The 72,089-nt window shown below is 31.6% G+C and overlaps 3 protein-coding genes across 10 annotated transcripts; 1 reads left to right on the top strand and 2 right to left on the bottom strand.

Annotated features, from left to right (window-relative positions):
• Window positions 1-20,827: 20,827 nt before the first annotated feature.
• LOC144576061 (OVARIAN TUMOR DOMAIN-containing deubiquitinating enzyme 12-like) lies at window positions 20,828-27,111 on the bottom strand. 7 transcript variants are annotated; one of them, XM_078326306.1, is made up of 13 exons: window positions 26,779-27,111; window positions 26,114-26,203; window positions 25,845-26,012; window positions 25,315-25,410; window positions 25,052-25,227; window positions 24,376-24,449; window positions 24,221-24,275; window positions 24,055-24,129; window positions 23,888-23,961; window positions 23,757-23,805; window positions 23,162-23,246; window positions 22,637-22,696; window positions 20,828-21,130 (listed from the first exon to the last, which is right to left on the bottom strand). In XM_078326306.1, exons 3-13 carry the CDS (start codon window positions 25,975-25,977, stop codon window positions 21,069-21,071), a joined length of 939 nt encoding a protein of 312 aa, XP_078182432.1. In that variant the 5' UTR covers window positions 25,978-26,012; window positions 26,114-26,203; window positions 26,779-27,111; the 3' UTR covers window positions 20,828-21,068. The 7 variants fall into 7 exon arrangements, with proteins under 7 accessions (XP_078182432.1, XP_078182431.1, XP_078182433.1 ...); XM_078326305.1 differs by having other exon boundaries at window positions 26,114-26,208; XM_078326307.1 differs by having other exon boundaries at window positions 26,118-27,111.
• A 20,529-nt stretch (window positions 27,112-47,640) lies between these two features.
• On the top strand, window positions 47,641-49,323 carry LOC144543666 (zinc finger (C2H2 type) family protein). 2 transcript variants are annotated; one of them, XM_078292007.1, is made up of 4 exons: window positions 47,641-47,820; window positions 47,909-48,048; window positions 48,785-48,847; window positions 49,032-49,323. In XM_078292007.1, the coding sequence occupies exons 1-4, from the start codon at window positions 47,650-47,652 to the stop codon at window positions 49,132-49,134; spliced, it is 477 nt and encodes a 158-aa protein (XP_078148133.1). In that variant the 5' UTR covers window positions 47,641-47,649; the 3' UTR covers window positions 49,135-49,323. The 2 variants fall into 2 exon arrangements, with proteins under 2 accessions (XP_078148133.1, XP_078148132.1); XM_078292006.1 differs by having other exon boundaries at window positions 47,644-47,827; window positions 47,916-48,048.
• Window positions 49,324-58,519: 9,196 nt separating this feature from the next.
• ABCB1 (ATP binding cassette subfamily B1) lies at window positions 58,520-64,926 on the bottom strand. The gene is made up of 10 exons (XM_078292168.1): window positions 64,309-64,926; window positions 64,174-64,228; window positions 63,908-64,083; window positions 63,610-63,810; window positions 63,269-63,528; window positions 62,864-63,180; window positions 62,543-62,766; window positions 60,897-61,270; window positions 60,084-60,786; window positions 58,520-59,974 (listed from the first exon to the last, which is right to left on the bottom strand). The coding sequence occupies exons 1-10, from the start codon at window positions 64,702-64,704 to the stop codon at window positions 58,706-58,708; spliced, it is 3,975 nt and encodes a 1,324-aa protein (XP_078148294.1). The 5' UTR covers window positions 64,705-64,926; the 3' UTR covers window positions 58,520-58,705.
• Window positions 64,927-72,089: the final 7,163 nt, after the last annotated feature.

Below are 72,089 nucleotides of genomic sequence, written 5' to 3' on the forward strand. Positions count from 1 at the left end.
AAAAAAATCGCAAAAATGGATACAACAATAAAACTTCAAGGTATTTTAAATTTGAATTTGTTATTGGTAAATGAGCACAGAATGTTAGAAATAAGAAGCGAAATTAGAAAATTAAAATTGAGAGCGCGTGAATAAGTTAATATAATGTAAATTTATTTTTATAAAGAGGTTAAACGTATAAGTACTTATAATATATAAACGATAAAAGTATTAATTTTTAATTTATAGAGATCGATAGCTAAGTCACACATGGATTGATTTTAGATCCACCCATATTAGCAATAGTTAACAGGGGCGGAACTAGAAAATAGAGATTAGGGGGCTGGAAAATTAAATATAGTGTAATTTCATTTTATAACGGGGTTAAAAAGTAATAATGCATATAAAATTTACAAAATTTAATGGACCAAACTATAAAATTTTAATTTATAGCGGTGGCTTAGCTACCTTTATCCATCACTGTGTTTTGCCCCAGCAATAGTATACTTTATTTTATTTTTTTTAAGGTTGGCGGCAATTACCGTTAACGGTACTTAGTTTTTCTTAGAATCTATAAAAGAGAGAAAATGTGAAATTATGATAATGGAGATGAAATTTAATAGAATTGTGGTAAAGTGAAATGCTAGAATTAGAATGAAACTTGAATTATAACACTTACTTTTTGTAAGTTGGTTAAATTAGTGAAAAGTGCCTTGTACATGGACCAAGTAGGTTACATTCCACTATTCTATTATTTTATTATTGCCAAAGAAAAATTAAACAGCGAGGAATAAGAATCTATCTTCTTCTAATTCTCTATTATTCCACTCTAAAAAGATGAACTATTCTGTAAGCAAACACAAGCCATCGATCTAACCATTGTGTATTTGTAAAATTGTTCATGCTACTTTTTCAAAAGCACTCCTAGTTTGACACGGGAAGGAACAACATGCGTTCCCACTACAAACCATTGAAAAAACCTTTTGTTTCAATGAATTTCACTTGTCAGTTTCTAACAAGTTCTAAAAAAAAAAGTGTTTTCTACGGTACTTGTTCTAGATTTTATATGCATTAATTTCTCTGGGTGCATTGAAAAAAAAAAGTGTTTTCTTTTATTTCAATGAATTTCACTTGTCAGTTCTAAAAAAAAAGTGTTTTCTACGGTACTTGTTCTAGATTTTAGATGCATTAATTTCTCTGGGTGCATTGGAAAAAAAATGTTTTCTTTTATTTCAATGAATTTCACTTGTCAGTTCTAAAAAAAAAAATGTTTTCTACGGTACTTGTTCTAGATTTTAGATGCATTAATTTCTCTGGGTTGCTTTCGGAAAGGACGGATCTATGTATATGTCAGATGTGCTAAGTCATTTTATGATTTTAAATTTTTTAGTTATGTATATTAAAATTTAATTAAATTTTTGAATTTTTTGAACTTTTATATAGCCTAGCCCCTCTTATGATATAACAAATGTGCGTTGGTAGTGGTTTGAGTTTTAATTAATATGTGTAAGGTCATGGGTTTAATTTTCACTAAATACATTATTTTTTGTCTTTTTCACATATTACATTTTATAAATTAGTCTCCCTATTTAAATTTTCTAGTTCCGACCCTGTTCATAAGTAACTACACTAATTAAGTAATTCAATTATGCTAGTTTCAGTGTTAAATCGGCTTCAAATGAATTAAATTTTAGATTTGATGTCGTTCTACAATATCTTTAGTTTTCTTTAGTCTGCTTCTAACATTTTAGCTATATATATTTTCTTAATATCAATTTCTAACGTAGATTAAGATTAATTTTTTGACATCTTCATATTTTTTTTTTTTTAAATACTTCAAAAATAGGTCCTATTTTTTGTGCGATGTTAGTCCGATAAAAAAAATATGCAAACTAAATCAGATTTGAAGGTTTTTTACGAGGAGTTCGTAATTGGATAATAGAGAAATTTACACACGCACTCATAAATGAGATTATTTGAATCCGATAAGCTATCTGAACCTCATTTCTACTTCTAATTGACAGAAATTATGCATCCACCATAGATAAATTAATCAATTATTTTGGAATCTTTATTTACTTGTCTGGTCATAATTTATATCAGACCTTTTCTATATTATTTTAATATTATATATTTATTTAAATATAGTTGCTTATCAGGTAATCATTTAAAATTAATTTTACAAGAATATGAGAAGGTTCAAATGTCTTTATTTTTAAAACTATAATAGCTTAAAATTTAAAACTTTGTCAAAGTGAACTATTAGATATGATCTATATCATTTTATCTATACATACGTAAAATATTATGACATTTTGATTTTATTTTGATGAGTACCAAGAGCTTCCAAAAATACATCGATGTGCATAAATTTTGTATGTTGATTTTTCAACTTATTGATCCATATAAAACTAAAATTGAAAGGTAATAATTTTTAATATACATGTAGAGAAAATAATATAAATCACATCGAATGGTTTATTTTGATATGTACATTTTATAAAATTTAATAGTAGAAAATTGAAAAGTAAAGACATAATAAAGACTAAAAAAATAGAGACATTTGAATCATTATGAAAAAAAAATACAATATTCTCTATAAATAATTTAGTTTTAGTTAGGTGTACTAATTAAAACCTCATCGTATGCAACTTTCTCCCCATTTTTTTGTTCATATCCCCTAAAAGTTAATATACTAAGTTGACCGTATTTTTTATAAAAGAAAAATTGAAATGTGTTTCTCTAAATAGCAGTGCAGAATTAAATTTCATTTCTTATATATTTTAAATTTATTTAAAAACCATATTAACGTGTATATTCATTTTACAAGATGGTAACAAAAACAATCGGAACTTTAGCCCCCTTTTTTTTTCTTTACTTTCTTTCAAGAGCGGACTCATATGTAATCCGAAGGGCAGCCGCCTTTTTGGATTTTGAGTTTTAGTGATGATCTATCGGTATCGATCGACTTTGTATCTCTTTTGAAATTTATTTGCCCTCTTCTAAATATTTGATTTGTAAGTCAGATTAAATCTAGTGTTAAAATCAGAAAGAATTTTTTTAAATTATGATTAATAATTAGAGAATTATAAGTTAAAATATCATAATTAACAAGTCAAAGTATTGAAAAATATAAGTCAAATCGTTATTTTTTTATCGAATACTCAATTAGTTAATGAGTTTAAATCCGATTAGTTATCGGATAATTCCGAATCATTTTCTAATTATATCCGAATTATTCCTTAATCACGAATTTTTTATCTCATCAAACAAAATCCGAATAATTCATTTGTCACTGTAGTATGAAACAAGCTATACCGACTTGTTTCATACCCGCTGACACCCCTACTAGCGTATATCTCATAGTGGGCCCATCTTCTTATCTGGTCGTACCGTGGTTCAATTCAATTTGATGCTGATTTACCGCGTGCAATCAATTTGTTATTTATTATAGTTTTTGTCCTTATTAATTAAAAAGTCTTGTCAAGACCATAGAAAAGAGTCTTGCCAAGATTTCTCTATGTACACATTGTGCGAGAACATTGACGGATCTATCAAAGAAAGCATTGACGTACTCAGAATTTTTGTTGGATAAAAAAAAATATCGAATCAGATTTAAGATCAGAAATTTCAGTTTTGCAAGGGAGCAAAAAAAAAAAACCAAAAAATATATATATATATTGTTCTTGGAAAAATTCGGGAAAAGTTCGTGAATAATTCGTAAAATTCGGAAAAAGTTCGTAAAATTCATAAATTATTCGGGTTTAATTCGGTCAAAGTTCGATCAATCGAATAATTCGGCATTCGGTTCGGCATCACCCCAAAAAATAATTATTCGAATATAATTCGGATATCTTGTCACTATGGTTTCATACCTGCAAACTTAGATAATTTGAGTTTGTCAACGTCTATATAATTTCAGCATCTAGATGTCAACAGGTATGAAAAAGCAATGCCTAGATAATTTCTACTATAGACAAGTTTTTTTAGAAATGTCAATGATACCCGCTGACATTTTGGTTGTCATTAAGAGCTTGTAAAAACGTACTAATGTGGATAATTTATAGACGTTGATTTTTCAACTTATTGATTAACATATAAACAAAACCAAAATGTGATAATTTTTTATGAGCACATAAAGAAAATAACATATATCATGTCTAACAGTTTTATTTTGACGTTTATGATTTAAATTTTGAGTTATTAATGTTTTAAAAATGAAGACATGATGGAGACAAAAAAAGTAGAGACATTTGAATCCTCCTCTAATAAATAATATATCATTAGAATTTATATGGTGTATTTTAAAGTTTTTTTTTAAATTTAAACGTTCTCAGTGTTATTATTAGTTAAAGAAACAAGAAGCAATACTGTGAAACAAACCAAAACTCTGGAAATGCCACCAAAAAAAAAAAATAGACTTTCCTATTTCTAGTGTCAAACTATGATTAGTCAATAATTTGATTTAGTAAATACATAATTCAATTTCCATGCACCAAAGTACCAAACTATAACCAATTGAAAATTGAATAATTAGTTCAACAAAAATTACACATATAATAAGAAAATATTTCCATAAATGTCTTAATTAAAACTTAAAACATTTCGAAAGAGCCATTTCTTCTAAAATTGACACTGAAATATGTAATTAGTAATTAGATGTAAAAAAAGAAAAGCAAAGGACATAAGTGCACAAAAGACCAAAGAAGCGGTCCTCTGTCATTAATTAGTCAATGGTTTTGATGCTCTGGTCATCGAAAACTACGGTCGGACCTTTTAACTTTTAAGCATCCCTCTCTCATAAAAATATTGAAATATTCCCAAACTACGGTCGAACCAAATCGCGTTTGATTTTGCTTGCCTTGGCCATCGCATACACAATAATTAATATATTTCGGTTTGGAACCTTTTGACCAACTACTTGGGATCTTAGCTGCCATTTAGCAAAAAATTATTTGAGATCTTAGCTGCCATTTAGCAACCATGCATCCGCTTTTATTTTTCAGATACTGATACGAATCGGATATTAGACGAATGGATATGGATCGGATATCCATATATACATATATAAATATTTTCATAATATATATTAAACTATATGGCAGGGGCGGACCCAGTGTATACTAGGCGGTAGCCCCCCCCCCCCCGAATTTTGAGTTTTAGTGGTGAGCTATCGGTACTAATTGACTTTGCATCTCTCTAAAAATTCTTTTGCCCCCCTCTGGATGCTTGATTTGTAATTCGGGTTAAATTTAGTATTAAAATCAAAATAAAGTTTTTGAATTATGATTGGTAATTATAATTATAAGTTAAAACATTAGAAATTACAAGTCAGAGCATTGAAAAATATAAGTCAAAGTATTATTTTTTTTATCGAGTACCTAATTAGTTAATGGATTTAAATCCGATAAGCTATTAAAATCTGATTAAGTATCCCCCTGACAAAAATTCTGGATCTACCCCTACTATATGGTATATATGTAATATTCGGATACGGATAATTAAAATTCAAAACCATATTCGTATCTGTATCCGCACGGATATTCAGATATCGAATATCCATATCAAATTTTCAGATACGGATCCGAATACGGTCAGATATTATCCGATCCGTTTGCACCCCTATTTCTAATGCAAGAAAATGCAGGGACATCTTTATTTAGTTTTACAATTTACACACATAAATTGTGTTAAATAAATTTTGTTATATATATTACAAGATGAGGGTTCAAAACTTAAATAAAAATATCAAAATAAAATTGGTAGTTATGATATATATCATTTTTTTTCTTATGCATATAAAAGATTATGACATTTCAATTTTATTTTAATTGTTATCACGAGCTTGTAAAATTACACTGATATGAATAATTTATGAACGTTAATTTTTTAAACTTATTGATTTATATATTAAAAACAAAATCGAAAAGAGATAATTTCTTATATACATGTAGAAATAATAATACAAATCACATCTAACAATTTTTATTTTTATATATAAGTTTTAGAAAAAAATATTAAAAAATTAATAATGTAGAAGTATGATAGAGACACAAAAATAAAGGACATTGAACCCTCGTCATGTTAAAATTAATTTTATGTCAGTTACAATGAATCTACGTATTATCTAAATAGGGGCGATCTAAGGCTTAGTCAAAGGTGGCTAAGCCACCTTTATGATTTTAAAATTTTAATTATATATATATATTTAATTGAATGTTTTTTTTTTTAACTTTTTATATACATCTCCCTCAATAAATAACAAACGTTTAGTTGTAGTCTAATGGTTAAAACTTTATTTTGTAGTTAAGAGGACTTGAGTTCAAATTCAACTCACTATATTTTGTGCATTTTAATTTTCAGTCACCCTTATCAAAATTTTCTAATTACATCGTCCCTATATCTAAACACATTTAATTCTATGAGAAATAAACAATACTTAAAAGTATACATTTCTAATCATAACAACAATAACAACAAACAATTAGTCTAAATATTAATACTTAACAGCAAGAGCAACAACAAAAAATCAATCTCATGGTGCAATAACTTAGTCTTAAATAACAACTAGATTTTTCACAAAGCTTACCTTTGACTTTTCTTCAACTAGCCTCCTACAATAATTGAGGATATTCAATTTTAACAATTTGCTCTTTTGATTGAGAGGTATAATTGTCGATATTTTATATAAATTTTTTTTTAATGAATGTAATACTTCTGTAGTGCAATTGTCAAAGATTAAAATTTAATTAAGTATTAAACCTTAACAAGACTTTCGAGAACAATTTAATTAATAAATGCTTTAGAAGCTCATTCAAACAAAGCGACACCTAAATAATTGGAGTATTGAGATTTATATAGGATTAAAAAATTATATCCTAATTATTCATGAAATTATAGTTCTTAATCACAAAACCGAATGATCTAGTATTGACACCAATTAAAAGAAAAGAATCCGCTTTTTTTAGTGACAAAGACAATATTTTCTGTGCGAGAAATTGCATGTTTGAAATTTAAATGAAAAACTCTTTGTTAATATTAAATAATTGAGTAACTTGATTTTCAATTTACTGAAAAAAAAATTCTAATTGAGAGAAGTTAATGTGGCAACTTCAGCATCAATGCATCCTAATGATAGCTTGATATGCTAATTTTATAAAAAATTGAATTGGGATTAAAATCTAGGAACTATAGCAGCTGATTCTAGAATGTTTATTTCCAGACTAATTTCGTATTTTTTTTCAAATTATTTCTTGATTAATTATGATCTTATCAAGTACTTCAACTATTATGAATTTTAATATGTTAAATAAGTAATGTAATATTGAATATCATACTTAATTTTTTTTTAAATATTTGCCATATCTGATTCCATAATTTTATTATTTTATATGACAACATGGAACAGAAAAATCAACGAACTTCATAGAAATTAAAAGTCAACCTGATTATTGCCGAATTAAAAAAAAAAAAATTCAAGTCTATCAATTTTTTTTAATACTGACAAAAATAATAATCTAAAACTATTTTGATCATATAAGTTACTTTAACTAGCAGCCTACTAGAATAAATTTTAATCAATAATAATAAGTAATTATGAATGACCATTCGATTTTTTTGAGAGAAATAATTGGAGGCATTGTTACATCACATTTAAATTTGTGCGAGGACATCATTAATTGGAATTGACAAAAGTTCTAGCTGTCCATCAAATTGATTATTGTAAAGTGTTTTGGGATTTAATTCATTAAATAGTTATTTATGAAAATAAAAAATAGTATACAACAGAAAAGATATTTAAAGATATATACAGTCAATTAGCATAATATTATGTCATTGGTTAATTGCTTAATGTGAATAATTTATTACATTATATTGACTAATTGGTGATAAAAAAATTTAAATATATAACGAGGAGGGTTCAAATGCCTCCATTTATTGTGTATCCATCATGCCTCCATTTTTAAGAACTTTAATAACCCAAAATTTTAAAACTTAAAAGTCAAAATAAAACCATTGGATATGATCTACATTATTTTATCTGTAAAAAAAATTGTGACATTTCAAGTTTGTTTTAATTGTCATCAAGAGCTTTAAAAACGTACTAATGTGGATAATTTCTAGATGTTGATTTTTCAAATGATTGATTCACGTAGAAACAAAATTGAAATAACATAAATCACATCTAACGATTTTATTTTGACGTTTAAATTTTTAAATTTTGATTTATTAACATTTTTATAAACGGAGGCATGGTGGATGCACAAAAAATGAAAGCATTTGAACCCTCCTCATATATAATATATATGGAATAATATAAAACAGTCAACGATTTAGTTGAAGAAGTTAGATCTCAGTGGCACTTTCTGAATAATGAAGAATGAAGATTGAAGAATTATATGCAAGAAGAAATTAACCTTTTCATTTGTTGTACTTTGTTATTTTTCGCTTTCTTTACTCTTTTTTCTTTTTTCTTGTTTGTTTTCTCTATTTTTGTTTTTTTCATCCATCTGTAAATCCACATTGGGGTTCCTTCTCAAAACCCTTTAAATGATTGTAATCAATTGCGGTTAATAAAATAGGAGCTTGACTCCTATTTCTTACTCAAAAAAAAAAAATATGGAATAATAGTAAATATAAATATATCCGCTTATAAACGATTTTTAAGATGTCGGCAATCAATCCATAAACAGGTTAAAGTTATTCTTCTTCTTATTCTTCTTTTTCTTTTTCTTTTTTGAAAAACTTAGCGGTGGTTGATCATAAACGGGTAAAAAGTCGTTGTATCCAATCCGAATAAAAGCTGAAGATGCGAGGTCAGTTTGTGCACATAATAATTCAGTTTGTTTTTATACTAACCAACAAATGACAATCATAGGTTCTGTATATTTTTCAGATAAATATGTAAATTTCTCAAAGCTTTCTGTAATGTAATAAAAAAAATTAATAGAAGCATAGTAAAGATTGTCAAATTCCACAAAATTCTCATTTCTTAGTTCTGATTTTTACGAAATTGAACGATGATATGTCCATTTTTTACTATTATATAATCAACATTGAATGAAATAGAACAAAATTTATTGAGGATAAGTTTAATATAAAGGTGAAAAAATAGCAAAATTAGGGTGTGATGTGCTCACGAAGAGGGGTTGGTGAGCACATCTCCAAAAGACTATCGAATTAATTTTAAACTACGAATCCAAACCGTTGAAATCCAATTACTTTGTGAGTGATGTATGTACATGTAAAAATTTTCAAGTTTTGAATTTTTTTAGCACATAGTCAAGCAGTCAAAACAATGAACATTTTAAAAGTTAATTTTTTAATTATTTCATGTATTAATTTTTTATTATTTTTTTAACCACTTAATCATGTACTAAATGAATTTGAAACTTTAAAAATTTTACATGCACATACATCACTCACAAAGTACTTGAATTTCAACGGTATGAATTTGTAATTCGAAATCAATCCAATAGTCTTTTGGAGATATGCTCGCCAATTCCTCTTGGTGAGCATATCACACTCTACTTTTGCTCATAAACAAATATGTTAAGCTGAAAAGTAGGAGTGCAAATCTGCTGGAATTCATAGGTATTTCAGGGACCATGAAATTCCCAATCCAACCATCTATATATTTCGTGATTTGTGCATAAAATTCTGTCTACTTTGAGATTCGTGTATGAAAAAATTTAAATGGTTGGATTTGGAATTTCAGAGTCCCTGAAATCCTTTGTGGATTTCAGCAGATTTCAATTCGAAAAGTAGAATTTGTCTGCTCAAAATAGATCTCCTTAAAATTTTGGAGGTAATGTTGATGTCGGCATCGATGGCATGGTAGTGATGTGGGTCGTATAAACCACTATGTACGACTGATAGAAATTTCATAGATATAACTATCAAATGATGCTCATATTGAAAAGTGATTGTTTGGAATTGGAACTCAACGCATATTCAAGTTGTTTCTAAATAGGTTGATATGTGTAGTGTATTGATGTTTTTGTTCTTTTGAATAAAGCTGAGAGCAGGGGCGAAATTAGAAAATTGAGATAGGGGAGGTTAGATAAACAAGTGTTATGTAATTTTATTTTATAAGGGGAGCTAATAGCGTAATTTTTTGTAAAAACTTAAAAAATTTAAAATAAAAAACTAAAAAATTCCAATTAATAGGGAGTGCTTATCACCCTTTAGGCTCCACATTGTTCCGCCCCTGATTGAGAGATCGAGCCTTTGAGATAATGATGGGAGGCAAATTTTTCATGTTTAAATATTTATGGAGAACTCGTATCTATGTTTCGAACATGCAACCTTTTATAAAAAAATATTATTTTTAATCGCTAGATTAGAGATTGATTATTTATATTTATGTTTTTGTTGCTCGTTGTCAGTTATTTGTTATTATAGCGAACAAATAATTTAGTGCCGTGTATTAACAATGTCGTAATGTTTTCTATTTTAATTTAATATAATATATTTTTTTTCGTTTACATTCTTTCTGATATGAAAATTATTAGAATTGAATACATCTGATTAACTAAAATAGTTTTGAAAAATCAGATATAATAATTTTTGTTTCCTTTACCGACAAATCTAGTATTAAAATTTTCTTTATTGTTTTCAAAATATTTTTTAAGACTTAAAGAGTATATTTTGGAATCCACCTTATATTTTTTTGGGAAGCGTCTAATTGTCCAGAGCTTTGACTTGCGCAAATACTGTAAAATTACTTCTACATGCTGTATAATTATACAATATATCATATAAAATATACCAGTTAATCACAAAACATCCAGCAACTATTTGAAGTGGTTCCATGATAGTTAGAAAAAGATTGCAACTTGCACAATATGACAAAATAAATGTACTTTCAAACTGTACTTTCGAAAATTACAGTTATAGGAAGTTATTGGCAGTTAGAGTTAGTTATTAGCGGTTATTGGCAGTTAGAGTTAATTATTAGCGTCCGCACTGGGTTGAATCTTGTATACTGTAAAATTGAATCTTGTATACAGTAAAATTTTCAATTGAATCTTGTATACTATAAAATTGAATATTCTAAACATTAAAATTTACAATTGAATCTTGTATACTGTAAAATTGAATCAGCAGAACTATAAAATTGAATCTTGTATACAGTAGAATTTTCAATTGAATCTTGTATACTGTAAAAATTAAATCTTGTATACAGTAGAATTTTCAATTGAATCTTGCATATTGTAAAATATAACTGTAAAATTGAATCTCGTATACTGTAAAATTTTCAAATAATACTGTAAATTTTCAATTGAATATTGTATACTGTAAAAAGACAGTTAGATGGGAGTGGATAAAGTTGTGAACAAATAGTGGACAAAACCCAGTGGACAGAAACCTTTTTCTCATTTTTTTGTTCGTTCTTTATCAAAAGACGAGAGTATATGATAATCTTATATGATGATCTTAATGTATTTAATACTAAGCTTTTTAATTAAGTTATAAACGACAACATCAATAAAAACCTACCAAAAAAATATTAGTATGCTAAAACATAACAACTTAATAATAGAAATATTAGAAGTCTCGAGTAGAACTCTTGGTGAACTCTAAGTCTAAAATTCGTCAAATTGACTTCAAATGACGAATTCGAACAGTTGAAATCTACCTAACTTACGAGTGATGCATCTACATATTAAAATTTCAAACATTTGAATTAATTTAGTATAAATTCAAGCGGTCAAAAAACGTTTAAAAAATAAATGCATTAAAATTAATTTATTAACCTTCTAATTTTGACCGATTTACTTTATACTAAATTAATTTGAATGTTTAAAATTGTCACATGTAGACGCATTACTAGTAAGATAGAGGAATTTCAACAATTCAAATTCGTCATTTAAAATCGATTTGGCAGATTTTAGACTTGAATTAAGAACACCCTAGTTCTACTCTAGAAGTCTCTCCCAACTCTGAGAGAGAGATGAAGAAATGAAGAAATAAATTTGTTTCAGATATTGAGTCAGCAAAATTCGTCCTATATTTGTGTACATTATTTAAGTAAAATTGATGCTAAAGTCATACAACTATTTAATATTTAAAAAATATTTAAATTTTAAATATATGACTTCTCACATAAAAAGTATCATCTTTTGTCAATAAATTAAAGACATATTCTTTAAATTTATATACATTGCTTTATAATATTCTTTTTATAATAAACAAACACGTTAGAATAAATTTTAATTTGTGCATAAATTAACCTCTGCTTTGTCTTTCCTACTTAAAACAAACACAAAGTATTAGATATCTTTTTTTTTACTGGTTTCCTTAGATAAATTCTATTTTTTTTTTTTTAAGTTTTCTGGAAATATTGATTGTTTTGAGATAGTGCAGTCCGGTTACTCAAAACATTAGTCATTTTATTTTCCTTAAAAAAAAAGATTTTAGTCATTTTTTCTTTGACATGAGACGGTTATTAAAACAAAAATTATATTCATTGCGATCACTGAATTTCAAACCTACAATAATCTAAAATCAGACAATTTATATCTAATTAATATGATAAGAAATGCTGTATGCTCATGTAGAAATATATTTAGTTTTGGTAAAAAAAAATAAAAATAATAGGAAGTAATATATTCCCATGGAAAGGTGGCTAAAAATATAGGGGGAATTTCACGTATACCCCTCAAAAACTTCAAAATTACGTATTCTTCCCTCTAAAGTTTGAAATTACGTATTTCCCCCTCTAAACTTCAAAAACTCACAAATTTACCCATTTTATTGTATTTTATATTAAAACTCATTCTAAAATCTTAAAATACCCATTTTACCCTTTATTAAAAGCATATAAAGCCCATCAAACTCAAATTTAAATCTAAATGGTTCCTCTACCGTTTGATCTGTGTGCATCGCATTAAGATCTGTGCATAATGCTTCAATTTCGTGTTGATCTAGCATGCACGGATCTTAAAGCAATATTGATTGGTGCGCATCGCATTAAGATCTATGCACGTCACATCAATATACGTGCGTGTTCACATCAAGATTCGTGCTGATCTTGCGCACACATATTTAAAAGCAGTTTGGACGGTAGAAAAATTGTTCAGATTCAATTTTGAGTTTAATGGGCTTTATATGCTTTTAATAAAAGGGTAAAATAGGTATTTTATAAATTTAGAATGAGTTTTAATATAAAAGACAATAAAATGGGTAAATTTGTGAGTATTTGAAGTTTAGAGGAGGAAATATGTAATTTCAAACTTTAGAGGGGAGGATATGTAATTTTGAAGTTTTTGAGGGGTATACGTGAAATTCCCCCAAAAATATATATATAAAGAACGATTGAAATTGTAAACAAGACTAACTAGGAAAGAATCTCAACTCAAGTGGGTGCGAGTTGTCACCAATTTTTTTCATTTATAGAAAATAAAATAAAATTATCGGAACAATATTGATTTTTTTTTATAAATGGATGGAACCGAATTATTAATTTGGTCTAACCAAAAGCAAGCTAATCAGCTAATGTAAACCGAACTATTGATTTCCACAAAATACAACACCAACAGTCACATAGTGTGAAAAATAAAGACCGAATTAATAGTTTGGTCTCCGTAGTTTTAGATTATTTTTTTGGCAAAAATATGTTATAACTTGCGGAAACTATTGAGATTAAGCTATTGATTGAATTAGTAGATGTTTCAATGGAACCGAATCATTGATTCAGTTTCATATATGAAATAAAAAAAAAATCCATTTTATTACGATAATTTTATTTTTTAATTTCTAAAAATAAAAAAAATGAGTTGTCACAGTCAATATGCAGAAGAAGTTTATTTCTTAAAGGCAGTGAATTGCATCTTCTTTTTTCCTTTTTTTTATTGGATTATTTGGCGGCCTGGGTTGGCATCAGAGCCGTATTAAAATTTACAGAATATAATTTTTCTCAGAGATATGTTCTCATATCGAACGACTTAAAGTATTAATGTTTATAATTCAATCAATATTTTATGATATTTATAAAGTCTACATTTCTGGAGAGTCAAACTTTTATTTCTATATTTTTATTTTTATATTTCTAAGTTTGATTTTTGTAATTATCTATTTCTCTCAATCAAATTTAAAAATTAGTAACAATCGTCATTTGTTCAGAATTTTATGTGAAAATTTAATGCTTTGCACTTGGAATTTTTGAAAGTAAAAAAAAAATAAAAGTTTAGTTCTTCGCAAAGTATGTTTTATTTTCAAATCAAGTAAAAAAAGTTTTTAAGATAGAATTAAATTTATAGACATTGTTTTAGCATTATATAATATATATTGATGTAGATTAAATTTTATACATGTTGAGTGTCATTTAATATTTTCAACAAAAAATGTTAAATACCAATTAATGTAAATTTTAATGATACTGAGTCTGAGTTTAAGTTAGAAATCAATTGAGCTATTGAGTTCAAACTAATGCGAGCTCAACATCTACACAAGTTTAATTATTAATTTTTCTTTAATTTTTTTTAATATCTTAAAAAGCTAAAGTATAAGATAATTGTCATCCTTTTTCTCAATAATAATGTATTTAATCATAAATATTTTTAGTTAAATTTATAAAAAAAAATACATTATATCTATAAATGTGCATTTGTATCTACCGCAGGCAATGGCAGCGGTACCGGATCAGAGTCTGTGTTCCCCCGATACCTGAGGTACAATATAAAAGAACAAACAGTGTAGATTAATTGTATGCAGATCAAACTCAATCCGGTACTGTTTTGATTGTGGGGGTTGCTTTGAGATTTGTGCCAAGCTAAAAGAACAGTCCGAATTTTCAGCTTGCACTTCAGGTACCTGGGGTGATACAGATTCACCGGATTGAGTCTACCGTTGATATTGCTAGTAGGGGTGTTCATTGGGGCCGGTTTGTTTGGTTTTTAACCGAACCAAAATTTTTGGTTCAAACGGTTCGGTTTTTCGGTTTATTTGGTTCGGTTTGGTTTAAATTTTTTTACTGTTTGGTTCGGTTTGTGATATTAGAAAACCGTAGAAACCGAACCGGCCGAATATCATAACCCTAGTTTAGATTTGACCCGTCCGTCCCCCTCTAATCCTCTTCTCTCCGCTTGAAAGATCCAAACTTCTCCAAAATCCAAATCAAGTCTTCACTGTTCGTGCAATCCCTCCGCTTGAAAATGTAATATTGGTTTAGGGAACTATAAAGATATAGTGGTTGTTAAATATTAGATATACTTATTGGTTTGTTCGGTTTAACCGAACAAACCGAAATTTACTTTGGTTCGGTTTTAATCGGTTTATAAGTTTAAATTGGTCGGTTCGGTTCTATTTTTGAAAACCGAATAAAACTTTGGTTTATCTATTTTATTTCGGTTTGAGCCGAACCGAACCGATGAACACCCCTAATTGCCAGCGGTGGACATTTTTTGAAATTTTGAAAAAAATGTGGGTGTAGTTGGATTTTTTTTTTTTTTTAAGGATATGAATAAAAATTTCGGCTCAATCTTAGACTCGAGCAAGTCAAATTCCAATTATTGAATTCGGCCTGAATTGGAATCATACGAGCCATGAATTAGAAGTCATATTGATTTTGTTGAAAGTGGAATTAAAGCTATTCTATCTTGTTTGTCGTTTTCACTTTTCATACATCTTTTTTGCTGTTACAGGCTTACAGCTGGTTATTTATGCAATTATGCTCGATTTGCCTTTTGTTAGGTTCCTTTAATAATTTAGATTGGTATCCTTAAAAAGGACTTTGAACGAATGCTGTAGCTGGAAGTAGAGGTGCTACTTTTACCCGATTATCCGGATCCGATTAATTTGGATAGAGTATGGTTTAAAAAATATAACCGATTAAATTATGGGTATGGGTACAAAATTAATAATTTAATATCCGACCCGGATCCGAACCGGAACCGATACTATAATGGGTAGGATATGGATATCATTTAATTATCCGACCCGATACCCGTATAAATACCCGATAAAATATATATTAATAACTCTGTATCAAGTTTTTGTGTTAGATAATATATTTCAGCTGAGCTATAGTTTGATAAAGCTTAACCAAATTTATGCTACTGTTTTGCACTACCCTTTAATTACAGCCTTAACTAGCTTTTTAATTGCGTCCTTTAATTTATGTGCTATATTATACACATGTGACACATGACACATGAATGTCAAATTTATTCTTCCATAACCAGCTTATTTTATACCTTTTTTCTTCTATTACATTCAATTCATAGATTCTATTACATTCAATTGGGATAATGTACTTGCAAATATTGAATCAATATGATAGTATTTTTTATTTTAGATAAATAACTAATAATTTAGAGTTATTATTTTTATTTTGCTATGTAGCATGATATATTTTATTATTTATGAACATGATCAATAGTATAATTTTTATTTTGCAGTAGTTTTTAATTTATATTGTAATGATTTATTATATGAGATGTTTAACAAATTATAATTATATTTAAATGTAAATAATTTCTCGAATGCTTTGGAGTTGTGACCTATACCCGCTCTGGATCCGGAACCGCCCCGTATCCGAACGAGACCCGATAATCCACAAACAAGTTACGGGTATCTATCTACCCGGAACCGAAAGACTGGACCCGAAATATCTACGGGTAGATAGGTATCCGGATCCGGACCTGACCCGATTTGAAACAAATAAGTATATGGATCGAAATTTGGACCCGAACACTTTTAGGATACAGGTCCAAATATAATAGTACCCGGACCCGACCCGATAGCACCTCTAGCTGGAAGGTCGCCCAATGTAGAGGTGCACAAAAAGTTCACGATTCGAAATTCAGTTCGAATTCAACTTTCTAATAATTCGAGTTAAAACTAACTCGAATCAAAACTAACTCGAGTTCACTGACTCGGTTGATTTATAAGTTGAATTCAAGACCCTACTCGATTCGGAATCAACTCGGTTGGACTCACACCACACCCTAATCCATATATTTCTAATTTTTATGTCCCCAAATCTTATATATGTTTCTCAAAATCTACTGTATTGCTGATTGAAACTAAAAAAAAAATTATTGCTTCTCAAACAACTAAACATTATCTGTTTGGTAATTTTTTTATTTTGTATTGGCCAATGTCTCATTATGTATTGTCTTTTAATATTGTATTATTTTAGTAAACTATGTAATATTTTTTTTGTTAGAATTAAATTATATTGTCTCACTATGTACTACATTATGAGTCATGAGTCGACTCGCCTCGACTCGAGTTGTTCGTGAGTTGATTCCAAATTGGAGTTTTTTACTCGGAACTAGATTAGCAACTCGAATTCAACTCGGCTCATGAGTTCGCGAGTTGAATTCAAATTGTCCTCAACTCGAAAGGTCAGCTAATGTATTGATAATTTTATTTGCAGAATGTATGATAATTACATAAGAGTAAGATTACGGTGCCGTTATGAGCATATTGTTTCGTACTATAGGTTTAATATTTTTTTAATTTTTTAAAATAACTTGACAGTGACTGTTAATATTTCTATTTTTAAAGTTCAAACAAACAGTCTAAATTATTCATGAAGATCATTTTAAACAGTTCACATCACTATTTTGCTAATTAAAAATTGATCTGCATATACATATAACCATAGCCTGACTGATTTCATAAATAGAAAGATTTTTGTTTTAATGAAATTGTTTTATAATTTTTATTTGCTCATTTATTACATAAATTAATTTTTGAATGTATGATATTTTTTTTTTCAATTTCTAAATGTTAAAAGCAATCAAAATTAATTGCTGAGTGCAATTGTTTTGAAATTAACTTTAAATTAATTTAAATTATTTCTATTATAATTTCAGTCTCATTTATTTGCTCATTTAATTCATGAAGGCACAACAAAGGAAATGAGAATCTTAAAGATAATGATATAAATATTATAATTAAGAATTTTGTCTATATGATGGTAAAAATAAATGGCGTTTCTACATAATTATATACTGGAAATTTACTATGATATTTTCTATTATGGATTTAAAGAGTATATCAGTCACTTCCTTATTTTGTAAATTTAACAATAATGTTAATAGCAGTAATTTAAAAAATATATGAATTAAATGCTTATTTAAATTATTTTGCTCTCTATTAAATCAAACAATGGTTTTATTTTTATTTCTGATCCGAAAATGATGTTATTTAATGGGCATCAAACCAAATTTGATTCGATATTAAATCAAGACCGTTCAATATACATAAAATTCGTGCTAAAAATTAAAATTATAAATCCGATTTTTTTTAGTTAGCATCTCAGATAATTGTAATTTAATGATTACCACCCTTCAAGTCATACTTAAAAACCTACTACTCACGCGGATTCAATCGGTGTATCAAATTGGATTGGTGCGCAGACTAGGGACGCGCACCAATTCGGTGCGTCAACTGAATATGCGCACAAAGTTTTTTTTTTGTTTTTTTGTTTGTAATAAATCCAGTACAAATGAATTGTGAACCTCAGTAATGGTGCACATCATATCTGTCAAATAAATGATATATAATTTGGTGTGAACACATACACCTCAGTAATTGTAACAAAAGAAAAAACCCTTATCGTGCATACTTTCAAAAAATAAATGAATTGTATTCAAATTTATTGCAAAACAGAAAAAAAAAAAAAAATTGTGCGCATACCTAGTTGGCGCACCAAATTGGTGTGCATCCTTAGTCTGTGCACCATTTTAATTTGGTGTGCCAACTAAATATACGTGAGTGGTATAATTTTTAATATGACTGATTGGGTGGTAATCATTTAATTCCAATTTTATGAGGTGCTAATTAAAAAAATTTTGGATTATAAATCGTTCCGTAAATTTAAACGGACGTGTAAATCTTGACGCGGATCGTACAATTCAGACTGACCCGGATTCTTTTTTCTATTAATATTCGTGCAAAGGGCCTAACTGGGCTTTCGGGCCTGAATAGATCCAATTGTACCAGATTTTTGTTTTAGTTTTTATATGGGCCGTAAGAACAAGGCCAGCTGCATCCACTATATCACATTAATGGACGGTCCAGAGATATTGGTAATTAAGCAAAAAGCAAACAACACGTTAATCACAATTATTCTATCAATGCATATGAAGCAACCATGTCTTAACAAATAACAATGCATAGCTGGTTTTATCAGCGCTACAATCGCCCCTCTAATATGTGATTAGGCCACTAATTCCATTATCCTTGTCTACGTACTCGCTTACATGGTACCTTTTCCCTGCACATCAATATCATTCCTTCTGATTTTTTTAATAGAAGCACAATCTGCTCTGCTCGGATAGGATCCGGATATCATATTAAAATCATTGTTGTAATATGACAAAAAAATAATAAAATAATTCTTAAAAGAGGAGAGTTCCAGGACTCGATGTCTTTTATGCTTCATCATGTTTCATACTTTATATTTTCGTTTTCAAAGTCTAAACTGTTGATCCAAATCGCTTAACATGATATCCATACTAAAATATGCTTGACGATGGAATTTTATAATTTTTAGATATTTTTACTATTTTTTTAAGATAGGTACAAAATCACTGTTTTTTTTACCGTTAAAAAACAATGATTTTGTACCCATCTTAAAAAATATTAAAAAAAATTCTAAAAATTCTAAAATTTCATCCCAAGCATATTTTAGTATGGATATTATGTCGAACAGTCTAAATCAACAATTTGAACTTTGAAAATGAAGATATAAAATATGAGATATGATAAAGTATGAAAAACATAAGGTATTAAAACTCTCATCTTTTTAAAAATTATTTCACACTTAAATTGTTAAACAAGGTGTAAACTATTACGACTGAGATGGAGTTACGATGGTTAGACAAACTTTTTAAGTGGATTAACATATTTCACACTTATTATGTTTATAGGGCTCACTATCATAGTAAAAAATTGGGTAAATTTCGCTGTAGGTCACTAAACTTTGTTATTTGTCACAAATTGGTCACTCAAGTTTGATTTGTCCATTTTGAGTCACTCAACTTTGTTATTTGTTCCAATCAAGTCCCTCTATATTTTTCCATCCAAAATTTTAACGGAATATACTAATTCCATTAGTATTTTGGATGGAATATGCTCATTCCGTTAATATTTTGGATGGAATTAGTATATTCCGTTAATTTTTTGGCGGAATAGAAATATTCCGTTAAAATTTTGGATGAAAAAATATAGAGGGACTTGATTGTTACAAATAACAAAGTTGAGTGACTCAAAAGAGAAATTAAACTTGAGTGACCAATTCGTGACAAATAACAAAGTTTAGTGACCTACAGCGAAATTTACCCTAAAAAATTATTTTACAATTTCTCTATCATCTAAACAAATTAATTTAAATCATAACTTAAACCGCCAAAACAGATGTACAATAGAAAATATAAATTAGAGTAGGCAACTTAATCTTCCTCAAATATTTCAATAGCAACCAAACATCCTTTATATTTTTTCTTACACTTCTCGTATTTAACCATACAATACACTCTTATTTCGCCATACAAATAACACAATCCTCGTTTAGTTTTCACCCTGATATTTTATAAACTTAAATACACTTAATATTTGACTCACACAATTATCAAAGTGCAAGCTTTGCATAACCCAAGATGATCCTAAATAATTAATCCATCTAGAAAAATTGGCAATATACTTTGACAGTTTGACTAATTAATTTAATATGCAACAGGAATAATTGGCAATTTAGGAATTTTAATCTACTAAGCGGACAAAAATAAATTTGCATATCAGTTGCAATTGACTCAATAATTATACAACTTAATAAATCATCCTAGAAGAAAAAAATACTTAATGAACAACCAAGGGGAAACATTCCTTATGAGTTTATCAATTCATTTCATTGATTCCTGCTGCTTGATAATGTTCATAACATAACATGCCCATGTCTCGCAATGCTAAATACATAAGAAAAAATTATTAAAAAAGGATCAATCGAAAACTCCAGAGGCTTTCACACAAGATAAAACCGAAAGACATCAAGCCGGGTCTTTTATGGAGCCAATTCCAATTGACACCTTTCTTATTTCTTTTCTGTATTACCATATCAATGCAATAGAAATTCAATGCTTATTTCCAAAGCGCCACCATCTTTTCTTTTTCTTTGTTTCTGATGCTGGTAGATCTGCAAACATTGCAAAGCAATATAAAACATTGTATTGGCTAATTTTCCAAGCATCGCAATAGAAGATGATAACCTACATACTGTATGTCACAGAAATATTATATATTTAACCAAAAATATTAAGCACAATGTTTTCAGCTCAGCTCATGTATCAAATGAAACCACCTACAGCTTTTGCTATAGAACCCAAAGACACAATTATGCACCAGTGTTTGGAACTTCTCCCACGTACATAGAGATAGTGATTAAAAATGTCTCATACTTTGTTTATTATCCATTTTTCTTATAATAGTAATGGCTTCAGAGTTTAATGATGCAAAGGTGCAAGGTACTTGGAAAAGTATTCTTCATTCTAAATATGGTGCTACTGGATTTACCGGGAGACTTTCTTCTTTCAGGAATGATATAATGAAGGATGTTATTAATTTAATATTAAATAAAATTGTTCAAAGTGTAAAACAAACATTGTTTTGGCATGATAGATGGACAGGATATTTGTTAGGAAATTAGTAGATATCTATTTAGAAGAATGGAATAGTTTAGTTTTTCAGTTTCAATCTTTTACTATTTCATCAATTAGTGATGATTTGATTTCTTGGAGATAGATAACATCTGGTATTTTTACAGCTAAATCCTTCCATTAATAGTTGGAATCTGGGGGTATTCCAAATATAGAATTTGAAAGTACCTGGAAGTCTAGAATTCCACTGAAGATTAAGATTTTTTTTGTAGTTAGCAAGGACTAGAATGTTGACTGAAGATAATCTTCTAAAGAGGATGAGTATGAGATCCTAGTTGTCTTTTATGCTCCCAATTTGAATAAGTGGATCGTCCTTTTAGTAGTTGTTCTACTGCTTGGACTTTATGTTATTGGATTGCATTATATAATGGGTTTAATTTTAATTGTACTTCAGTGCATGATCTGTGGTGTTTAGATGCCCAAGTGCCTCTTAAAGATAAGCTGCTTTTAGAATTAATCAGCGGTGTTGTACTGTGGGTATTATGGTTTGAAAGAAATAATATTGGATTAGAAACACCACAAAAGCATCTTTTTGGTGCAAAAGCAGAGGGGAAGATTCTTTTTTAAAACTTTCCCTTATTTTATCTCTTGATGTGAAAGAATTACCAATTAAGGTACAAGCGAGTTTCGAGGAGATGGGCAGATGGCAGTGCTACCAGTGCATGGGTGGGTGTGGACCAGATTTGGATAGGTCAAGCTTGGCAGAAGTGTCATGTCTTTTCTATAAATGATATCTTTTGCATAGAAACTTTGTTGCAAATCTTTTGGTGTAATATTTTGAATACTGTTTATTTTTAGGTTGTTTGTTTTAGGATTTAATTACTAGTCTCTCTTTTGTATCGTGTTTGTAATTGAGTACCGGCTGTTTAGTACTTACTTTGATTTCTTTAATGAAATCGGTAGGTATAACTGAGTAGCCGACTTTTATCAAAAAAAAAAAAAAAAGTAATGGCTTCAAAGAATAACTGATGTCTTAAAATGCTAACCTTCTTCTTCAGGGTATATAGAGTTGTAATGCACCTCTGCCCAGAAGCTCAAGAAAATAACTGACAAAATATGTTTTCTAATTAGGTCCATGAATATAATAAATTAAAAATCAAGGTTTAATGAGCATTTATTCAACTTTACATGCTAAGTATGTACCATTGACCAGTGATTGCCACAATACTCAGCACCTGACATAACCAGTATTAATGTACTGATACCACAGACACTCACCATGTAGGAGTCCCCATCTGCTATAATTTGGATCACAGTTGCCCAACAAAAATAAAAGAGGCCCAGATTTCACCTAATTTTTTTTTTTTGGGATTAATCTTTAATCAGATCTTAATGGTCTCATTTTGATAGGACGGCTCACATGCAATACTGGCAGCAAGCAGCTATTATTTTCATGGTAGCGGATGTGGAGTGCTCCCCTCATGTAACAGTACTCGTTGCATTGACAAATCCAAGTAATTTACTAATTTTTTTTTCTATATTATCTTAAATTTGCTCTACAAGTAACAAACCTCTTTTAGATTTTTGAACATTTGGCAGAATCTCGATATAACATGTATCCTTGAACGAAGTTATCACAAATATTTTCACCCCATACTGCAAGAAGAGAAAAAAAATCCTTATCAGCTAAATGTATGGGGTGAAAATTGATTAGCTATTCACATGTAAATCTATCACAACTATTCATTATCTGTATGCCTCTAAAGGTAGAAATATTCCATATGCATGTGAATAAAGTGTGACTAGACTGAAAATAAAGGACAGATAGTTTGGTTGTTTTATGAAAAAGAAAGAGGTACACCGCAACCCTATCTGGCCCCTTTCTTTTTCATAAAACAACCAAACTATCCCTCCTTTCTTTTCAGTCTAGTCACACCTTGTTCAAAAGTATATGAAATATTTCTACATATAAAGCAACATACAGGTAGTGTAGTTGTTGATATTTTTGTAGATTACCTTCAGGTTTTAAATGGAGGTGTACAAGAACCAAAACTCCATGACAAAAGGACTATTCAAAATTTATGAACAAAAAAAGTATATGTACCAGTAGTTGCTGCATTGATAGAAAAAAATAAATTACGGAAGTAATTGCTTTAAAATGAGTACCGAGTCTGCTGCAGCTTGCAATGTTACATGGTCACCCCATTCTCCAGTCCTTCAAAAATGCAAACAAAGATAAAATATACAATGGAAAATGAAAATTTAAGAGATAATCACTGGACAAAATAGGTGCATACTTTGAGAGCTTTTTCAGATAATCACCGTATTCCATTGGAACATACCCCTCGTATATATCACGAGTAGACTCAAGCTAAGAAGTAACAAAAAAAAATATGAGTTAAAAATCAGAACATAATTATAATTAAAAAAATAGATAAATTGTAAAGCATGAACAAAGCCTGACCTGGTTAATGACCTGTTGCCTTACAAATTTGTGATGCTCTGGGCTACGGTAGAATTGATCAGACAATGCTCTAAACTGAAAGAGTTTCAAATAAGCCGCAAAGATAAGAAATAAAAATAAATTAATGATAGAAGAACTTTATATAAATCTACAAATTTAGACTAACCTGACAGTTTCCATCTCCCTCAACCTTCAGTTCAACCAGATCATACAGCCTCAATCTACAAAATGATTTAAATCGCACCAGATATAATTAAAACGTGCACAACTTGTTTCTGCAAATTGGAAAGAAAAGTGATACATGATTGAGGTTTAGTATACCGATCAATGAGCCTTTGATGGTCTGAAATGGCTTCATCAATCGAAGGAATTTCTCCATTAATTTTTGGCACATGCTGCAGCAAAATTATAGTTGAAGAAGATATATGACAAATACTGGACCTGTTCTCAAGTCTTTTTAAAGAGAAATTTGCAAAAAGTTCATGCCTTATCCGTAACATACACAAATTAAAGGATTCATTGTTGGATAAATTGAAATGAAGAAATATGGTCTGAACGTGACTAAGCTGTGAAAAATGTCCTTCATCAATTAAAGGATATGATATAATGTACTGACAAATCAACCCACAAATGTAATGATAAACAGCATTCAGATTTGATCTGTGATTTCATATAATTTCTGAGAATAAAGAATTTCAAATTATCATTTATTTGTACTCCAAAATATTGCAGCAAAAGTTCTATATAGAAGCTCAACAACTTTAATAAGAATGAATATTATCAAGAGCTCTGAGTAGTAAATATCTAATGTGCAATATTACCCTGACAAAATTAACTAAATGTATGATTTTTTTTGCATTTTTTCTTCAACCATGAGCAGCAGTCCTTTGAAATCTCGTTATGTAGGGACATTTTGTGATTCTTGAAAATGCAGTGTTTACTTTGTAAATTTGCATACTTGAAATTCAACATTTCACATTTTAATAAGATTGCTTACAGGGATGGGGACCATCTGATTTAACCTTTTCCCAACCTCACCATCTATCTCAGAGCAATCATCTAGCAGCTCCAATGGCCACTCTTCTTCACATAACGCCTCTCTAGGGCTTGAACACGAACTGGATGGCTCCATTTCGTCTGCCTCCTCTGTTTCTTCTTCACACCCATCATAAACTGCACAAATTTAAAATAAGTCAATTACAACATTGAAGAAATTTTCAAGATGAGTAAATGTATCTTCCAATATATTATAATTGTTACTGTGATTGTAGTTTCTTATAGATAGGCCAAGCCAATCATGCTCCACATTTGACATGCCAAGTTGTGCCTCTGCCAGTTGTGGAGGCCCAGGTACTTCTGCATTCAAATGGTTTACACATAAAGAAATGACTAAAACCACCTAATAAGTCCACACAAATGCAAAACTAACCAAGAATCACTTTTCTATATATACTTAGTTGGATGACCCAATCCCATTTTACATGTTGTAACATCGTCTTGAACCAGATTAGCATTTCAACATATAATTTACTATTTTTTTTTAAAGTCAACCTTTTCATCTGCATTTATTATTATGCCTCATTTAAATTGTAATTTCTTTGACAACCCATGATCTTTTATCTGTGCCCTTACGTTAATAAGTAGTTAAAGTTACCACAAATTTGCTTCAAGATATTTTTGGTTCTACAGGGAACTAATCCAAAAAATTAGTGTGCCAGCGCAGAGCTGATAGCCATCAAACTCAATCCAACTGATGAAATATCCTTATTTGGATGTTCATGAAGATTTACCTTCTCCATGATAATATCCATTACAAAATGTCGCATCATTATGGATGTGGCCTCCACAATAGCCAGCGTTTTGAAATGGGTCATTAAACGGATTAATACTCCAATGGAGAACATCATCTTCTTGCCCGTACATAATAATCAAGTATGACTCTAGCTTTAGAGCTAACCCTGTTAGAGGTAAACCAAACTTAATCTTTGAATAGTATAGTAGGATACAACTAACAGAACGTGCTACAAAGTACTGAGAGTATAATATACTAGAAAATTACCGACTCTATCAGCTCAGTCCAACTAGTTTGCTAATTTGTCGCAGCCAGAGATTCTGAAATTGTATCTCGCTAATCCTCAACCATAAACTCCTTTCCTTCCATTAGTAATATGGCACATAGTAGGTGAGTGAATGAGCATATAAAATACTAAATAGCAGCCAAATCTATCAGCTTTAAGCTTTCAGAGCAATTAATTGGTCAACAAAGGGCATGGCTGCTATTTCAAAATAAGGTACCGCAACAAATTGGAGCAGCAAATATACAATCAGAACTTGGGTAGACTTTATTTTCCATTCCTTTTCTAATATGGATTATGGGCATTAGAAATTCAAAAGCCCGCAAAATACCTTCAATTTCCATGGAATTTCACAGGAGGGGAAATCTCCCACCAAATTTTGCCGAACAAACTCATTTCTCATATCATTTAATGTCCCGATCAAGAGAATTAGAAAAACAGGATTCCATCTCGTGTTTGGTAGGTTTGGTAGGGTGTGATTTCATTCCGATCAAGTAACAAAGAAGCAACGAATACTAACTTGCATTTGTATTTAGATTATCAAAAATTAAACCAGCAGATAAATAAAAACACAAAATTCTTTATGAATGCACGGAGACGGAGCGAGAGGGTGTCTCTCTCTCTCCCTATTCCACTATTCGTGAAGTACCTTACTTAAACTTAGAACCTTCCATTATAGCAAGCAATGGCAGATTGGCAGCCACGATCCAATTATTAGTCGATTTTCCAAACCCAATCGATGAAGAGCGTTTGGGGGAAGAAGAAGCTTGAATGGGAAGAGACTCACCTTACTGATTCGAGCTTCTAGTTCTAGTTTGAGTGTGTGTGTTAGTTTGGGAGAGACTGATTCTTTCAGATTTGATTTGATTTACGGAGTCGATTGATTCTTGAAAAGGGAAAGCCGCAAAGAGGGATGTGATTGGTTGAGTGAGAATCGGAGACAGCGGGAAGGATCTGTGAATGTTTCGTTAATCAAAGGAGATGGAGATTGGAGAGAGATGGATGGGTCATGGGTCGGTCTCTGCTGGGATCCGACTGCTAATAAATAGGCTGCTGCTGCTCACTGCTCAGCAAAAAAAATGTGTTTTTGTTGCGTCGTGCATTTAAAGGGAAGTGTTTGAAAGACTAACTGATTAGATTAGATTAGATTAGATTAGATGGATTACTTGAAAACCATAGATCACAAATCACAGCTACTGTATGAAACTATGAATATTAAGATGGGTACTATGCACAACCATAGTGACAAATAAATTATTCGGATTCGGTTCCACGAGGTCAAGAATTCGGATATAATTCAGGAATGATTCAGAATTATTCGGATCAAAAACCTCAGTCTTGTAAGAAAGTAAAAACAAAAAAAAATGGTCTGAGAAAAATTTGGGAAAAATTTGTAAAATTCGCGAATTATTCGGGTTTAATTCGGTCAAAGTTCGGTCAACTGAATAATTCGGTGTTCGGTTCAGCATCACTATTCGAGTTTAATTCACAAAACTTGTGACTATGTGCACGATTGTTGGTCTATATTATAAATTAATATTTTTTTTCATAGTTCATTAAAAACTTTTTACCGTCTTTTTATATACATATTTCTTTGTACTTATTTTGAAGTAAATTACTTCTTCTATTATTTATTTATTATAATATTATTTTTACTTACTAATGTATTTTTTTCAATAATTATGTTTATATATGAAATTAAGTTTTTATAGTGAATAAAGTTTAGTGATTTATGTTAGGATGTTTTATTTCTTGCAAATAATATGTATTAGCATCTATAAAAAGCTTATTTTACAAAAAGAAATTCAATAAATAAAGTTCTTACTCACACGTTTAAAATGCATATATGTTATTAAAAAGTAAGCATAGTTTTATATTATAATAATAGAAACAAAAAGAAGTTATATATTCTTTGTCTTTTATAGCTCATGATCTAGTTCTAATTTTTAATTATATCTTATATATAGTGGGGAGATATTGAAATGGATGAATATTATATAATCTGAGTAAAGAAATTGATGTTAGATAATTATCACTTTTACAAATTCTCCATTATTGTCGGAAGTTTTTAGTTTTCTTACTTCTCGATGGTTTGAAGCATGTGATTTTTATGGTATGATCTAAACGTATGTGCATTGCGAATTTAATATCAAGAGACATTGAATAAGTTTTTTTTTTTTTTTTTTTTTAAGTTAGTGGATTTAAATGCATATTAACAATTTCATTGATAAAAAAACGAACTTACAACAGATCAAATGATCATCCTTCCTAGATCTAAACTCATTTATTCACATGAAATCACATAAATTATTCTAATCAACTAATCATATTTATCTACTCTAAAAAACATCATATTGTCTCTTTCTCCATCTCTATCTACAACCAGATTTGTTGCGCTCTGATCAAGATAGGGGTAAAGGCTCTACACTTCGAGCTCCGACGATACCGCACTCTTGGCTCCGATCGACGCCACTCGACTCGGCTCCCTTCCCTCTTTCTCATTCTCTTCTCTGCTTAAAGAGGTAGAGATGAGAGGGATGGATATCGCTATGTTGAAGAAGAAAACTAAAAATGAAACGAGTAGAATGAAAAGATATGAGGAAGAAAAAAGCAACGACGGTTAGAATTTTTTCTCTCTAGAAAGCTCTAACATTGAATAAGTCTTCAATAAAAACAAATTTTTAGACAAGTTTTGCATATGTAGTGAGAGAAAAAGGCTAGAGTGTTAACGCAAATATTATTCTTTTTTTTTTATATAAAGGACTATAGTCTATAGGTTATTAGTTATTACTAAGTTCAAAGTTAATATTACATAGTAGCTATTGTACTGGTAAAAACATGTATATACATTAAAACAGAGAAAACGGTACATACTCAGAACAGCGGTTCCTCACGTTGTTAAATTTGTGCCTTTTTTAAATATTACTCTATCAAATGTAACGTATTATGTGTTAAAATGTATTATATATAAAGTAAATCTATTTAATTTTCTAATAAAATATAGCAATTCTATCATTGATTTTATGCGTATTCTTAAAAATTGCAATGAGAAACTAAAAAAAAAAAAAATTATCATCAGAGGCATGAAAACATGCCCGTCTCATTAAGAAACCTTTGATAATATTACAAAAGGATCATAGAAACTAAAGGACCCACAACTAGTGTTGTAAAAAACGTTTGTTTAGATTGATTAATCGGTCAATTAGTCATTAGCGGTGACCAAACCGTTATGAATTTTTCTGACTAATTGATCAATTATTTACGATTAATCGCTTGACAGTACCATATCCGTCCGACGACTGCATACCGTTATTTACAACCCTGCCCACAACTAATCAATCAATAAATATATTATATTGCACTTGCACAGTTGCACATTCTTTAATAGCTTGGCACATTCTTTAGCAGTTTGACACTGGAGTATTTCTAAACTATTCAAATTTGCATGTTTCTGTGTCTCTACAAGTTTTAAATAATTTAAAAATTGACAATATTAACAATTGCAAAAAAAAACTAGAATAATTATTTCAATCCCCACACTCCAGTACCTCCATTATACCCCCATCTCTTAAACAGATTTTAACTTCCTATAAACTAACTTAACTAACTAATTTATTCAAAACACTAGTATAAATATTTGGAAGATAATAAATTAATACTTGCAAATTAAGATATTAATACTTGCATGTCTAACTTGCTATAACTATATGGAGGGACCACTCAAACTACATGGGGAGAAGAATCATACACATTTTTAGAGGTGAGTTTTTATTTTATTTTTTTCAATATCTTCCACATTTCTCACGTTCTATGAGGAATTTTGCGAATCTAAAATCACGGATGTATTCTACGCAATTTTATCTTTCAAATGAGATCCATGATGACGTACTTTCGGACTCGTCACACAAGTATTTATACCTCATTGTGCAAGTATTTATACCGCATCATACAAGTATTTATACCTATACTTGTAAGTATTTATCCCCAATCGTGGACCCCGCATCTCCGCATCACATTTCCCTAATCGTCCCTGCGTCAACCTTTCTCTAACAAAAATAGTTGACCACATAGGTATAAATACTTCAGTGCATAGATATAAATACTTGTAATACTTGATATTAATACTTTTAAATGTCAGCAGTGTCATATGTGAAAAATACTAGGTATAAATACTTAAATGACGAGTTATAAATACTTGTATGATGACGAACCCGAAAGTATGTCATCATGGATCTCATTTGAAAGATAAAATTGTGTAGAAGACGTTTGTGGTTTTAGATTCGCAAAATTTCTTATAGATCATGAGAAATGTAAACAAGATTGAACAAATAAAATTAGGGGTACCATGGGGGGATGAGAGTGCGGGTACTCATATCATCTCCCAAAAAACTAATAAAAAGAGATGAAGCTAACTGTAGATCAGGTAAAAATTGTCGTCTAATTGGGTTGATGTTCCTTCAATGTAACAGACTCGCACGCTACATTTTGTATGAAAATATTCGTAGAGTGAAAATTAAGAATACAACAAATACACAATGAATTGTAATTTTGAATTAATTAACAACTAAACAAAAATGCCAGTGAGAAAAAATCTCTCTTTATATGTGTTGAAATTTATTGGTGAGAATATTTTCCCAAAAGTAAAAGCAGTTTTGAGACCCCGGATTGACCAAAAAAATTATTTTTAAAAATATAAAAAATAAATTATCAGAAAAGAGATGAATTATATTAAAGAGACCAAAATAATAATTCGATCTCTTTGGGCAGATGCTGAAAGGATACAGTTTGGAAAATTAACGGTCAAAAGCATCAAACTATTGATTCAGTCACTTTAATTTCTGCAAATTTAGAGTTTATGATGAATTTCTGAGAATTTTGTTGGATCACATTGGAGGATCTTATGTGGTAGTGTATTTTAGATTTGTAGGAAACTAAAATAACCGAATCATTAGTTTGTCCCTTCTATTGCATCGAAAAAAACTAACACTATTCCTTTTATGAATTTTTTTTTTTTGTATTTTCAAAAATCATTTTTTTTTTTGCTGGATTGAGGATGAATAAAGTGAAGCAATAGAGTGGGTTTAGGGTTTATGAAATTTTTTTTTTTCAAAAATCATATTTTTTTTTATGAAAATTTGTTTTTTTTTTTTTGTATTTTCAAAAATCATATTTTTTTGCTGGATTGAGGATGAATAAAGTGAAGCAATAGAGTGGGTTTAGGGTTTATGAAAATATTTTATTTTTTTTCAAAAATCATATTTTTTTTATGAAATTTTTTTTTTTTGTATTTTCAAAAATCATATTTTTTTTTGCTGGATTGAGGATGAAGAAAGTGAAGCAATAGAGTGGGTTTAGGGTTTATGAATTTTTTTTTTTTTTTCAAAAATCATATTTTTTTTTTAATTTTCAAAAATCATATTTTTTTTTGCTGGATTGAGGATGAAGAAAGTGAAGCAATAGAGTGGGAATGTGAGATGAAATCAAATACGTTGTTCTTTTTTTTAGAAAAGTAGGAATATGTTTTTATTCATCCCAACTGTTTAAATATTTTTTAATTGTTCAGATTTGAAGATAATTTTTTTTCTCTCTTCAAAATCTGAACATATGATTAGCTAAAGAAAAATAGAATTATACTTTTCTTAAAAAAGAGCAGCAGAAAAAAAAAATAGTTAGATGTTACACAGTGTGGTACAGCCGATTTTTTTATAAATATCCCAAAAAAATATAAAATTACGAAATCTACCCACTGTCTAATTGTAATTTAAAAAATACCCAATCCGGTTAACCAATAACCGGATTTGGGAAAAAATTCCGGTTAACCATTAACCGGTTACCCATTAACCATTCAAAACAATATATCCGGTTAATGGTTAACCGGAAAGTTGTTGGTTTTTTTTTTTGTAAAAAAAAAAAACAGAAAATTAAAAAAAATCGGGTGGTACAGAGAAGAATATTTGTGTGCGTCGTGAAGAGAAAAATCAGAGTCGCCTGTTTAAAAGTTTAAAGACAAGTCATCTCTATGATTTAAAATTGCAAAAGTATAAAATGTTTAAGAAATTGAAGAAATTTGAAACCGTTTATAATTAGCTACAGTTTCCGGTAAAATATATGGTTCCTAATTCCTATACAATTATTTTAACTCATACTCATTTGTTTTTCAACAATTGTAGTTAAGAAATTTGCTTAATACAATCTTTTACTAAGTCTCTGATCGAAAAGGAGTAAACTCAAGTATAACAAGAGATAGAATCAGAATTTGTGTTGCGTATCTGATCAGAAGCGACGACAATAAGAATTCAGGAGACTTTTCTTTCTCGAAATTCTGTTAGAAAATCTCTGCCAAAACAAAGGAATTTGGCGAGAATCATATGAAACCGTGTGAAGAGACGCGAAAATCATTTTTTCTTCATGTCTGCTACGATTGACGATTTGACTGCAAATTGCCTTGTTGTTTGCTATGACGATATGAGTTACTAGTTCTTCTCCTCCGTTCTTCTTCCCATCCTCCGTCAAAAAAAATTCTTCTTATTCTCTTTCTCTTACAAATTCAAATCCTAGAAGCAAGATTTTGATAGCATTATTTGTAAATTAAAAGAAGTTTGAGTATAATTATAAAAAAAATTAGAATGAAATCGTTTTGAAAAAATAGTATAGTATAGCCGATCATCAGATTTCAATTTAAAATCATATCCATTATATTATTTTCTTTTTTTTCTATTGAATTTTTATTTATTTTGTTTCCGATCACAGCCTAAGAAGATAGAAAGCTAAAAAGAATTAACTTTTTAGATCAGCTTGATCGTTTCAAAAAATTCTACTTGTCTCGATCAGAATCCAAATCAAAACATTCTGAGATATAAATGTACGGAACTTCTTTAATATTCGTGCCAAAACCAATGAAACGGTCCGGATCTAAATTCAAAATTTTTGTTACCTCCCATGTGATATGAATTCTAATAGAAATAATAGAAGCTGTAATTGCATATAAACCCTTTATAATTTTATTCTTTACGATTTAGACCAATGAAGGACAGTCTAATGTCGCTACTCACCAACAATTTTCTCAGTTGCTTCCAGATCTAGCAGACATCCTAAATCCAATACTTCGCTGACACCCCGGACCCACTGTCAAGAACCATAAACAAATTGGGATACGGAGAATGTCCCATCTCACTTGTTTCATCTAGTAGATATTGTGCACGTATTTTGATGCGGATCAAACAATTCCAATTAAATATCACGAGTAGAACTAGGGTGCTCTTAAGCTCACCAAAGTGTTTGGTGAGCTTGACTCTAAAATTCATTAAATCGATTTCAAATGACGAATCCGAATCGTTGAAACCCGCCTACCTTACGTGTGATGCGTCTACATGTGAAATTTTTAAACATTTGAATTAGTTTAGTATAAAGTCAATCGGTCAAAATTAGAAGGTTAATAAATTAATTTTAGTTCATTCATTTTATGAACATTTTTTGACTGCTTGACTTTATACTAAATTAATTCGAATGTTTAAAAATTTCACATGTAGATGCATCACACGTAAGGTAGGCGGGTTTCAACGGTTCGGATTCGTCATTTGAAATCGATTTGATGAGTTTTAGAGTCAAGCTCACCAAACACTTTGGTGAGCTTAAGAGCACCCTAGTTCTACTCAAATATCACATCAAATTTGATCTAATGTTCATTGAATTAGTCCTTCTTCCTCCGAGTTCGCATCCTCTGCATTAACATATTATTTGAACTATGCCGGTAAAACACGGAGCCCTTTAAGATTCGTGTTAATATGTAACGAACGCATCGAATCTGAACTCAAACTACACGTTAATGCAGAGGATGCAAATGTTCCTCCCCTCCTCGTTTAATTGTCAAATGCCATACAGCAGGGGTAGAGCCAGACTTTCAAATATAGAGGTCAATTATATAAAATTTTCTTGTTGCAAATGGAGGTTATTTTACACTTATCGTAACATTTTACTATAAATTATATAGGAAATAAGTTGCAAATAAAAAAATTTGAAAAAAAAAAATGGAGATCAATTTACCCCATTCTTACGAGTGCGCATCTGCTGAAATCCTGAGAGAATTTCAGCGAGCCTGCAATCCCTCTCCTCTCTCTTCTTTCTCTCTCTTCAAAAAGTTCAGAAGAGAGAAAGAAGAGAGAAGAGAGAGATAGAGAGAGGAGAGGGGTTGCAGGCTCACTGAAATCCTCTCAGGATTTCAGCTGATATGAATTCCATTCTTACACTATATATCTGCCCTTGCTGTACAGTTGTTTTTAAACGCGATTACTACAATTATATTAATTAAATAAATTTTGTTATTAGACAAACTGAAAAAAAGTAGTTGTTTGTTGACAAAATTATTCATTTATACAATTTGTATAATTAAGTTTTGTCAACGATATATTAACAATATTTGTGTACACAACAATTAATATTACATAAATAAAGAATTGGATAGATAGATATAAAGAGAAGTTGTCAATTTAGAGGCATAATTTGTGTAGGAAAACATTAATGTTATACAATTAAGCAAAATATTGGTGGATAGTCAAAAATATAATCTATATAAGGTTGTATATTTTAAATTAGAGGGTTCCAATGTCTCGTGTCTTTCATACCTCATCATACTTCACATTTTATATCTTCGTTTTCAAAGTCCAAATTGTCGATCCGAACCATTCAACATGATATATATACTAAAATATGGTTAGAGATGAAATTTTATAACTTTTGAAAAAAATTTACTATTTTTTAAGATGGGTAGAAAATCATTGTTTTTTGAACGGTTCAAAAACAGTGATTTTGTACATATCTTAAAAAATAAAAAAAAATTCCAAAAAAATATATAATTTCATCTCCATGCATATTTCAGTATGAATATTATGTTGAACGGTTCGGATCGACAATTTAAACTTTGAAAACAAAGATATAAAATATAAGATATGTTGAAGTATGAAAAAGATGAACTGGAAGTTTGGAACCCTCCTCTTTAAATTATTGGAAAAGTGAAAAATAATATTAAATGAATGAGGACGTTGGAAGAGTAAACAATGTTGATTATTAGACAATAAGCATCCGATAATCTCTCAAGTGATAAATTATAAATATTAAGAAAACTTTACACATAAACGATTTGTATTTAGTATGTTGTTGGTACAGTTTGGTATGTACCGGCAAACAATATAAAAACAATGATATATATAATTTTTATACAAATACATATCTATATATATATATTTTTTTAAATTATCTTATGCGAAAACAAATAAGATAACGAAAAAAATTGTTATTATTATTTGTACCTAATAAGTTAACGAAAAAAAATCTTACCCTTATCTATATTTTCAAATACAATACAGGTCAGATAAACAGGTAAAATCACTGAATTATTCAGTGAAAACTCCAAAATTGTTGAATTATTCAGCAGAAAGGAGATTTTCCAATCTGTTGGATAATTCGGCGGATTGATTATTTCTCAAAATTTAAGTATATCTAGGGTGTTTTGCACACAACTCCAAAAGTATATCGAATCAACGTCAAACGTCGAATCCAAACCGTTGAAATCCATGTACTTCATGAGTGATGCATATACATATTAAATTTTGAAAGTTTCGAGTTTATTTGCTACAAGGTCAAGTGGTCAAAGAAGTAATAAAAATTGAATATATAAAACAACTTATAAATTAACTTATAATATGTTCATTTCTTTGACCGCTTGATCATATAGCAAATAAACTCGAAACTTTCAAAATTTTGCATGTACATGCATTACTCATGAAGTACATGGATTTCAACGGTTTGGATTCGGCGTTTGAAGTCGATCCGATAAACTTTTGGAGTTGTGCTCACCAAACTCTCTTGGTGAGCACATCACATCCTAGCTTTACTCTCTCTCTCTCTATATATATATATATCAGTGTTAATAATGGTATATGATTGTCGGACGGACAAGATATCGCTAAACGATTAATCAAAAATAGTCGAAAATAATCAGAAATAATCAATCGATTAATTGAAAAAATTCGTAACTATTTGATTACCGCCAACGACTAATCGGCCGATTATTCCGACCTAAACGGACGTTTTTTATAACACTGATATATATAGCTTTCTATTTCTATTACAAAAAAAAAATTACTTGAGAATTAAATTATTTGAATTACAAACATATTTTATAATTTGACACTGTTAGTGATTGAAATTAAAAATATTTTGGACAGTAAGTTTGATTGGACTAAAATAATACCATGATTATGAGAGAAGAATAAAAAAAGAGATAAATGGATCACTAACTTTTGCTTTATATTTTTCATAAATTGGTTTCATGTGTAAAAGTTAATGGATCTATATTCGTTTTAATTAAGCCGAAATACTATTTTTTCCAAAAAAAAAATTAATTGATTCAATATTGATACATTTTATAATGTGTTTATATTACCATATTTTGCATAGAATATTTATTATGCAAGCACTGATGATTACACCGTCCCCTCACTAAATTTTTGACTAAATATACTTTGTTAATTCGATTAAAAAATAAAAAGTTAGTAAATTCTAAGGATAAACAAAAATTTCCTGTCTTACATGTTAAGAAGACAGTTTTTAATTATTTTTATTCTGCAACGAAACACAAAATTAGTTAATTATTTAAAAAAAATTGATAAAAAAAAAATAAAAAAGCTAGTGAATTCTAAGGATAAACTAAAATTTACTTTACTGTCTGACTTGAACAAGTCAGACAATTTTTAATTTATTTTTATTTTACAACGAAATAGAAAATTAGTAAATTGTTTAAAAAAAATTGGAACTTCAATAAATGAGAATGGGAGAGGGGGAGGAACCGGAGCCGATAATTTCAAATCTCCCCTCTCTCTCGATTCTATCTTTTCGAGCGGAGAGGATAATGAGAGAGGGGGAGAGGAATCGGAGTCGATAGTGTAATATCATTAGAGTTCGGAGTGTGGAGTTTTCATCTTGATTGGAGCGTGACGGTGAGTAGATCCAACCGTTGAAGAAGCGGATTTGGTTGTAGAATGAAATGGCGATTAATTACAATGATCAACATCTCGATTGGAGCGCGACGGTGAGTATCCGGTTGTAGTCGAAGCGCAGCGACAGTCAAATATGCGGATCCGATCATAAAGCAGAATGGTAGTTAGAATACTAGATTAGTTTATAATATTTTATGAGAATATAAAACTAGATTTAGAAATTATCATCATTCTATCATTATAAATATATTTTTATCAATAAAACTGTTAGTCTACCAAAAAAAAAAAAAAAAATGAATGAGTCACCCACTAAAATACAGACAAGTCCACGTAGAACTCGAAGCAATGCAACGTGGGAGAACCCGCCAAGCGAACAGCGTGCATCTGTTTGTTTATATCACGGGAAGAATCTCAGCCCTCTGCTTCCCTCCATCTGACGGCTGTCACTATCGGACCCACTTATTCGTCCTCCATTCTTGTTCTTTGTGGCGTACTTCCCAAAGCCTCTCTTTCCTTAGGATCAAATCCTGATCGTCCGATCAAAATCCCACGTCGGTGATCTCCTGACAGTACCTAAATGTCAAACGATGGTTTTTTCAGCGCGCGGTCAACTGAAAGGCATTTACGAATTACTGAGGCCTTTTTACTGCAGGGAGAGGGAGAGAGAGGCATTGGTTGTAGTGTTACTTGAAATAGACTAAGGTAGGTAGTTTGTTGGGTGGGCCCAGGTTGACTGGGTCAACTTGGGAATATAACTGGGTGCAGTACTGACAATTTTGGACGCTAGTGGGTTCGGTATTGGCTCCTTTGACCACCTGACCATTGCATCATCATATCATAACATGATCTCATAAGTCATAACTAAAAACAAATCTCATCTTCGCTTCAGGTACCCCACATTTCGAAAAAAAATTTAAACCATAATTAAAAAACAAAATTTTTTTTTATGAAACCAACATAATTACTTTTTTTTTTTTACAAAAATCATAAGAACTGAAATGCTATTCCAGCCTGAATTTTTTTTTTTTTGACCGAAATGACAATCTAGTCGTAGATATTTTCACAATTTTTAACGTATTTTTTTTCGAAATCTGTGAAAATGGCTTGGACCGAATTGTCATTTCGGTATAAAAAAAAATGAGACCTAAATGGTATCTCGGTTCTTATGTTTTTGTAAAAAAAAAAAATCAAGTTAGTTTAGTAAAATATATTTTGTAATTTATGATTTCTAAAAAAAATTCTCACATTTCTCCCAGGAGGACAGTTCATGAGTTGGCAAAATCATGAGTAGCAATTTAACAGAGTAGTTTTAGCTTCATGCAGTGCTCAAAGCCTCAAACCAAATGCAACCATGTTTTGATTCTATAGTCAGTGTGGTGTATGAAGACAAAATTGTTCTGTTAAAATCTGTACCTGGAATTTTATTCTGGGGTACAATTTTTTTTTTACTTCTTTCAATGATAATAGTGATCAAATTATATAATAAACTTATATTGTGGGTTCAATGAAAAATGAAAATATCATTTCGAAGCTGACATTTTTTTTTGTATTATTTAGCATGATTTATGTCACTTCATATAATAAAAGCTCGAGAATTATGTCTCTCACCGTGACACTCAAGACATATTTATATTTTATTTCTAAAAATGTTTAAATTTGACTATGAAACTATTTATATCTTACTTTATTTGAAATAAAAATTCCGAAAGTTGTACTTTTAGTTATTTCAAAAAGTTTCTTGAACATTTTTATGATCATTCAGAAAAAAAAAGGTGATGAACATATTAAACACTAACTATAATACTTGTGAATAATATTAAAAAAAAATTATATGCATATAAGGAATATTGAGCATGAGATGCAAACATAACTTCCCATACAAGTGCAATTTCTACATAAAAATAGGATGCTAAGATCTCTTTTAGGGGTGGAAAAAAAGAGCTCGTAGCTCCTCGTGGCTCGATCGTGATTTGCATCTCACTCGCTCGCTAACAGCTTTCTCGTTACTGGATTGAGCTGTTAACGAGCCGACTCGCCACTAGCTTGGTCCAGAATTAACGAGTTCAAGCTGAGACCTAGCTTGCTCGCCAGCTTGCAAGCTAGCTCGGCTAGGCATTAATTTGTGTGCATTTTATACTGTATAGCTCGGTTCAGCTCGATCCAAAAAGTTTGTATAATTTATTTTCTTCTTAAAATAAGATCCAGCCATACCCAGCGAGCCAGCTCATAAGCTCGGGAGCTAAATTGAGCTAGCTTATCACAATTTCAAGCTGAGATTTTAGCTCGGATGTCCTAAGTCCAGCTCGTTCAGCTATATCTTGGTTCAAAATTAACAAACTGAGTTAAAACCTAGCTTGGTAGGTTCGGACCGAGCTAGCTCCTTGCCACCCCTAGTCTCTTTTGGAGCCGGGGAATTTTTTATTTGGAATTAAAGTTGCCCATGCAATGTGGATGAATTTGACCATATTTCTATTTCTATATTCCTTAAAGAGGAATGGTGGTCATGGAAACTACAGGACATCAATTGAAAAAAAAAAAAAACACTTTTGGAAGGCAGGGAATCAATTGAAAAAGGAAGCAATGCTTTCCACATTTATATAGTTAAACTAGTGCATAAAACTAATCAACTTTCGGCTACCAACAAACTAAGGTGGCATCTCAACATATGCACCATTCAAATAGGACCATCTCAAACGGCCATAAATCTCTTTAAATGGAGAGCCTAACACACTCTGCATCTACCTAGGTGATATCAATAATGTGATATGATACATCCATGCATTTCTGGTTAAGTGAGATCAGTGTAGCTAGTGATATTCGGTCGAATATTTCTATCCGGTTGCAATCTGAATAGTAAATTTATAATTTTATATACAGTCCAAATATGCAGTTTAGAGTATATTACTGATTCATAGTATATTAACAGTGATAAAAATACCGATTTAGAGTATATTAATTATTAACAGTGGTTTATATACTACATATTACCTGTTAGAGTATATTAACAGTGATAAAAGTACCGGTTTAGAGTATATTAAGAGTGATTTATACCACATATTATTGTATATTGTTTATATATATGAATTCTCATTTAAAATCCGCATATATAAGTTCGTATAAAAATCTCATATGCGGTTGCATACCACATATAAAGTTTTTTGTTTATAAAATTTAAACAGTTGATCTAAACTGTTTAATATAATTTTTAGATGCAAATGTATCTGCAAACTAAATTTTAGAATTTTTTTCACTATTTTAGATATATAGATAGAAAATAATTTGATTTGAAAAATTTAGACCATTCAAAAACAATGATTTTCTACCCATCTAAAAATATACAAAAAATGCAATGAATTTACTCTTCAAGCACATTTTCATATGAAGATCATATACAACTATTTTGATTAACTATTTGTACTTTAAAAATAAAAATACGGATTCATAATGCGAGTGTCGTGATATGCATATTACCATAACCTGACTCTTTCTGGTTTTTCTATGTTAAAAATAATGAAGAAGTCGAGGATCGATCTCAGTCATCCATTATTGATCGAATGACTTAAATTAAATCAAGCATAGCATAGGGTCTTTAGTTTATTTATTTATGAAAAGGTAACAGTAGGTACTAACTGTACAATAAATAAATACAGTACCAACGGTGCAATAAACTAACCGTTAAATTTTGTAATATAAATAGAAATGAAACTTCCACATAAATAAATCAATACTGGTCCGCATAAATCCTTCTCCTCAAAAACTCATAAAATCAACAGTCTACCTATTATTGTACTGTTCCCTTATACAGATCGCCACACCGTGAGAGCCACAGAGAAATTGGTTGAAGAAAAGAGAAAGGAACGGTCACAGCTCGATCGTAACCTAAAGCCGTTACCTCAAAAAAAAAAAAAAACCTAAAGCCGAAAACTTTCCGTTTCTGAACGAAATTATTTAGACGATAACTATACCCAAATTATCATATTGTTGTTTTTACATAAATTTAATGTGGAAAATGGGAATCATTGAATTACTTATTTATTTTTACTGATAAACCCGTAAGTAGTTTCATTTATAAAAGAAAGTTACAAAGTAGTTGTTATATAAGATTAGATAACTAGTGTCTGTAAAAAATATACATCTAAATAAAATAAAACAAAAATACAGGTGTATGTGCATCTTGTGGATGCAAATTGATTATTCTTGCTTGATTATCGTGATAGCAGCCTAACGATGGTTTTCTCTGTATGCATATCACAGCCAAGAAGGCACTGAATCCAAATCAGACCGGGAACTGAATCGATTGGACCAAGACGACCCATCAGCTGAGAAGATATTGAATCAAATCAGACTAAGAACTAAATCAACCAATCCATGATAGTCACCTCGAAACAAAAAGAGAAGAAGAAGCTGGAGGCGGAAAACATCACAAAACAACACATAACATCAGCATCACAAAAATTAAACATTTATTGCACTATATAATAAGTAACTATATATTAAGTACTGATTGATTTTATTCTTTAAAAATATCTATTATTCTTATTATTGATTTATTTTAAGAAAAGTTGAAGACCGAGTCTTTATCTTTAAAAGATTGGTACATAGTGAATCATTTATATTTTTAAGACTATTCGAATATACGACTTTTCACAAATTATTTATTTTAACAAATGTTACAATATATATTCAATTTGAGTCCTACATATTTTGTGTCCAAATTATTTATTGTGATCCCAGTACTTACAAAATTATAAATATAATTAAATTATTAAATATACAATTATAAAAAAATATTTTCATTGAAAAATATCTATAGCACCAACAGTTGAAAAAGAAAATATTATACCATGCAACTGGTAATTTTTTTTCTTACCTTGGTGATAACAAAAGATATAATAAGCAATCATAATGTATGCGGGAAATATAGATGTTTTGTAATATCAAAGGATTAGTATCCGCTGTTTTTTTCAAAGAAAAAGCAGGACTCTGTTGTCCTTTTTATTCTCTATCTCTCACTTCAAATAAGAGGAGAGAAAAAGAGAAGAGAGATAGAGAGAAGAGCAGAGAATAATAGAGATTTGAAGAGCAGATTCCATTCAAATATCAAATGGTGGCTTTTGTAGAACAGATTCTTGTTGAATTTATGATGTATGCAGTAAAGGCGATGTCAGCAAGTTTACAAAATTATGGTTCTAATTTTTTAGGAACGAAAAATGCAAAAGCGGGTTCTTTAATTTGTATTTATTTTGCAATTTCTGGATAAAAATGTTGTATGTATACAAAATATTTCCCCATTATTTTTTAATATTATTTTTATAGCTGATCTCCACATTTTTTTTCAATAAAAATTAAAATATGATAGATCTATTGCATTATATTGGGCGACCTCATAGATTAAAATTCGGTCTTAGCAAATAGAAACATCTTGAAATCAGAGCATTTCTTTGCTTCTCTTTTGCTCACACATATGTCAATGATGCTTTTTTATTCGTTTATTCAATCCGTACTTTATTCGATAAGACGAATACGGATAAAAAACAAATTCATTTAACTTATCGAGTATGGATAAGAATAAAGTTAACTTTTCATTAACATAACGGACAATGGTACATATAAAAACTATCCTTTACCCGTTATCATATATGGTATTAGTTAAAAATAAAAATCATAAAATTATATGTGTGCATTTATATGGAGATGATGAATGATATTGTATAAATTTAGTCACAATTTGTATAAATCTATTAATGGTATATTTATATTCGTTTATCCAATCAGTACCATATTCGATAATATGGATACAGATAATTTTTTTTTGTTTAGCTTATTAGGTACAGATAAAGAAAAACATTTATTTTTCTGTTAACATAACAGATAAGAGTATGAAAATACTTTCATCCAACCCGTTCATTCCCGTTTACATTTGTAAGTAGATTTTAGAATTTGTACACTAGAAATATTTTAGGAAACTTTAGGATCGAAGTTTAGTACATTATTTTGCTAGGATAATTTACTTGAATAATGCTTGTTTTAAGGTAGCAAAGAGCACTAAGATATAACTATTCACAATCACAAAATTATAGTAATCTAAATTAAATTTTCATAGCCATGAGGTTGAACTGTGAAATTTTCATAAAATGGTAAACCATGAGATTCTGCATCAATCATCTTTGAAGATAAATTTTATATATTTTAATGGCGTTATGTGATCATGGTTTTTTGTATATTCTAAAAGCAGCTTCCTGCAACATAGTTCCGTATAACCTGGTTAAAACCATATGAAAAACAGGGCTTAAAGAATGTATTTTAAAATATTAGAATTTTTTTTAGTAAAATTGGTCCGTATATAAACTTATCGAGAAATTCATAAGTTTAAAAAAATATCAAATTGTACTCTACAACCAATTCAAATGTTTTTTTTTTGTGTGTGTGAAAGAAACTGGAGGTCAAGTCTTCAAATTCCATACTTCTATTATTATAACAAAAGATTTTTTTCCATTCGGATTTCGAAATCATAACCCTTCATTAGAGAGGACAAGTGATTTTGTCCTAGACTAAATGATGATTTTTATGGCGAATTTAAATGTTGAATTCGATTTACTTGACAAATCAAGTATCTAAATTCTTTTTAAAAATTTTAAAGTTGTTTCTATACAATTTTAAGATGATAATTTTAGTAGGTTTTTTTTTTTCATAATCTTCCATATATGTCTTAAATTTGTAGAAAAAAATCTAAAATTTGAAACGCAAATGCTTCATTCGTCACATATAGGGCTGTAAATGAGCTGAGTTCGAGCGAGTTATTCCCAACTTTTGCTCAGCTCATTTAGTAAATTAGCGAGTCAACTCAATAACAAGCTGTAAAGCAAACTCGAGTTGGCTCACAACTCGTCTGATCAGTCAATTTTCTTAATTATAGTTATATAATAGTAAGAATTTATCTAAACACAAACAAATTTAGATGATTTAATAAGAGTTTATCTAAACACAAACAATTCAAACATAAATAATAAGACAACTAGCAAAACAAAAAATCCAAACAACAATTTAGAAGTCATTCAGAAGGGCATGAGATTTATTGTGACGAATTTTGTGTAACTCAAGTTATTAATGAACAAGTTGGAATATGCTTAAACTCAGCTCATTTATTAAACAAGTCAGCCAACTTAAGTTGGAACTGACTTGAGTTATAAATAAGCAAGTTAAAGCGAGCGAGTTATGAGCGAGTTACGAATTTGAGTGTTTTTCTACAGTTCTAGTCACATAAATCAAGCTTAATGATTTGAATACGCTCTTTTAATGAACCAAACCTGTGCTATCTTCACTTGTTGCTTATATATTGATGCGCATACATGTAATGCAATAAACTGGAGTTAAGATTTTAAGTGTGAAAATCAAATTTAAATTTGAAAAACCCAAAGAAGACTATAGAGGCAAAAAAAAAAAAAAAAGTATTGGTGCGGTGGCTAATGGGTTGAAAGAATTGTTCAGTGACAGTCACATGTGGCCAAAGGGGAATAAATGGCGGGGTCTAAAAGGAGACAACAGTGACACACCCCATCTTGCCAGAGAATTTCATCAGGGGAATATTGCAGTGCCTGTACTGATAGCTCCATTTTGGACGAATTTGCCACACTATTCCCATTTTAAAAAAAAAAAAAATTCCAAAAAAAAAAATCAAATTATTGGTTCGGTTTTCAAGATATAATCGAATCAATGATTTGATTTTATGAATTATGAAATAATCACACCAACAGTCACAAATCAGAAAACTACTATGATCAAACTATTGATTCGGTCTAGTAAATACTACACATGCACAACTTCAATTTTTAATTTAACAAATAAATAAGAGAATGGAAAAAATATTCCGGAAACTAATGAGACCGAATCATTAATTCGGCACTGGTAGTTTCTTAATTTTCTATGGCAGAGACACACTGCCAGTTTTAAAAATTACTGAAACCGAACTATTAATTTGATATTAGAAAATATTCAAATGAGACTGAACCACACACAGTGGTACATGGCCCCAAAATTGTACTTATATCAGAACCACACACAGTATTCATCAGAGATTACAACAGCAAACAAAATCAATTACATCACAAAGACAATGTATCACAAGACAAATACAAAAATAGAAAACCAGAATGACAGAACAAGCATCAAAATAATTTTTTATTTTATAAAAAAGTTGCAATATTCTTCCTCCGTTCGTTTTTAGCTTGCGTCATCGATCCCAGTCCCTTGATCTAGTGCTCCAACAAAACACACAGTATTCAGAGATTACAACAGCAAACAAAATCAATTACATCACAAGACAAATACAAAAGTAGCAAATCATAATCAGAAAAAAAAACTGAAGAGCATCGTCATCCCAGTGTTTTGATCTAGTGCTCGGCTGCTCGCCTCCGCATCAAAACACATTGCCATTGTCTATTAGCAGCAGGAGGCACATGATTTCTCTGGATGCATGCATGGCTCTGCCAGATTCTTATTCCATTTATTGCTTTTGTCCTGAACGAAGGGTGCTTGATGTGAATAACAGTTGATTCAATTGGGTTTTGTATTTTACTGTTGTTCATGTTTTCTAGTTCAGTTCAGTCGTTTAATAGGTTGAATGTGTTTATTCATTAAATAAAAATTGATATGTGATGTACAGAGCATGGTGCAAAGCTAGGTGTCATTGTTTGTGTTCAACCAAACTAATTAAAAATGCTCTTATTTGTTGTTTTATGAATATTAGTAAGCCAAATTTCTGTTATGAGCATGTGCTTTTTGTTGATGCAAAAGATGCCTCTTTTATCACATTAGTCATTTTAACAATTATTATTCATATAATATGAAATTGTCTAAATTTTCCTTAATAATTCCTAATTATAATTTTTGAAACCCCATTTAATATTTTACCTTTGCATCCATGTTATAGGTTTTGAATATCATTTGTAAATGTGTTGATGTGATCAATCAAGCAAATTTGTTAAATTAGCAATTGTTCTAGATTCTACAATTAATATTGTAAATATCACATCAACATTTCTAATTAGTATATAATTAAGACACACATGATCTTACAATTAGATTAATTAGTCAAATAAAACCACCATATTGACCGGTTAATTTTCTAAAACTATTAGATGGATGACTAATCGATTTTCAAATTACATCACAATTGTTACACAACCTAACTAAATTATATATACAAGATAGATGCAGGGGCGGCAACTGTCCCCTCTGGATTTTGAGTTTTAGTGGAGATCGGGACGTTCCGATCGACTTTGTCCCTATCTCTTAATTTCTTTTTTGCTCTCCTTTGGATGTTTGATTTGTAATTCAGATTAAATTTACAATAAATTTCTTGAATTATGATTGGTAATTATAATTTTAGGTTAACGAATCGGAAATTACAAGTCAGAGTAGTATTGGAAAATATAAGTTAAAGCATTGTTTTTTATCGAGTACCTAACTAGTTAATGGGTTTAAATCTAATTAGTTATTTAAACCCGATTCGATATTTTTTTGCCCCTCCTGACAAAAATCCTAGGTCCGCCCATAGATGTACATATATTTTTTATTTAGATAAATATTTAATTAGTTCTCAAAGTTGTTAATTATGTTTATTGTTTATATACTTATCTATTTATAAAACCCCTCAAGTTTACCCTTTATTCCCTAATTTGTCATCTTTCTGACTAGTGACTTCCATAGCTATTTTTACCAAGGCTACATTTTGCATTGTCCGTGACAACATTAAAATATTACAGACCAAATTTTAAAAAAATAATCCGAACTGCTCAACATGATATCCATGTTAAAATATAATTGGAGATCAAATTTTATATTTTTCGGAATTTTTTTACTATTTTTTTATATAGGTACAAAATTATTATTTTTTCAGAAAATTGTGGACCATCCACATACAATGATTTTATACCTATCTTAAAAAATAGTAAAAAATTTCCCGAAAAATATAAAATTTGATCTCTATTCATATTTAAACGTAGTTATTATCATGCTGAGCGGTTCAAATCATTTGTTTGAACTTTGAAATTAAAAATAAAAATATTAGAATATGATTGGAACATAAAACAATGGGACATTTCATATTTGAGTCGTCCTCATTATAAAATGGAGAGTGCTATTTTCAGCTGAACTTTTGTAATATTGAGAGGTGAGACAATTTTTTTCTAACAAAATATCTATTTTAGCGATGGGAAAAAAATCTAACAATTTCAGAAGTTGCTGTATTCCGATTCATTAAAGGAGGGCCATAAAGCAAAGTTTGGGCCGTTCACTAAATTGATTTGGGTTATTACGGAAACATCCATTTAGCCCACTTAGCTAAATGGGCTTTTTTTCATCTAGCCGGGAAATCTAATTAAAACTCCGAATCTGCTGTAACAGTCAAAAGGAAAATAAGTTTATACAAAATAAAAGCTAAAAAAAGGCCCATTAATTTCGTAACAAAAGCCCAAAATAACCCAACCTTTTCGCGAATTCGAGTTCTTAGGGTTTTTGCACCGAATATGCGCCGAGTTCTGGTGGAGTTTGCAAACCCTAGTTGCATCCTTTCGGAAACGAAGAAGAGAGAGAGAGAGAGAGAGAGAGAGGGAGAAGAGATGGGAGGCAAGTGTCCGCATAGGAAGGTGAAGACGAGAAGGTTGGCCCACAAGCAAAATCGGCGCTCCAAGTTTCTCGTCAAAGATATCCTTTTTCATCTGTATTGACTCTATATGTAAAATTTTAATATTACTTTTCATTTTATTGAGTTTTTCTTTAATCGAGATTGTACGTGATGATATGGTTTACGAAGAGCTTTTGAAACAAGCTGAGCTTTTGAAGAAATCTGAGATGGCTGAAGCAAACCCGCTACCGCTAGACCCGGATCTGCCTGGCATGGGACAATTTTACTGCCTTCACTGCGAGTTAGTTTTTCTTCACATGAGATTAATTTTGGCTTTATATTTGCTTAAAATTTACGAGTTTTGGTGGTTCAGGGACTACATTAGGGGCAATTGATGCTTTTGAATGGGGATAATTGATGATTTTGAGATAGAATGTTGGTGCTCTTTAGTAGAATCTAGGCTAATTGTGTACCTCTAAGGGTACGTTTGGATGAAACAAGGAATAGAGCAAGAATAGTGCAAATCTCAAAACTATAATAGCTAACCCAACTTTTGGTTGGGTTAGTAAAATAGTGAGCTAACCCATATAAGACTAACAAAGAATAGTGAGTTAGTGCTATTCTTGCTCCATCCAAACATCGAATAGGTCAAAAGAATAGTGCTATTCTTGCTCCATCCAAACGCATCCGTCAACTTTTGGTTGGGTTAGTAGAATAGTGAGCTAACCCATATAAGACAAACAAAGAATAGTGAGTTAGTGCTATTCTTGCTCCATCCAAACATCGAATAGCTCAAAAGAATAGTGCTATTCTCGGGTTAGTGCTATTCTTGCTCCATCCAAACGCATCCAAAATATATAGGGGTAATTGGGTTTAAGTTAGGTTTCAGATGTAAAGCTTTTTAGTTTATTATATTATATCTATGCTGGAAAGTTTGGATCAACTAAAAAGAGAATTGAGTAGAGATGGGGATTTGTTTCATTGATCAGTAGGCAATAAAGGAATGAATTTTTAATTTGATTTCTTCTATTTTTCAGTCGACATTTTTATAGCGACGATGTGAGACAGGAGCACTACAAATCAAAACTGCACAAGAAAAAGTAATCTGTTTCATTTCTATTCTTTTCTTATTGTGATTTGATTACTTATTTTTCTAGTCTTGCTATTGCATTTTTTTTTATCAGTACCACAAGCTCTGTACAATATATTTTGTATTACATTGCATTCCTGATTAAAATGAAAGCTGTGTCTATAAAAAAAAAAACTTTGTTTTGTTGGGTGCAGGGTGAAGAAAATGAATGGTCCGGCCCCACATACACAGGTGGATGCTGACATGGCAGCTGGAATGGGAAGGCCAGACAATGGGCCAAAACTGATGTCTATGTGATCCTTTTTTTTTCATTGTTTATGTTTACAAACAATTTTGATTCAGAGCCCTTTTGTATCATTTATCATACGAGTAGTTTTCAATATTGATTACTTATTTCAAGAAAATGGTAAAAGGTTGTTTTGTCAGATGTAGGATGGAAATTATGTTACTGAAAATTATATATGATCAACTTAATACAAATGGAAATATTCTGAAATTGATGTGAAGAAAATTGTTAAATTGCGTTAGTGGTTAATAAATTTGATTTTGTGAGATGTTTAAAGGGCCAGAAGCCCAGAACTTGAATTTTAATAGAAACGTAACTAGTTTTGACCAAGTGATGTTATTTTGCATTAGTTTTAATAGAATTGTAGTCAGGTTCTATATCTTACAATTATGTTATTTTGCTCAGGCACTGTACCAATAATTGTTTGGCAAATACCTTCTTATCCCACAATGTCTTTAAAGGTAATTTGAGATAGTTTCTTACCATTTTCTTTATAAAATGCTCCATGCATGGAAGAAATACCCAGAGATGATGTGAAGTGAGGCATGAGGTGTGTATAAACTATAAATGAAGCTGAGGCACTATATTCTAGTATTCTAGGTAGGTACCGTACAAGTGGTACGAGTTGGTACGATGGAAAATGTGCGAAAGACTGGAATCTCACTGATTTCAGAATTACTAGCCCACAAAATAAATAGTTCTCTCTAGTTAAACAGCTAATTATATAGTTAATTTGGATATTAAGCTTTCTTAACACTTGTGACAGTACAATTTGTACAGAGACATAATGTAATTACTTGTTAAACTTTTTTTTTTTCACCAAGAAGAGAATTGTACACCGAAAGTTGATCAGAGCAACTAATTTGTAAGCTTCCTCATTGCATAACAAGGCGAGATTATCGTGCAAGGGGATGCATGTTCAATTCTCGTGAATACAAGAAAAAAGCAACGCATAAACACATAAACACAAGAAAAAAAACTGTGATACAAGCTTTTGTCTCTCTTTCAAGAGGATGCATGTTCAATTCTCGTGAATAACATCTAAAAACATATCGGAATGTACCGGGACCCTTTAATAATAATATAAAAAAAACACACACACACAAGAAAAAAAAAAAAAAGAGAGCAAAAGTTGCTTTTGTTGTGAATAAGTTATCAGAACAGAGATCATCAGATCAAATAAGAAAAAGAAGTTTAGACGTGCTCCTGGCCCATGGTCTAATTATAAGGTGATGAAGTTACATGCACAAATTTCTCAATATAGGCCCGATTTGACAAATTAGATAAATAACAATCTTACCAGATTATGGAAGGAATTGCAAGGCCCAAATTGGAACATTTTAAGGATAAAACCTTTCAATTTTTTCTTGAGACAGAAATCTACCTAACTTCTAATTTTGATCTCAACTATTGATAAGCTTTGCTCCAACTACCAAATATGTTTGACGAAATGAAAACGGTTTAGTGAATTGCATATGTAGAAAGTAATTATTTGGGTAAACATATTGACAAAGCTATTTCGGCTTCAAGTGCACGATCAATAGAGAATGCGAAAAAGTATAAGGCTCGTACGCTGTGTGAAGCCAGAATAGCTCTGTCAATATCTTTACCCAGAGGCGAATCTGCATTGAATGGGGTCAATTGACCCCCATTTGTAGTAGGAAAATTTTATATACTTGACTTCCATTCACGTTTGATCTCCATAGTCTGTCTGGCTCTGCCCCTGTCTTTACCTCCGTTATTTTTACCAGTGTTGTAAAAAACGTCCATTTAGGCCGATTAATTGTCCGATTAGTCATTGGCGGTGATCAAACCGTTACGGATTTTCTCGAATAATCAGCTGATTATGCCCGATTGTTTCTAATTATTCTTGAATAATTGCTTGGCGGTACTCTGTCCGTCTGACGAGCACGCCGTTATTTACAACACTGATTTTTAGGCATTGAAATGTAGACGACAATTTGGAGACATCTCCGCTTCATCAAAAAAAGAAAACAAACAATTGCATTAATTGTTGGCATGCCGATTCCAATTAGTGGGCACGACAAGGAAAGCATGACAAACTGCTGGTGTTGCACATGGACAGGTTGCGCTTTCATGGGTCACGATTTTTTGGTTCAAAGTTGAAACGGTACAGTTAGGTAAACTAGCGGTATCTCAGGTTGTCTGGAAAGATCATGTAATGTAATGATGTATCCAAATTATTGTTGCTTGTTAAGCGTTGGTACAGTATTGCTGCATTTTCTCCATTATACCTTCCTTGACGACACACCACATGATGTAACATGCAACTTTTCCTTTCTGGTAATTATTTCATTTGGACCATCTTTTATTCCTTGGAATTTTCGGTGTTTTGTTCCATTTTGGAAATGAAGTGCTTTGAATTAGAAAGAAAAATAAAATGGGAACTAGGATTTGGAACAAAACTGGGCTACATTTTGTGCATATTCTGAAAAGTTTAGCAAAAAAAAAAATTGTGTAAATATTTTTTTATCAATATATTTGTTAGGGGCATTTAGCAAAATTGCAAATCAAAGTTGGGAATAATTTTTATTATCAGATTAATCAAATCAGCAAGTAGAGAAGTGGTGGGTAGAATTATTTCTCAGAAGAGGTTACATATCTGAACCTAAAAAATTGTCATGGCTGATTTTAACAGAGCAGTTTTGGGTTCATGCAGCGCACGAACTATATGCAGTGATGTTTTGGTTCTATAGTATGTGCGCTGCATGAAGTGAAAACTGCTTTGTTAAAATCTTTACCCTAAAAAACACTAAATTTGAATTTCTAACTTATTAATCTTCTTCATTTGATAAAAAAAAAATGATCAGGTTTGAATTAACTCATCCAAATTACAGCAATATCCTCATTTTCAATACAAAATTTATATAGCAACATACCAATTGATATCATGGATCCTAAACCCATTAAGCTGATTAGTTTATGAGGGACCTTAAGTAGGCCTAGTGAACTAAATTTTTCTTTGCTGTTGGGCTACACGGCTACACCTAACACCAAAATTGATGTTTTAAATTCATATTTGCAACCAAACACTCTTCAAATTACTTTACTAATTATTTTTGTGATTTATAAGCGTAAAAAAAGGAGCTGACTTTAATTACGAGAGTCACATGTCTTCAAATTGTCTCAAAATCTCCAGCATTGTAGCACTCCAAATTTCATATGATAAAGATAGTGTCGTAGTTCTAATATTCTATAAAACATCAATTTTATTTTATGATGTGTAAACGAGTTCTATTCGAAATGGATTAGGTAATATTCGACCGAATCCGCTTTTTTTTTTTTTATAACATTCTTTTCCTGAACGAGGTTGATATATAAATATTTCAAGTAAATTTACGTTTTACTTGTGGAACTAATTTGTTAAGCTCTGATCCGGTGCAAAGATTTTTCTTTTCATTCGCTATTTACTGCCTTTCCTATTTATTTATTTATTTATTTTCTCTTGTTTCTTCTCTTTTATATTCTTCTGTTTATGGACACCTCCATTTTACTCGTTTTATATTTTTCTGATTTTTTTTAATTAATATTTGTATCTTAAAATTTATATGACTCAATTATCAGACATTTATTCGTTTTGTATCCATGTTTGTGGATTTTCTGCTCCATATTCGTATTCGTATTTGTGGTTTTAATGGATATTTGTTTACTATCTGTATTCGATCCGTATTCATGTTCGTATTTGTTCATTGTAAGACAGATACATATTTGATATTAGCATTATCCGCTTCGAATTCGCTTCGTTTACACCCCCTAACTTTAAGTATATTTAAATTCATTTGATCCATATCCCTAATAAGTGGTTTATGTACAAAGTATATATATGGTACATAATCAATTTAGCCTCTTATAAAAAAAAATATGTTGCATTGTCATGTAACATATCAAGACTATTAATTAATACAAACGCGTCACATGAACATGTATGCAAGGGAAAATATTTTAGTTTGGTAGAAAAAATTATTATCCAATATAATCAATTCAAGCTAGAAAAAATAAAAATTATTATGCACAGTGCCTCACCTTGACAACTAATAATCACCCCTCAATTATAAAAAGCAAGGAAACTAATTGAGTAAAACTGGGGTGTTCAAACGACAAAATATATTATATCGGTTTCAAACGACAAATTCAAGCTGTTAAAATCTATGTACTTCACAAGTGATGAATTTACATGTAAAGATTTCAAGTTTTTGAATTATTTTAGTATAAAGTCAAGCGGTCAAAATTAAAAAGGTTTATAAATTAATTTTAGTGTATTTATTTTTTAAACTTTTTTGACCACTTGACTTTATACAAAATTATTTTAAAATTTTAAAAATTTTACATGTAAATTCATCACTTGAGAAATAAATCAGTTTCAATGGTTACATATTATTATTTATTTACTAAAAATAAAAAATAAAAAATAAAATAAAATTTCAGGTCTTGCACATTTAACAAGAGAGGGCATGTGATTTGGTTGACATGTCACAAAGCGTGCATAGGCTACTTTAGTCCTCTCCAAGGCTGTTAGAGCAATCAAATGCATTTCAATAAAAAAAAAAGCAATCAAATGCAACCAGACTTTCTAAAACTAAAGATGTTTTTGTACCTAACGGGGACCGGGTAATCAATGCCATTATATCTTTTGCCACATTTCCGTCAGTCCCTATCAATTCTCCTTTCTCCGCTTCTTTTTTACACTTTTGTTTTTTATAATTTTTTATCTTTATCTTAATTTTTACATTGTTGTCCATATAATCAGAAGTGGATTCATAATTTTTGTTAGAGGGGCAAAAAAATATTAAATTGGATTTAAATAGCTAATTGAATTTAAATTTATTAACTAATTGGGTACTCGATAAAAAAACAATGCTTTGACTTATATTTTTTAATTTTCTGACTTCTAATTTCTGATGTTGTAACTTGTAATTCTAATTATGCATCATAATTCAAGAAATTTATTTTGATTTTAACACTAAATTTAACCTGAATTACAAATCAAACATTCACAGGGGGCAAAAAAAAATACAGCGAGGCAAAGTCAATTAGTATCAATAGATCAATACTAAAACTGAAAATCCAGGGGGGCGGCTACCCCTGTTACATGCTGGGTCCGCCCCTGGTGATAATATTTTTATTTTTTTTGTTACGCTAGTATTAAGATTCATGTAGAATTAGTATTCGATCTGGTGACAAAGACAACACCGTCCAACCTTACTTGAAATAAGTATTATGATTCATCATCGATTTTTTATGGACTGGAGTTGGAGATGTATATATAATATCGACCTTAGCTTCTAGGAGTTAGATATTTTATAAAGAGAGACATCATGAGTTTTTTTTATTTTGGTAATTTTGACAATATTTAAAAATAAAATTTAGATCATAATATCATTTATATTATCAATTATCAACAAATCACTTCTATGAAATAAATAATGAGATTTGATATATACGCCACTATACATCAAATAATTTGTTATTTAATGGTCCGAAATTAACGGTCATCAAATATTCTTAAATTACATGTAATTTGATTCTTAGAATACCTACGTCTCAAATAACATACCTATGATCTTTGCCAACATAAGAAAAAAAAACGAATAATGTGCATTAGATAATCGTCAATGTTCTATTTAGATAATATTTGATCCTATCTGGATTCGTATCCGAAAATTAGATACAGGTATCCAATATCCGAATATCTGTGCGGATACAAATACATATATAGTTTTGAATTTTAATTATTAGTATCCAAATGATTTAATATATATTATAAAAATATTTATGTATATATCTATAAATATCTGATATCCGTACATATCCATCTAATATTCAATCTGTATTTGTATACGAAAAATAAAAACGGACACGGATATAATTTTACCACTATCCGATCCGTTTGCACCCCTAGTGGTCCGCAACTCCAAATGGGTAAGGACGTTTAATTAAATATAGCAATGCAATATGTAACATCAAATGTGGATTGTGCTATAGGCTATAGCCGATCATTAATTGTATAATAACCATGCATGTGTACATAAGTACATTGATTTAAATAGCCACTATAGCGGCCACTTTACCGGTGCTACTTTGATTGACATTATGATGCTTTCTTAAATTACATAATTTAGTATTTTTACCTATAGTTGTAATAAAATGTGATTTATGCAGCCGCATATGTGATTAATCTATAGTTGTCATCAGTGTAATATGATGCTTTCTTAAATTATAGTTGTAATCCACATAGAAATATTTATGCGGTCAATATATGCAGTTCTTCTGTATATACGGCTGTATATTACTACCGCATATTCGGTCGCATGTTATTACCACATATTTAGTCACATATTACCACATACTTGTTTGTATGATATCAAATATTATCATATATTACCGCATATTACCACATACCACATATTGTCGCATATTACCGCATACTTGTTTATATATATATAAATTCTCATTTTAAAATCCGTATATATAAGTCCACATAAGAATTCGCATATGCGGCCGTATACTGCATATGCAGTATGCGGTGGCCTTCCGCATACCACATAGAAACCGTATTTAATAACATTGGTTGTCACTTGTCATAGCTGATATTTTAGTGGAAATAACAGATAAATAACGGTTATTTCTGCCAAAAAAAAACTTTTAACTAATTCAGCGGAATTTTCTAATTTCTCTAGTTTTAACTTTTTTTTAGATAAAAAGATAAAAGTCTAGTATGCTAATTTTCATATTCACTAAATGTTCCATATTTGCTATCTACTATTTGTTATTTGAACTTTTGCAAATACACATTTTAAGATAAAAGATTAAAACAATTGTTAATAAATATTTTATTAGGACAAGATTTTTGAACCTTTCCAAAGATTTTTGTTTTCCTTTTAACAAAATTTGTGTACCTATTTGGGTGTTCATCGGTTCGGGTCAGTTAAAATTAAAAGAAATAGGCAAATTAAAATTTTATTTGATTTTCAAAAATATAACCGCGAATTGTCCGAAATAAATTTATCAACTGAATTTATTTCAATACACATAATTGAATTAGAATTTAGTGATTTTCATATTTAAGGTGAAAGGAAACGTTATAATTTAACTTTTATAGACTCAAAATAATTATGCTCATATTTTCGGTCAATTCAGTTCTAAATAAAATAAAATCAAACAATTAAACTAGTTTTAAAAATAAATCAATGATTTAATCGAGAAAACCGAACCATTTAGTTCAAACTCTTTAGTTCGATTTAGTTTTCTTTAGTTTGATTTAAAACTAATTAAACCGAACACGATGAACACCATATCCCTATCAATAAAAATTTTGAAACTTAGAACCAGTATTGTAAAAAACGTCCGTTTAGACCGAATAATCGGCCGATTAGTCGTTGGCGGTGACCAAACTGTTATAGATTTTTTCAACTAATCGATCAATTATTCTTGATTATAATCGATTATTCCTGATTAATCCGTCCAATGATCACATACCGTTATTTACAACACTGCTTAGAACTCCACATTTCTGGTAAAAAAAAATGAAAAAAAGAAGCGCACGTTAGATCAACATTGAGAACAATAATGACATCAATCAAGCTGTCCCCAAAACAACTCGCATTTGTCGACAGATGCTTCCCCCCATTTTATGTCACTCTCATGCTTTTATTAAAAAGACTGGTTCTTTTTCCAATCCAATCTACTATTGCTATCACTATGAACTCTCAATCGCTTTCTAAGACCCAATTTGCTTTCAAGCTACTATTTCTTAAAAAAAATGAAAAATGCTGAGGCGCTAGTAGTGTATTGAAAAACTCGGGGGTCCAGATCCGAACCGGTCAAACCGTGGACCGCATCCGGACCAACTCGACTTTTGCTAGATGTCCGGACTGAACCGGACTAACTCAAGGAACGGGTCTAGCAAGGATTTGAACCGGATTTTTTCACTAGATCCGTCCAAACCCGACCCGCCTAGACCCGAACCGGACTAAATCCGGACCGGATCAGACTAAACAGAAATAGACCTGTTTCAGCCAGAAACAATCCTGTTCTGGCTAGAAACAATCATGTTCCAGCTAGAAATAGTCCACATTTAAAAAAAAAAAAACAAAAAAACAAATCCAGAACGGACCCATACCGACCTGTGTGAATTTTTGACCATGAGTCTAGCATGAATTTGAGCCAACTCCTCTAAATTAGACCCGCCGGACCCGACCTGTGCTAACCCGTAGACCCGTACTACCCCCAGACCGTGGGAACCGTGGCCCGGTCGGGTCCGAACCGGACTGACCCAACCCGTTTTCAATTCACTAGGTGCTAGTTTCCCTTTAATGTTACAACACCGAGCACTTCAATTTGGTGTATTAAAATATATAGGCCATTGATGATAATTAATTAGTCGTAATGTTGGGTTAACAATCAGCGATTGCTAATCAGGGAGCACTCAGAAAACACTTTTTTTGGTTTTTTTATATGTATTATTTCATGACACGATGATATAATGAGATGAGATGACATGAGATAAGATAAACAGAGCTATGGTCCGCATGGATGCCCACTAGAGATTTCGCATGTTTGGACTTTACAAGTAAAGTTATTCCATCCATTATCGCTTTCAAAAACACAAATTTTATATATATATATATATATATATATTTATATATATATATATATACCAAAACCCGAATTTTCAAGTGTCCTCGCAACTAAAATCAGAAAAAAAGAAAAGAAAATCATAATATAATATACCTTCAAAATTCATGTTAGATGGACATTTTGGTAAAAGGAGTACCCGTGATATTATGAGAAGTTTTGCTAGTTCTAATTTCAAAAAAGCCTTATATATATATATATATATTTAAATAAGACTACAAGACCCATTTCAGTCTTCTATATATCCGTTTTTTTAGTTACCATCCTAATAAATCGAAATTAAATGATTACTATTAAGTTAGTCAGAACAATCGAAATTAAATGATTACTATTTAGTTAGTCAGAATTTCATTTCTACTATCCTCGCTGACTAGATTCGCGCACGGATCTCAATCGGTTTGCAGACCCAGTCTGCACACCGAATTCGTTCGCAGACCCAGTCTGCCGAATTCGTTCGCAGACCCAATCAGCGCACGGATTGTTTTTTTTTTTCTTTTCAGCAATCTGAACTGTAAAGCGATAAAACAATTACAATCCGTTCACAAGCCTAGTTTGCGCAAGGATTTTTTTTTTTTTTTCTTTTCAATATTTTTACTTGGTGTAGTGAGTTCATACATTTCTTCCATTGTACACTGCCCATCATAACCACTTTTCATGACCGGTCGTAATTTTACATTCAGATCCAATAAAAAGAATTGCGATTCCATGTGTTAATTTTTTCCCCTTGTAAAACAGACCATGAAATGGCTAAATACACATTCTCATTCTCATTCCATAATAATCTAATTAATTACAAGACAAATCAGACCTTCTGCCCTCATACAAAATTATCTAAAACTCTGAAAATTACACAAAAAGGTTTTAAAAAAAAAAAGCAAAAAAAAAAAAAAATGTGTAGTACCAACACCAGTGCAGTGATCAAATACATCACCCCAACGAACTGGTAATCGATGATGGACCCGGTGCACTGGGTCCCGCATGGTGAAGCGTGAACCGCTGCAGCTGTAGCATTTTTGCATACACCCCGTCCGGGTGGTGGTTAAGTAGGTGTGAGTGGGACCCCTGCTCAACCACCTTCCCCTCATCAATAACTGCTATCGAATGAGCATTCCTAATCGTGGCTAACCGGTGAGCCACCACTATTGTGGTCCGGCCCGATCCCGACTTATCCAGTGCCTCCTGGACCCACCTCTCAGACTCTGCATCTAATGCACTTGTTGCCTCATCTAGAAGCATGACCTGTGCCTTCTTCACGAGTGCTCTGGCTATTGCTATTCTCTGCCTCTGACCACCTGACAGCTGGGTCCCGCGGTCACCAACTAACGTCCGATATCCATCAGGCAACCCCGATATAAACTTGTGCGCATTAGCCTGTGTCGCTGCTTCCACCACCTCTGCCTCAGTCACACCTTCTTTACCATAAGCTATGTTGTCAAAAATAGAGGCAGCAAAGAGGAAGGGCTCTTGTGGCACAATTGCTATTGCTTGCCTCAGTGACTTGAGGTTATATTTCCTTATGTCCTTCCCATCTATAAGAACCCGACCTGAGTTTGGTTCATAGTACCGCAAAATTAAAGAAAGCACCGAACTCTTGCCGCATCCGCTTGGGCCAACTAGGGCTAAGGTTTTACCGGCACGTGCCTTGAGGGTGAGGTCGCGGAATACGGACATGTCAGGCCGGGACGGATAAGAGAAATCAATATGCTTGAGTTCGACTTCGCCACGTAGCCGGTCCGGTACAGGTATTGACTCCGGTTCGTCTGGCTCAATCTCAGTCTTCCTATCAATTGTTTCAAAAACAGAGTGCATGGCCTGGCCGCCTTTTATGAAATCAGGTGCAATTGTCAAGGTCTCTGCTGCTCCGTTGGCTGAGACCATGAGAACCATGAACACACGAATGGTGTTAGAGAAGTCAGATATACCGTGCTTCACCAACCAAGATGCGTACCATAGACCAAGTGCATATGATGCGTAGAGAAGGAACTGAGCCACACCAAATCCACTCCCAGCAATCTGACCCTTCCAAAAGCACCGCCGAAGGGGACCTCTAAGATTGGATTCAAATAATCGTGTGATTTTTGCCTCCGAATTAAATGCAGCCACAGTGCGCACATTTGCCACAGCCTCCCCAGCAATTTGAGTCGCTTTTGCATGAGCCCCTTCGAGGTCCCCAGAGAAACCCTGCATGAACATTTTCTGCAGGAAAAACAAAATCTTATTTTCTTTTAACAACAGAGAAGAATAAAAAACAAACATTAAAGATGTAACGAAAATTAAGCAAGTACATGAAAATGCAACTCCTTACCTGTAAGACGGTAGCACCTACAACAAGAGGGAACACGGCAATGAGTACAAGTGCAAGCCGCCACTGTAAAATGAACCCAGCTGTGCATGCAACAAGCAGGAGTGCAGAGTTCTGAACAATAACTGAAATCCGATCTCCTATTGCCGACCGCACGTTGTGCGCGTCCAATGACAGTCTAGCAGCGATTCTAGCACTAGCATTCTCCTCCCGGTCGAACCATGCAATTTCATTACGCAGCACAGAAGTGAACATCTTCTCTCTCACACGCTTTGTCAAGTTCTCCCCAACCGTGTCCCAGAAAAGATGCTGCACTGTGTTGAACAAGAGCGCAGCCGATGACATGCCAATAAGCAAATAACAGTATTTTCCAATTTCACGGTTCATGTACTTTGGGTCTGGCGCATAGTAGATACTCAGAACAGCACTGAGAATGTAAGCGAAAATAGCACTGAAGGAACCACAAACCATGGAGGCAATGGAGCCCACAAGGGCATATTTCCACTCAGGCGAGTTCATCTTGGCAAGCCGAACAAAAGAGCTTGCTTGCGCACGGAAGGCTAGCTTCTCCATGCGGTGGTGAGGGTCAAATGACAAGCTGAAGTCTGAGGTAGAGAAATCAGAGAGGCGCCGATAAGGTGACCGGCCATACGATGAGTTCCTCATCATGATCGGTGAGCTTACCGAATTCCGTGCACTTGAGGGTCTGTAATCAAAATTGTAAGATTGCATGCTTTTAGCAACAAAATCTAAAAGGACTTTCTTAAACCCTCTCAAATGAAACCAACAGAATTTTTTTTTTGTAAAATTGCACACCTGGCGCTGCTTTTGCGGGCATTGATAAGAGCAGCCTCATGTGCCTGCTCTTGCATGCGAATTAACTTGGCATAAAGGCCACTGTCCCCTTTGGACATGAGATCATCATGTGTTCCAATTTCTGACACGCTTCCCTGTTGTAGAACAGCAACGGTGTCAGCCTTGCGGATGGTGGAGAGACGGTGAGCAATGACAAGGGTGGTGCGACCAATCATGAAGCGGTCAAGCGCCTCCTGCACCAGCTTCTCTGACTCTGAGTCCAGCGCACTCGTTGCCTCGTCTAACAGGAGAATTGCTGGGTTCTTTAACATGGCACGTGCAATAGCTATCCGCTGCTTCTGCCCTCCTGACAGTTGTAGCCCCCTTTCTCCCACCTACATTCACAGCCAAATTTAATTATATTATTGCTGGCCTACGGAGAATTGAAACTTCATCCAATATCGAGTCAAGCTGAAAATACTGACTGTTTTAATTATATGATCCAATTTTAACGAGTTAGAACTTTTACAAGCACATCCAGTATTAAGTAGACAAGTCCAGTAAACTTTTGATGTCCTTGTAAAAGTTCTAACTCGTTAAAATTTCAAGAAATGGAGCATGTACAGTTGAAGGTCTTTTGCTAATTAGGAAATGTATAAAATCAGTTAAGCTTCGATAATTGCAGTCAAGGTAAGGTGGCTTTGACTACTAAATAGGGGCCTAAATATATTTGGATTTAATAAGATAGATAAATGTATAGGTGCCATTAATTTAAGTCAGGTCAGTTTGACTGAAGGCGTGGACTTTACCAGGTTAGGATTGATATGACTTTAGTTAACATAATGTACAGAGATTTCCACCATTGGCCATGTGACAAGCTCTATTGAAAAATATTCTCCTGCCTAGAAACTCTAAGATGCTATAAAAGTAGACAAAAGCATTTTTCCAGGGATCATTAATTTAATAACACAAAGGACAAGGTGATTCTTGGGATCAATTTGAAAATTTGACATTCCTCACTAATGACATTTGGCTTTATATTTTTTTAATAAGTGGGCAGATGGGTACAAGTAGGAAACATTATTGTATACTTTTAGTTAGCAGATGGATACAAGTGGGAAACAAACTAGGGATTTGAAACCTAACTCCATTAAAACATAAGACTGGTAGCTGAACTCAGCTCATGGATGTAAAAATGGACTCTTAAGAAAAGAATCTTGTCATGTTACTCGTAGTTGGGACAAAGTGGAATTGTAAACTATTAGACAATGCCTGAATTCTCTGTAGCCATTTGTGTTGTACTGAGTTGAGGCCTCCCCAGTATACATGTTTTTTTTAGCTGCCCAAGAAAGAGGTAAGTATGGATTATGGAATTCATTATTCATATAAATGACTCGTAACATGGATGACAGCACTGATGTGCATTGCGAAGAATCAAATTCCACAGTCCACACATAATCTCATCTTTTGGTGGGGACCCAATAAAAGTGGCCATTTTTGTCTCACAGAGACAAGAAAGACACACAAGAAAGGGACCAACTACGGAAGAGAAATTGCCTTGTCAAAACTAAAACTAAAACTAAAGATAGAGACAGTAAAAAGCAGCAGTAAAAAAAAGGAAAGAAGGAAAGGGAAGGCAAGAAAAGAAATGAATGATTGATTCTGACCTGGGTATCATATCCATCAGGCAGCTTAATTATGAAAGAATGCGCATTAGCAACTCTTGCTGCCTCTTCAATTTCTACTTGTGTGGCATCTTCTCTTCCTAAAAGGAGATTTTCTTTTATTGTTGTGGCAAATAGTGCTGGCTCCTGACTCACTAACCCAATCTGTTGCCTCAGCCACCTCAGTTTCAATTTTTTCAAGTCATTGCCATCTAGCAGTATTTCACCTAAACAAATCCATAACAAAAATTCAAAATCGATTGATCTCAAAGAATGTATACGTTTATTTTGCTTTTAACAACAATGCATAAATCGCCTAATTACCAGCAGTTGGATCATAAAACCGCTCTATAAGCGAAACCACAGTGCTCTTGCCAGACCCACTGCTTCCGACTAAGGCCAGTGTCTTTCCAGCAGCAACAGTCAGAGAAAGATCCTTTAATATTAGAATATCGGGCCGAGACACATACGCAAAGTTGACATGCTTTAGCTCGAGAAGGCCGGTTACAGAACCCAGCTCAAGCCCCGACTCACTGTTTCGATCAATGCTTGGTTTATGATCTATTGTTTTATATATTTTAGCGGCCGCCACCCTTGCCTTCGCGAAAGCTGCCATGCTAGGAGCTGATTGTCCCAAAGCTCTACATCACAAATTTTGCAATTCAACCCCTATAATTATTTTTATTAGAATACTATGCAAGTTAATCAGAGATTGTAGAATTCACTTACAATCCACCAATCATGACAGAAAACATGGTGGCAATTGCCAGACCACCATTGGTATGGTGCCGGCGAACAAGAACACCACCGTACCATAACAACAGTGCATAACAGCAGAAGACTGTGAAGTAGGTCCCACCCAGCCCAAGCCCCTTTGCCAACCCACTTCGGTACCCAATTTTCTGTGCCACAGTCAATGCCGCACAGTATGCTTGGAGAACTCTTGACTCGCCTACATACGCTTGCACAATCCTAATTTGACCCAATGCCTGAAACAAATGTTGATAAAGTAAAATAACAAACAAAAAGAAATGTAGGCACCAAGTAAAATGTATTAAAAAATGAATTACCTGGTCAGCAATATTGCTTGCTTTAGAAAGTTCATCTTGGCTCTTGGATGAGAACTTGGCAAGTGCCGCAGCACTGAGACCGCCGATAACAGCGATCAACGGGACCACGGCAAGCGTGACAAGCGCCAACTGCCATGCGGCCGTGAACCCAACTATGAAGCCAGACACGAAAGTTGCCATGTAATGTATCAGGTTCCCCAACTACAATTGAGTAGCAGAAACAAAAGTTGGAAAAAAAAAAGAGTAAGATGAACTGCTTTTGTGAGTGGGACCAAAGTTTAAGTGACTCGCTACACACCTTCTCACTGATAGCATCCTGGACTATGACCGCATCGGCGTTAATGGCATAGATAACATCAGAGGTGCGTACTTCGGTGTCAAAGTAGCAAACATCTTGATTTAGCGCCGCCTCTAGATAACGAATCCTCATTTTCGTTGATTGCCTTTCTCCAGTCCACATCCAACACGATATCTCTGTTTTATACATAAGAAGCACTCAACAATTGAACAAACCACGAATCGAATATTTCAAAATTGAGATTTCAATTTGAGTAAAAAGCATACCTGCCCACGATGAAGCCCATATGGCAGCTCCAACCACGAGGAAATAAAAAGCATACTGGAATCAAAACCAACAACAAATCAAATTAAGAAATGCAATCCAAGAGAAACAGAGAGAAGGCATGAGAATGGCTATACCTTTACAACTTCGCGAACCATGGTATCCGGGTTATCCGCATTAGACCCGAAGGAATTTACAAGATCCGCGAAGAATCTGAGAAATACAGGGAGAGAACAGCCGTGAACTAAAGCTCCGACAGATCCAATTGCCATTAACACATAATCCAGACCATCGGCGAACCGGAAGAGTTGAAGTAGCCCGACAACCGGAGTTGGAGGCGCGGGCTTCTCGTCCTCTGCGGTGGGCTTGGAGCTGGAGGTAGCCATTTCGGAAGGAGCGGGATTACTGGAAGGTGTCTGAATGGAGGGGATGGTGACAGAGGAATCGATGTGGAATGACTGGAGCTCTGGCTGGTTCCATTCTTCGTCAGTGCTTTTTGTAGAGGTATCGATTGGACTTGGGACAGATGACATGAAGAGGTATCGATTAGAGAGAAGAAAGTTTTTTCCTTTCTCTGCTCTCACACTTCACACACACACAGACACTCTCTCTCTCTATCCTTTCCTATTCTAATGGGAGTTGTCTGGCTAGAGTGACACTACTAGACTCTTTTTGTTGGTTGGTTTTCTTTTCTTTTCTTTCTCCGGTGTTAACGCTTGGTGCCTTTTAAACGACGCTTCGTGTAAATTATAAACTGACTGAGGTGAGGTGAGGTGACATATATTTGCGCTATATAAATTATAAATGATAAATCCAATATCTATTGCTACGCGTACATAAGTTTTCCCCGTAAATGTGGTCCTGTTTATAAATAAAATAATAAATTAAAAAACTTGCATATCAATTATTGCTTATTAGTTTACATGAGATATATATATTTATATGTTACAACTTACAAGTAGCAGAAGATTCTTTCATGCCTTGTATTATTTTATAAATTTGAGTGGGAGATCAATAGATTCCACTATGCAAAGATGAGAAATAGAGAAATGAATGGTGGAGGAAAAGAGGTGCATAGGAAGTGGATTGATAAAATAAAAACATTGAAAACTGAAAACGGTCTACCCGACAACGGGACGTGTGAAAACTGTGACGAACTGAGAAAGGCATTTTTAAGCTTTGACCAGAAAGCAACCAAACCAAACCAAACCGAACTAGAAAATAATGTACAGTTTGTACCGTTCACTGCTACTGTTTCACTGAATTTTAGCTGTGGCTTTTCATTATTTTGAAGCCGCCTGTTTTGTACAAGAGAATTAGATATAGACGACTGACTAAATGCGCCTGCAGCTCCACGTGGATTACACCGCGTTGTCAGTGATGTTGCTGTGACGGAGAAAAAAGTTACCGCATGTGCCGAAATTTTTATTAATAGAAAAATAAATAAATAAATTTTAACAATGAAAAACAAAAGATATAAATTTAGCATCTAGAAAAAAAATGATAGTTTATAACACCCAGAGAACAATCACGACTTGTTTCACAAAATTTAATTACTCTCTAACTAAACAGCGGAAAAAAAAATTATGAACTTCATAGTCCATCACGGCCAAAGAATACCTGGACTTGATGTATTCTCTAGACTTCAAAGTATGACGTATTCTCTGGCTGTGATGGACTATGAAGTTAATTTTGTTTTTACAATTTAGTTAGAGAGTAATTAAATTTTACTAAGCTGACGTGATAATTTATAACGTCCTCTCTTTTTTCCTAAATGTCAAAATTCTGTCATTTTCTCTCGATATTTATTTATTTAATTTATTATTAATAAAAATTTCGGCCGCATGTGTGGTCAATTCTCAAAAGTAAAAATAAAATTTAGTTTACTAAAGAATGTCATTATGGTCATTATGGTCAAAGACAATTTAATAGACATTGGTTGGACCGACAATGTTCATTATATAATAACTTGTTAGTCAGTTTTCGTCGAAGTCCTTGTAATTATTATTATTATTATGATAAATAGCAATTGTGAAATTATCAAACAAAAATTTTAGTATTGTACACTATTTCAAAAATTGCATCAAGTTTAATACATTTTTTGTTAGAATCAAACAAAACAAATCTATTATTTTCTTCTTGAATAGAACTAGGCGTTCTAAAGCTCACTAAACTCTTGATGAGTTTAACTTCACAAACTATCATATTAACTTCAAATGACAAATCAAAATCGTTGAAACTGATCTATTTGACGACGAATACATTTATATACAATGTTTTAATTTTGAATTAGTTTAATATAAAGTCAAGTGGTAAAAAATGAATGTTTCAAAATTAACTCAAAAAGAAGACTACTCAACATGTATTATATTAATTCAAAAAACTATAGATTTAGTATGCAAACATATCACTTGTAAAGTAGATCTGTAATCAATTTTAACAGGTTGGATCTGTCATTATAACACACTAATTTTATACTTTTTTCTTCTGTTTAATGAGTTTTGGTGGGTTGTCAAGGAGTGTTATATTTTTTTTGAATTTTTTATTTGATAAATAATAATAATTATTATTATAATAATAGTAATAATAATAATAACAATAGTGATAATGATGATGATAATACTAATATAATTTGGATCTTCAACAAATCATTAGCATCCAAATTAATATAATTAACAAAAAAAATGAGGACCACATTTTCTCATTCTATTATTTTTTTTACCCTTCACAGATATATACAAAGTCAATGTAAATGCAAAGAGAAAGACTTTAGAAGGTTAATGTAAAAGGATTTGGAGTATTGGTCAAGATCCCTTCTCTTCCCCCAATAAATGGAATTCGTTCCTCTGAGATATCTCAAACTTTGCGTGACTTTATGGAAAATCCCAACCGCTTAAATACGTTCTGCACGAATCTCAAATCACGCATCACCATCGAATAGGCACCGGACACGTTGGTCACGCAAAGGTTGAGATATCTCAGAGGATACGCACTCCAATAAATGCGGACCCCTTGGCCTAATAATAGTGAATTAGTGACACTCATTGTCTGAGCCATGTAGAAGAAGGGTAACTTCTTTTTGTTTAGTCAACAGCTTTGCCATTCTACTTATTTTAATCTTAAGTTCTCTCGTGGCTCTCTCTCGATATTAAATTGTGCAGGGGCGCAGTTTTAAGAGATTTTTATAGAGAAGAAGTATGATAAGTGACCCGCTATATAGAAGTTGTAATATTATGGGACAGAGAAACCGCAACTGTATTCTGACACCGACCCGAACGGAAGTCTTACTTGGCCCGCAAGGCCGCAAGTTGTCTGAAAAAGCTGAGAAAATGCCTCCAGTAATTCAAACTGGACACGCCATAATTGTCTCCCTTTTCCGAGAGAAATGTCAGAATTAAAATGAATCCCCACACTCACTGTATATATCATATATGAATATATTCTGTATTCATATTCTGATTGAGCATTTTCAGGACTCTCGCATTTATTATTTATAGATATTAATTAAAATGATATAGGAAAATTGATGTATGACCGTTGTATTTCGATTATACCGTTCACCATAGTGACAAATGAATTATTCGAATTCGGTTTGACGAGATCAAAAATTCGTGATTCAGGAATAATTCGGGTATAATTTGAAAATGATTTGGAATTATCCGGACCAGAGATGTCCTTCAAGAGAGAAAAAAAACACAAAAAAAATATTCTTGGAAAAGTTTGGAAAAAATCAGAAAATTCGGAAAAAAATCTTAAAATTCCTGAATTATTCGAGTTTAATTCGATCAAAGTTCGATTAACCAAATAATTCAACGTTTGGTTCGACATCACTAAAAAAATAAATTATTTGAATTTAATTCGTGAATCTTGTGACTATGCCATTCACCGCACCAATGGTTTGTTCCTTTTACGAAATCAAAATTTTCTGAGAATCCATCAATTTCTCCGTATTATTAGTTACTGTGTAAATAAAAAAAATTGCAGGACTCTCTCCCTTTCCCGAACTTTTAAAATTTTGATTTAGAAAAAAAATAATTTTTCTTTTTTGCAATTTTGGTTTTGGGATTTTAGATGCCTCGAAGGAAACAGAAACAAGGTTTAATATGATTATATCTCCCATGAAAAAGTTTAAAGCCGAATCTTCTATCGCACGCTAAACACATTTCCGCATGGTTGTAGGCTCAACCGCACAAGAGCTTGTTATAATATTTGCATGGATGGCCTTGTTAAGTTAGATAATCACAGGTAGAGTGGGAAAAAATGACACGGCACATTACGTGAAAGATCTGGTCACGGCACGTAATCACGCGAGTCACGTGTAATTAGAACCGTTAGGTCTTAATCAAATGATAAATTTTAAATAAACCAATTTAAATTATGAAAAAAAATAATTAAACGTGAAAAACGTAATAAGTTACGTTTGGACATAGCACGCGAGTCACGGCGTGACTTGCGTGCCGTGACCACCCCTCAACATTTTGGTCACGGCACAGTACGAGATTAAAGTCACAGAGTATTAGTCACGATACGGTACGACACGATACATTTTTTCCACTCTAATCACAGGGATCGTTCCGTACAGAACATAGTTGTAATCTTTAATAATCCAATCAAGATCATATTTATTTCAAGTAGACTTTATATTAAATTAATTCGAAAATTTATAAATTTGTATACAAACATATTACTCGTGAAGTGAATCAATTTCATCGGTTCTGATTCATTGTTTGAAGTTAATTAAATAAGTTTTGAAATTAAGTTCACTAAAAAACTAGATGAGTTCAAGAACACCCTAGTTCTACTCTTTATTATATTTAGCTTTAGTTATTGGATTTCGGTAAATTTTGATATTGGATCATCATTGTTCTTATATTTATATATAAATCAGTGCCATTTTCGTAATCATTTGATATCCATCCGTTGAAAAATGTGGTATAGGTATGTAAATGAACATGTTATTTTGTGCAGATTGACTTAATGTTATGGGTTCCCTTTTGATGCTGGTGTATGGACCTGACTTAATGCTGGTGTGTGGCATGAAAAACACGAAATATATATATACAGAGGAGAGATCCGATTACATCCTTTTTTGGTGACACCGGATTACATCTTATGTTTACAAAGTCTAAATAATCGATTCAAACCGTTCAACTTGTTGGATATGTTAAAATGTGCTTGCAGATCAAATTTTACATTTGTTTTGAAATTTTTACTATTTATTAAGATGGGTACAAAAATTCAACAGTTTGAATATAGCGATTTTGTTAAATACTTAATAAATAGTAAAAAAATTCCAAAAAATGTAAAATTTGATCTGCAAGCACATTTTAACATATCCAACAAGTTGAACAGTTTGGATCGACTGTTTGGACTTGTAAACTTTGAAAATGAAAAATGTAATTCGGTGTCACCTAAAAAGGGCGTAATCGGATCCCTCCTCATATATATATATATATATATATACATATAGGAATATGCTAATATGCTATGCGTAGCATAGAGGGCCTCCATGCAACGGCTCAATATTCAACTTTTCAAAATCCTAACGGTCGATCCGAACCATTCATCTTGTTCTCCATATTAATATGTGCCTGGAAACCAAATTTTACATTTTTTTACTATTTTTTTAGATTTATTGAAAATCGTTGTTTTCAGCAAATCTGGACCATAAAAAAACAGCGATTTTCAATAAATCTAAAAAAATAGTAAAAAAATTTCAAAAAATGTAAAATTTGGTTTCCAGGCACATATTAATATGGAGAACAAGATGAATGGTTCGGATCGACCGTTAGGATTTTGAAAAGTTGAATATTGAGCCGTTGCATGGAGGCCCTCTATGCTACGCATAGCATATTAGCATATTCCTATATGTATATATATATATATATGTGTGTGTGTGTGTGTGTGTGTGTGTGTGAGGAGGGATCCGATTACGCCCTTTTTAGGTGACACCGAATTACACTTTTCATTTTCAAAGTTTACAAGTCCAAACAGTCGATCCAAACTGTTCAACTTGTTAGATATGTTAAAATGTGCTTGCAGATCAAATTTTACATTTTTTGGAATTTTTTTACTATTTATTAAGTATTTAAAAAAATCGCTATATTCAAACTGTAGTTTTTTTACTATTTATTATATATATATATATATTGAGGTTGGCTAAGATCAAAGTGGTAGTTCCTGAGGTTTGGTGCTACCAATTCGTTTTTTAATTTTCAAAGTTCAAAATGTCGATCTGAACCGTTCATCTTATTCTCCATATTAATATGTGCTTGGAGACCAAATTTTACATTTTTCTGAATTTTTTTGCTATTTATTAAGCCACTTTGAAAATCGCTGATCCAACGGTGGCTTCTAATTTTAATGTTTTGTTAAGCCACCGTTGGATCAGCGATTTTCAAAGTGGCTTAATAAATAGCAAAAAAATTCATAAAAATGTAAAATTTGGTCTCCAAGCACGTATTAATATGGAGAATAAGATGAACGGTTCGGATCGACGTTTTGAACTTTGAAAATTGAAAAACGAATTGGTAGCACCAAACTTCAGAAACTACCACTTTGATCTTAGCCAACCTCTATATATATAATTTTTTCTGAAAGAAATGCTGATAGGTACTGGGGATAAGGAGACATTTTTAATCCTCCCATTTGTTTTCTATTAACAAGTACTGGGGATAAGGAGAGTGCCACATGGACGTGGAAATTTATGAGTGGTGTTAGCATAGTACCTCAAATATGTTTCCTCTCCTGAGAAAAAAGATCATTTTGATTACCACGTGAGGAGGAGGCCATGATTTACCTCACAAGTTCTGACCTCTTGATCTGTAGGCTGTATCCAACTGCATTTCGTGGGAGTTAGTTATCGAATTCGTATCCTCTGAGATATCTCAAACTTTGCGTGACTTTTTGGAATTTATCAACCGTTTAAATAGTTTTACACGAATCTCAAAACAAAAATAATACTGGCCCCCTGCGCTATCCCCGAATAGGCACTGGACACATCGGTCACGCAAAAATTGAGATATCTCAGAGGATACGCACTCGTTAGTTATCTATGCGGACTCCAAGCAGGCGGATCTTCTGTGGCGTTTCGAATGCGGCGCTACAAAAGGCCAACTTTTTTTTTTTTTTTTTTTCTCCCCATAGCATTTTAAAATAGAAAAGAAATTCAGAAACTAGCATTCATTTTTTAAATCTCATAACTTTAGACTAAAGTATGAATCCACATCTCCTCAGGTTACCTACCTGAGTACAATTATAACTTTGTTTTCAAATAATAATGTATATATTGTTTAAAACGACTAACAATGACAAATATTAATCCATAATATTTTCAATTACAACGACAAATAAAATGTAACTTTTTAATTTTAAAAAATAAGAGTTTGTGTTTCTTCTAAGTTTTGAGATTTTGAGGAATATATGGAGGCTACTACTTATTTTCAAATTTCTTAAATGCTACCAATAATTTTTTTTGAACAAATGACTACCTCACATAATGATGTTTTCTTTGTTAATCATGAATGTGGAGCTTTCTAAAAATAAAGTAGACGTGGCCTCTTGAGTCAAAGTAAATTTACATGATTAATAATTTAATAGTTAAAATAAAAATGCATCTGCCTGATTTTGCTCCAAAAAAAAGTTAAAATAAAATATATTTGAATTCGTAATTTTTTTTTTTTTTTGTAATGTTCAGATATTTTACGAGGTCAAATATATGTAATGTAATCGCTCATTTTTTACAAAAAAAAATTAAAATATGTTTTTTTGTATTTCCTAAAAAATAATAATTAGCATATGAAGTAGGAATATTAGACGAGATAGCCTACTAAATTCTTTAAAATATATTTTGTTTTAAAAATTTAAAAGATCTGAACCGGACAACATGGTTTCCGTTGAAATTGTACTTGAAGGCTAA

Source organism: Carex rostrata, chromosome 25, assembly GCF_964058835.1.
Source record: "Carex rostrata chromosome 25, lpCarRost1.2, whole genome shotgun sequence".
NCBI lineage: Eukaryota > Viridiplantae > Streptophyta > Magnoliopsida > Poales > Cyperaceae > Carex > Carex rostrata.

Excerpts from the sequence above, each read along its gene's own strand:
- LOC144576061 (XM_078326306.1), bottom strand. The coding sequence starts at position 25,977 with ATGTACGGGCAAGAAGATGATGTTCTCCATTGGAGTATTAATCCGTTT. Across the intron at positions 24,130-24,220 it reads AGGGAGATGGAAACTGTCAG|TTTAGAGCATTGTCTGATCA; the intron begins GTTAGTCTAAAT and ends AAACTCTTTCAG. Across the intron at positions 23,247-23,756 it reads TGCAAGCTGCAGCAGACTCG|TATGGGGTGAAAATATTTGT; the intron begins GTACTCATTTTA and ends CTCTTCTTGCAG.
- LOC144543666 (XM_078292007.1), top strand. The coding sequence starts at position 47,650 with ATGCGCCGAGTTCTGGTGGAGTTTGCAAACCCTAGTTGCATCCTTTCG. Across the intron at positions 47,821-47,908 it reads ATCGGCGCTCCAAGTTTCTC|ATTGTACGTGATGATATGGT; the intron begins GTCAAAGATATC and ends TCTTTAATCGAG. Across the intron at positions 48,049-48,784 it reads TTTTACTGCCTTCACTGCGA|TCGACATTTTTATAGCGACG; the intron begins GTTAGTTTTTCT and ends TCTATTTTTCAG.
- ABCB1 (XM_078292168.1), bottom strand. The coding sequence starts at position 64,704 with ATGTCATCTGTCCCAAGTCCAATCGATACCTCTACAAAAAGCACTGAC. Across the intron at positions 64,084-64,173 it reads ATGGGCTTCATCGTGGGCAG|AGATATCGTGTTGGATGTGG; the intron begins GTATGCTTTTTA and ends TGTATAAAACAG. Across the intron at positions 61,271-62,542 it reads CTGATGGATATGATACCCAG|GTGGGAGAAAGGGGGCTACA; the intron begins GTCAGAATCAAT and ends CTGTGAATGTAG.